This window comes from Akebia trifoliata, chromosome 3 (genome assembly GCF_017979445.1).
Source record: "Akebia trifoliata isolate Shusen 1 chromosome 3, ASM1797944v1, whole genome shotgun sequence".
NCBI lineage: Eukaryota > Viridiplantae > Streptophyta > Magnoliopsida > Ranunculales > Lardizabalaceae > Akebia > Akebia trifoliata.
In genome coordinates this window covers 12780271-12852359 of record NC_141377.1, presented here as the reverse complement: position 1 = coordinate 12852359, position 72089 = coordinate 12780271, and the positions used below count along the sequence as shown (strand labels likewise).

The window sequence follows — 72089 nt, the reverse complement described above, 5'->3', positions numbered from 1 at the left end:
TCATGATGAATGGGATATCCTTTCTAATAGTGGTGTTGTTCAATGGCCAAGATCCTGGTGACTGTGTGTCTCTACTGTGAGTAAATATTATAAATTCCAACCGGAACGACATGTTGATATTGCAAAAGAATTGCACCGATGCAATAGGCTCGTTCGCAACTTATGCTCCTATTGATATTGTTGCAATGGATGTGTTCTAAATGAAGGTGACCTAGACTATGTAGCCTTCTTGCCTTTTGGTTTCGCTATACTTTCAGATTGACCAACAATTCACAGAGGTGGAATTACTGAAGTCAGGTCTAGGGGATCTCTCCTGACTATTGCATTTTAGAGCTTAGTTGATTCAACTCCAACAGCAAAACTCCCTTGGATCTGTGGCAACTATCAACAACCTTATCACTTGCACCGTTGAAAAGATCAAAGGCATCATTACAAGGAACAATGCATGAATTGGGAGGATTAACTTATGGTAAAAATAAAGTAAGATCAACAAAGAAAGATCATGAAGAATGGATTTTAGGTAAAGAAGTCAATAACGCAACTAACATATATAAAAAAAAAAACAAAAAAAAAAATCAAAAATCAAAAATCAAAAATCGAAAATCGAAAAATCGAGAAAATTAAAAATCAAGAAAAAAAAACTCAAAAAAAATGAAAATAAAAAAAAAATCTCAAAAATCCTTTTGAGATGCACTAAACTTTGATTTGTTAAAACACGATAAAAAAATATCAGAATTTCAAAACTTATCGAACTTTCATCAAATCTGAGATCTCACACCAGTTTCGCGCCATCGTGATCAAGGAATTAATAAGACAAAACTCTGTCAGACCCCGTGTTTGAGTAGCCACTCTCTACAAAAATCACTAATTAATCGATAATCCGAAGTCGTGTTTTACAAAATTCTCTAGCTCGTACAAATAGGGGTTTAGTTTATTCTTTTCAGTTCTTTACATGCAATTCCTGCAAAGAAGAACAGCTGTAGACACCCCAATTTGAACTGGCCCATTCTCGAAAGGACCCAAAAATAGTGGTTCTCCAATAAACATGGCGAACGGGCCTCAAAGGCCCGAATAATTAAAATGTAGTATTTTTGGTCAAAATCGAGATCCCTAAAACCCCCTAAAAGTCTAACGAGCTCATAAAAAAAGACTCGGTATGTTCCCATCTACCCCACTCCACTCAAAATATCAATTTTTCAACAAAGTTGGTAAACAGACCTCAAAAGCCCGAATAACTAAAAAATTTTATTTTGATCGAACCAAGGCCCTTAAGGCCTTCCAATGGTCTAGGGGACCCATCGAAAAAACTTGGCCTACCCCATATTTTCCCAACCTTCACTGCTCCGCTCTTGTATCCAAAAATACTCGATTCTCAATAAAATTCATCGATGGGCCTAAAAAGTCCGATTTGCCAACACGTGATATTTTGATCAACCAAATGATTACAAAAATAAAAAAAATGAACCAACTAAAAATGTGAGACTTGGGACACCTATCACTTCCTCTACCCTCACCGCTCCATCTTCCTAAAACCCAAGTCCAATGCCCCTAAACCCAAATCCATATCTAACCCCTAAGCCAAACCTATATCTAACCCACAACCATAACTCATAAACCACAACCCACATCAACCAATCACTCTCTTATCATCAATAGGTGACACATGTCATCACCCCCTTTCACCTCCCTAATCAAACCACCCACCCCATCACCTTTCTCTAAAACATTAACTACCCACATCACGTTTTCTCTAAAAAATCACATCAACCCACACCCTCCCCTATAAACCTCAATTTTCTCAAATCAAACACCTCCAACCCATACCTCCCCTAACCTATCCTCATAATTCCCTACCTCCTATTATCTCAAATCAAACACCTCCAACCCATACCTCCCCCTAATCTACCACCATTATTTTCTATAAATCCATCTCTAAAACCTAAACCTATACTCATCCTCTCAAATCAAACACTTATTATCTACCATCAATTAAATATAAACTCCTAACCTCCACACATCTTGCTACATGTCACCATCTTCCTTACCCTCCCAACAATCCTCTTACACTCTCCATTCTCTTAAACCAAACACCATTCAATCAATCAACCACCCTATTAAACACCCATCATCTCACCTCACCAAACACTCCACCCAAATGGTTTGGGTAAGATTCAAACCATTTAGATCAAAACACAACGCATTTACCTCCATTACATAATTACCCTTCTTCCAACTCCTAATTTCATATCCCTCACCTTTAAAACATATGTCATTCTTTACTCTCCCACACTTTACCCCATTATATCCCTAAAGTAACCCCTCAACATCTATAAATACCCTCATCCTCTTTTTAAAAATGGTTACCCACTCTCACTAAAAAAAATCTTACCAAGTATTACCAATTTTCTCTTACCAACTCTATACCAAGTCTCACAAAAAAAATACCCTCTCAACTCTTTCCTACTCTCACACTCTCACACTAATTTTCTAAAAAAGAATTACACACCCAAATTCATTAAGGACCTTAGAAGACATTGAAGAAGAAGAAGAAGAAAAGCAAAGGAAAAAAAATGTGAAACATCAAGGTGGGTTCAAAGTACACCTCCTCCTTCCTTCTACTTCTCTACCCTTTACATCCCCCTCTTCTATTATCCCCTCCCTCTTTTTATTTTTATTTTTAGAAGGCCTTTAAGATGTGATGCTCCCTTCCTTATCTCCAGTAGATTGGATTTCGATCCTATTGAAAGTATAAGGGTTGTAACCCTTTTTAAAAAACAAAATCAAATTTATCCTAAAACGGTTTTAAGGCATTTGGAAATTGGATCCTTCTTAACCCATGAGAAGGGATCCATGACCTTAGCCCACACTTTTCAAATATGAATTATGTCCAAGGCTCATGTCTATTAGGATCATCTTCTTTGATAAGATGATCCTATGATCGAGCCAACAGTAAACCCCTACTTAGGGTATAAATGTACGACATGTGGCACTTTGCTTTTTTACTTTTTTTTAATCCAAATAATCGAGTTCTTTGAGGTTACCACCACTTGGTGGGGAGAAAAGAATACCTAACACCTTTCATTTTCTCTAATCGAACCGCTTACCCTGAATCTCAAGGTTTGATTAATTTCTATCCATCGTAAGTCACTAAAATGTCAAAATGTCACTTTTTCGAAAAATGTACATCGGGTGACCATTTACACCCACTTACAATATGAATGGTGGCGACTCCAAACCTTAGTAGATGTGACTATCGTAATCACGAAACCACATATCTACAACGTGCAAAGCAATTTATCTAGCCACCCTTGCCCAAGTGAACCTATATACTTATCGAGTGTACTCAATCAAACGGTATGTGGTGACTTGGTTTGATATACCGTATAAGTGATAATCAAAGACTCTAACTCAAATCTCTAAAGTCAAAAGTAACCAGTTTAATCCCCAGTTGAGATGTAGCGCACGATGTTGAGAAAGAACACTCTTAAGTCGCCTCCTGTCTAGAATATATGTAGTCTATCCCCCCTAGTACACAAAGTACAACAAGACATGATCTTGCTTAGACACTGATTTTGATCAAGAAGTGCAGTTGGTGAACTTAGATTAACTTTGATATACCGTATAGGTACGAGTTTAGGGTTGTAACTTTCATAAATGGTTTAGCATCTCACGAGGGGAATGACCATGTACTAGTACTACGTTGGCAATCAGGACATGTGACTTTGCGGTTTACAATACGACAAATGGTTAGGTCGCTCCAACCTGGGTGCATCGATATACTTTCCAGAGTCATCTGATCAAATGATATTGATGTCCCAGTTTATATACCTTAAGGTATGTGACTGGAGTTGTGATTTTCATGAATGATGTCGTACCTCACGAGGAGACCGGGTCACGTACTAGTGCCACGTGTGCTATAAAGGACATGCAAGCATGTAATACAATAAAATAAACGTGCTAATGGTGTGTGCAAATAGGATGGGGTGTGCCCGGGGCATTTTTCAAAATGAATGAGTGCATGGACCTGATCAGATCACCAGAACATGAAAATCATATAAATATTGATCAAAATACATAAAATCCATAAGATTAAGATTAAGGCATGCAAATCAAAATATATATCAATCAGGATCATGACATATCAGATAGGCAATCAAGATAGTGAAAAAGAGAACAAAGATGGTTAATAAATTATGATCGCGCTAAAAAAAATATCAATCATCAATCAGACATGAGCACAAGAACCACCAACAATTTTGCCTTTTTTTTATCGGGTAGACTTGTTGCATTTTTAACACAAAAATTCCCTTGTTTTATTAAGTTTGTTACCCAAGAAACCTTGGGAAGACCAAACAAGCTTGACTATCACAATAAGATTTCAAAATTTTAGTAAGGGTCATTAGGCCACGTGGCCTTTCATGTGGACAATCCAATGTCACGGCCTTCTAAATTTCTAGGAAAAGGTTTGGATCCAAAATGATATTAGAAAATAATGAGCTTAGATCCAAGTTCTTGAAAATATATAGCCATTAGCTTTCAACCAAAGTCCTAATATTCTACATTGAATTTTTTTTCTTCAAAATTCATTGAATTGGTGACATTGGATCATGCCACGTGGAGCTTAACAACCCATAATAAAAGTAAAATCTCACTAAGCGAGTTACGCTATACTGTTGTGGTGAAAAAAACCCTTAACAAGGAATGTGATTTCCAAAATTTGGGGAGAGACCCATGGCATTGTAAAGAATTAAATACCTATTAAAAACCATATTTGAAAGAATTTTAATCTAAAAAACCAACAAGTGGGTCCCATCAAAAGTTTTTTTTGGAGTAACAAAACTTAGAATTTATTTTTTTATTTTTTTTCAAGAAAAAAAAAACTAAATGGAAATATTAGGAATGATCAACACACGAGAGAGGTGTTCATGACTAACACCTTAGTTTTCTTTGGAGGGTGTGTGTCCACTTTACTAATATTTTCCACAAAAGTAATAGAATAACAACAAGCTTATTGGGGTGTCCAATGTAGCCTACTTCAATGAAGTGGGTTTGATGTTGACCTGTATTGAAGAAGTCATTCGTGAGATCTGTTTTGATGATCCGCCCATAGTGATTGAAGAAAAAACAAACAAACTTGGAAATCCTATCTCAAATCTGCAAGTTAAGATTTGTGATTCTATCCAGAAAAAGGAAGTATTTTGTGAATCTGATTGGAAGCGATGAACAGAGATTTGGCCCCTTTTTTTTGTTGAGAATCTATCGAATTAGAAGATGGAGAGATCTAAGAAATACTATTCCATAAGACCACCATAGGCTATGAATTGCGTTTTTAATCAACTCGAGGACAATAATCAGACAAAAGAGAGAAATACGAAACCAATTTTCATTTTTTAATGAATTTTCCAGGATTGAATCGATTTTAATAGGACAATCTCATAATCACTAATCTTAAAACGTAGATATGAAAATCTCAACTAAAAATAGAGCTGGTGTTTCTAGATTTCATAATCAATTTCACTTTCCAAGAACTCAACAAATCTCTTAATAAAAATAAAATAAAATAAATTAAATTAAAAATTAAAAATTAACAGATCTGTAGAGTTGAAGAAGATGACTTGAGGATTTGAAGGGTTTTAGAGAACTTTCATAACAAGATCAAGAGTCGCTATCATTTAGGATTTCGATCCATCAGATTGGTAGATCGTACCATTTGCTTGGAGAGTCTTGCGATTCTTTTTTTTTTTTGCAAGAATCCTATTGCCCTCATTTCATGTGTAACTTTGAATATTTCATTGTTATTGGAGGGGACAAAATAAAATCCAAAATAATAAAAACTACTTAATCAAAAGACTCTACTAACATAACCTAAAAAATAAAATTAATTAAACAAACAAATAAAATAAAAATAGGCCAATTTTGCAATGCAACAATTTTTGAGGTTTTCAAGTTTGATCCTCAAACTTTTTCCAACGGAGTCGCCACTAAAAGCGCCCTCGATCCGTGGGTTGTGGGATCCGTGTTTTTGGGTTTGGGAGTCGCCACCTAGTTATTATGGTTTAGGAATCGAATATTGATTCTAAATAGATAAAAATATTGATCTATAAAAAGAATGGGTCTGGGAATCACGTTATGGGGTTGGAATGTGTTAGGCACCAACCCTGTCCAGCAAACGCCGGTCTCTACTTTTCTAAAAAAAAATTACATTGCTAAATAGACCTAAAAATAAATAAATAAATAAATTACCTGGTTGATTGCAATAACTGATTCCCTCAGAGTTGGTAGAGAACATCCTCGTGTGAATTTTTTTGCTTTTTATTCGTTACTAGATCCGTTTCTGATCTCCAAGTTGAGGTATCATCCTCCTAGATATGAGTATTTTCTGATTTCTTAGGTATTTTTTGGAGGGTTTCTGGGTGTTTTTTTAGCAAAAACTGGGGTTTGGATGTTATGTAGGGAGTTGGGACTTCGGATTTAAGTTTTTGAGAAGGCTAGGGGGTGTTTCTGACTTCTCTTTCCTAGGATTTCTCTTGACCTGGGAGATTGGGTTGTGGATGTTCCTTTTTATAGAGTTTTTTGGAAGTTTTTCAATTTGACTAAGCCACTTTAAGATTAGGATTTTGAATTAGGATTTATAATTTTAATTCTTACGTACAATGAAAGAATATTTTTTAAATTTTTTTGAAAAATTCTCCTAATTATATCTTTAATTCTTTGGTCCCCCAGATAGAGGAGTCTTTTAATAAATGTCAGGTGGCTTAGATTTGAACAAGTGAGCTACCACTTAAAATTTGGCCCGTGGGCTTAATTAATTAATTTGATTTGTTTAAAATTTTAAATTTAATTTAGTAAGGTTCTATTTTACGTTCATTAATATTTTAATTATTAATTTTAAAAATTTAAATTTTTAGGATTGAAAATTATCATTTAGCCCTCAAAGAGGGTTTTTTGTGTTTCGAAGTCATTTTTTGATGTTTTGAAATCTGTTTTTCGTAAGAAATTCAATGGGAGTATCAGTTTGGATTTTTGGCGTGAAGTGATCGTGGACCCTATGAGGGCGTTTTCGTAATTTTGTCAAATTTTGTGAAAATTGGTGAAGTAGTTTATTTGATTTTAATTTATTATTTTATATGTTCGAAATGATTTTTCTAAATGTAATAAAAGCTTTAGGGATGTTTTGACATTAGGGGTATTTTGATAATTTAATAATTTTTTTAGTGATTTTTCTAATAAATTTTTGTTGTTGTCTCAAAATGATGATTTCTATGTTTTTGGGTCATATTTTCCTTGCATAGTGTGGTTTCTAAAGTTTTGTTTGCTTGAGATAATTCATTCAAATTTTCTGAAACATATCTAGTAACTAATAAAAAAATATTGGAATATTCATCCATCATTGGGAACCATCGCAATCGGGTTGACGAGTTGATTAATCAGACAAGTACGAAAATAGGGTGTCTACAACCACGTGGGAAGGACTTTAGGCTATTTATTGAAAGAAAAAAAAAGATTTTTTGAAGGTTTGGGCTTTGAGGCCCCATTTAAATTTTTTTAAATTTTGGAACACTTTGTGTCAAGGGCCTGATCAAATTTGGGTGTTTACAGTTGCTCCTCTTTGTAGAAATTACATGCGAAGAATTGCAAAAAATAGACGAAACCATTATTTGCACGTGTTCGAGGATTTTACTTAGACAAAATTTGAAAACATCGATTTGGTTTGACGAATTTGATAACAAGAAGTGGCTACCCAAGCATCTGGTCTGACAGGGTAAGTCTTTTGATTTCCTCGACCTCGTTGCATAGAACTTGTGTGAGATCTCAACTTTGTGATAGTTTGGTGCAAAAACTTTGAAATGAGATTTTTCTAATGAATCTTGGGCAATTTGAATTTTGTTTTTGCAAAAATGTTATTCCCTTTTTTTTTTGGTTTTTGGTTTTTGATTTTTGATTTTTGATTTTTGATTTTTGATTTTTGATTTTTGATTTTTGTTTATTTATTTTTTATCTGAAACGTTTTAAGTTTTGAAACATTGCAATTTGAATTGACTTTCCTTTTTGTGTAGCTTTAGTTCTTTAATCATTTGACTTTAACCGAGATCATTAGCCATCCTTTCAACGTCCATATCGATCTAGTGATTTTGATGAACAAGAGAGAGCTCATTGTTTATTCTAATGGCAAGTTGGGTTGGTTTGAAGGTTTGCAGGATTTGCCTGATGACGAGGTGCGTTGGTTAGGCACCTTCCAACCTTCGATTTTGCCTGTTCTTTCTTTTTCAAGCAGTGCTTTACTATATTGATGGGTTTGACGGGGGCTACTTACTACATCCCTTTTTGTGTGTTGAGGCATTTTTGTGAAGAGCAGGGCATAGTGACTCATGGAGATTTTGGGGAGTTGGTTGGGTCATTTTCTTCTTCTCCTCCCTCGTGGAAATTACGTGATCGACCTGAAAAAGCTTGGAAGAACATGGTGGCTCTCGACCACCCTGTATTTCTTGGATATTATTTTTTCTGAATTATCGATTTTGGATACATGAACAGATTGCTGAGAGGGTTAGTGTTATGCCTTTGGTTCAACTGAAGTCTTCTTATTCTCATTTCTTCAACCACTGTGATAGATTGAAGGAGATGAGGGTGTCTCATAAGCAGATTGAGATGCTTTGACTGCGTTTTGAGAATGAAATGAAGTCCCAACTAGCTCGGCTTGAGTCTTTAAGGAACGAGGAGTCTTCCGTTTTGAAGGCCGAGATTGATAATTTATGGAAGAGGCTTATTCAAGGTCCCTGTTTCGATGTTTTCGCATCTTATCTAGTTAGTCGTGATGCTTCAGACACTAAGGTGGTGATGGCGGGGCAAGCCACCCGAATTTGTGCCTTGGAAGAGATACTTGATTATTTCTTTCTTCATCTCTTGTGTAGATGTGTGATTGGCATCATATATTATTTTTTTGTTAGCAAAAAAAGTAATGTGAAACTTTTTGAAATAAAAAGAAAATAATTTTTTTACTTACTTGGCCTCAGGTGTATCTAGTGCTATGAAAACAGAAATTTGAATAAGTCATAGATTTTTCATCATCGGCCAAAATAATAGTTTTAAAAACATTTGAATTTTTGCAATTTTTCTTTGTCGAATAAATATTGTGGATGCAGAATATGAAAACTATTTGAAAAACCCTTGTTACTTCGATGATGTCTGTGCTTTTGCCAACTACCGAGGATATAAATGTTAATAGCTCTTTTGTTCCTTTAGAGTCATCCCCAATGCCCTAGTACTGGGTGAATATTGATTGAGTGTAGGGCTTGGAATTTCGAGAAATTTTTTGCCGTTCATAATTTATATTCTTGCGGGTTAGGATTCATTATCATTCTTGTTTTTGTTCTTTTATTTATTTTATTTTATTTTTCTTATTTCCCCTGATTCCAGTTATGATTTTTACTATAAACGATTTTCACATTTTTGCGCATTGATGCCGTTGTTGGGTTTTCATCTTGCTGGTGGCTTTAATCTTGTTATAGTATAATTTTTTTACTCATTGAAAGCGCCCTCGATCCGCGGGGTGTGCGGATCCGCTTTTGACCCTTGAGGTTTGGGAGTCGCCACCTAGTTGTTAAGGGGTTGGAAGGTGTTAGGCACCAACCCCGCCCGGCCGAAGCCGGTCTCTACTAACTTCCTAAATAAATCACATTGCCAAAAACCTAGATAAAAATAAATAAAAAAAGTTTTATACTTTCCGATAGCAAGGATTTTGCTCCCTCAGATCTAACAAAAATAGCTCCTTGTGCCATACTCCCTTGCTTCGTTCTGTCTCCGGATTTGATTTCGGATCTCCGAGGTAATGTATCTCCTTATTTTTGGATCTGAACTCTTCAAGTTTGTTGCGGATTTTTGGATATTTTTGGAAGGCTTTTAGGTGTTTTCTAGGCTAAAATTGAAGGACGGGTGTTAGGTAAGGAGTTGGGGCTCCAAAACTAGGGTTTATGGGAGGCTATGGGGGCTTCTAGACCTACTTTTCTTGGGATTTATGATTTGATACGAAAATAGGGTGTGAGCACCTCTATTTATAGATGTTTTTAGGGGTTGATTTGGATAAAGTTAGTATTTAATTAGAGTTCTTTTAATTAAAGTTGTGTTTTAGTTAGACTTGTTTTAGGTAGAATTGTGTTTTAATTAGAATTGTTTTAGGTAGAATTATTTTTAAGTTAGAACTCTATTAGATAGAGTTATTATTTAATTAGAACTCTATTATGACTTTTGGTCTTATTTGATTGACTTTTAATGTTTTGACTTTAGTCTTAATTGATTGACTTTTAATATCTTGACTTTAGTCTTGTTTAATTGACTTAAATTTTGACTTTAATCTCACTAGATTGACTTTAATACCTTGACTTCAGTCTTGCTTGATTTACTTTTAATTTTAGGAGAACCCCCTCCATTATTTCTTTAATTCTTTGGACCCCCAAATGGAGTGGTCCTTAAAGAAATATCCCACGAACCCTCAACAATTTTACTTGAAAATCCGATTGATCGATTTTTTCGGTTCAGATTTTTAAATTAATTTCATTAATGTTTCACTTTAATTATTTAATGTTTTATTTATTAATTTTGAATTTTTTAATTATAAAAATTGTGAAATTACTGTTTTGCCCGCGGAGAAGACTTTTCACATTTTAAGTCAGTTTTTAATGTTCTAGGATGTTTTAGAATCGATTTTTCGTAAGGAATTCAATGGAAATATTAGTTTGTGTCATTTATGAAATTTTTTGTGTGAAATGATCATGAATTTTATGAGGGGCATTTTCATAATTTTGTCGAATTCTATTAAAATTGCGAAATGATTTATTTGGTTTTGATTTGTTATTTTATGTGTTTGAATGGGTTTTCCTAAGCGTAGCGTAGGCTTTAGGGTTGTTTTGAGGTTAGGGGTATTTTGGTAATTTGGTCAATTTTTAGTGATTTTTATCGTGAAGCTTCTTTTTGGTCTGCAAGATGATGATTTCTATGTTTCTGGGGTCATATTTTCCTAGCGTAGCGTGGTTTCTAGGTTTTGTCAGTTTGAGATACCTTATCCAGATTTCTGAAACACATCTGGTAACAAAATAAAGCAATGGAATACACATCCATCATTGGGAATCATTGCGATCGGGTTGACGAGTTGATTAATCAGGCGAGTGCAAAAATGGGGTGTCTACAGATGCCCCTCTTTGGCAGAGGGTTGAAGCAAACTAGATAGCAAATCTATTTTGGTAGATAGTGCGATATCTGAATGCCAAAGCTAGTGACAGTTCATTTTGCAGCCTGATTTAGCAATTCGTCAAGGTGTTCGGATCCTTGAGGGAAAAGCTCTCCCCGAATCAAAAGGTTGTCAGGTCCTTGAGCGCAAACTCTCACTGACAGTGTCAGATCCTTGAATTTTAAAGAATTCTCCCTGACTAAAAAGTGCAAATGTGCAAGTGTGTGCACTGTGTGAAACTGAGTAAAATCTGAGTATAATTTTAGCATAACCTGAGCATAACTTCGAGAAAACTAGGCATATCTGAGTATAAACTGAGCATAATTTCGAGAAAACCCTCGGCGGTAACTGAGCAAAATCCAAGATAACCCTTGGCGGCATCTGAGCAAAATCCAAGATAACCCTTGGCGGAAACTGAGCAAAATCCAAGATAACCTTTGGCGGCAACTGAGCAAAATCCAAGATAACCCTTAGCGGGATCTGAGCAAAATCCAAGATAACCCTTGGCGAAAATTGAGCAAAATCCAAGATAACCCTTGGCAGCAACTGAGCAAATTCAAAGATAACGCTTGGCGGAAACTGAGCAAAATCCAAGATAACCCTTGGCGGCAACTGAGAAAAATCCAAGTTAATCCTTGGCAAAAACTGAGCAAAACTGGCAGAGGAATGAATGAATTTTGGGAAAGAATTAACGAATTTGGAGAAAACTGATTAGAACGAACCGGAGAACGAATAAATTTGGAAGATAATGAATCTGGAAGAGAAATGATCGATTCCAAGAATGATCGGATCTGAAAAGAATTTGGAGAATGAAAGAATGCCATATCTCCTTATGTGAGATCCAAAATGCTTTTGTTTGAACCTCAAGGATTTATCAAAAAGTTTTAAAACCTGAGTTTTTATTTCTTTTGAACCTCAAGAGGTTTTTGAAAAACTGTTATCAAGAGGGTTACCTTAAATTTGGGGTTCTCATTATCTTTTAGGATTAACATTGCTCAAAAACAAATCGCTTCTAGTTTGACAATGAACATGGCCTTGAAAATAATTGAACACATCATAAAAAAATGCCCCTAGTATAAGGGGGAAAAGTTACAATAAAAAAGAAAGAAAATGCCCCTTGTATGAAGGTTTGAAATAATTGATTACCATAAGCGCAATAAAGACTCAACTTTTAATTTTGATTAATTTTATTGAAGGTTTTTTGAGTCAGGCTCAAGAGTACAAAATTATTTACTTTCGAGTTTCATCATAGAATTCACCCTTATCTCTCTTGATTCACTTGGGGGAAGTAAGAATTTTCAGATCGATCGTAGACAAGATACTTGTGACTTCTGAGTCTATTCCTGATTTAAGTTAAGTATTGAACTTGATTATTCGGACTTTTGATGTTTCAGCTCGGACCACTCTCAGCTTGGGATTTTCTTCTGTTTTTCTTTTTTGCTCTAACTTTTGCCTAGATCGCTTTTTCAGGTTTTCAATCTATCAAGCTTGCTCTAGCTTTTGCCTAGATCGCCTTTTCAGGTTTTCGATCTAGCGAGCTTTTTCTTTTTTTCTTGGCTCTGATTGTTGTCAAAGTTGTCCTTTCAGATTTTCAACCTTGCGAGCTTGCCTTAATTTTTGCCTAAGTCGCCTTTTTCAGATTTTCAACTTAGCAGGCATCATTTTTTTTATTATCTTTTTCTTCTCCTCTGAACTTCTAGAGTTACTGTCTGATCATGCTTTGCTATCTTCCTTGACTTTTCATGCGGTACTTAGGAGGACTTTCATGGGTAGGCTTAGGACTGGGTATAAAAAGAAAGGGATTTTGAGGCTCAAAAACCCAAAGGCCCCTTGTGTGGCATTATTTCTTTTTCTTTCAATTTTCTTCCCCATTTTGAATGATATTTTTTCTTGATTTTTTTTTATTGTGTGGGAAATATATATTTTTATTTTGATGTGATCGGGCCTGAAGTAACTTCTCAGGTTGCCTACGTACCCCAGAATTTTGGGATCAGACCAAAACGTAGTTCGAAACTTCCCTCTCCTAGGTTAGGTGATCGGGTTGAGAAAGAAAAAGGCATAATTTTTCTTTTTGAAGAGGCTGCAAAGGGGTTAAGAAAGGATATGTTGGACTGGGTAACTGGGTAATATGAGGATTGATTCGGCCCAAAGATGGCCTCCTTAAATGTAGTACCGTTTGATTTGGTCAAGGTTGGTTGGTTCTGGTAATTCGATTCCATCATGATCTTGAAGTCTGACAACTTTTCCTGGTAATATTTCTTTGACGATGAACGGACCTCCCCAATTTGGTTTGAACTTCCCCCTGGGATCAAAAATAGGTGCCCTGTTCTCTTTGAGTACTAAATCCCCGACTTGTAAGTGACGGGCCTTGATTTTCTTGTCAAATGCACGGGCGACTCTTCTTTGATAAGCTTGCACGTGATACAACGCTCTTAGTCATTTTTCCTCGATCAAATTTAACTCTTCATACCGTTGGCGAATCCAGTCTGCTTCTGACAACTGACTCTCTAAGAGAACCCTGAGAGACGGAATCTCCATTTCAACTAGCAAGACTGCTTCCATGCCATACACTAAGGAGTAGGAAGTAGCTCCGGTGGAGGATCGAATTGAGGTTCGATATGCCCATAATGCAAATGGCAGTTTTTCTGACCAATCTCGATGTGATTGATACATTTTTCTAAGGATAGTCTTAATATTCTTATTAGCTGCTTCGACTGCTCCGTTAGTCTGAGGGCGGTAAGAAGATGATTTATGGTGTGAGATTTTGAACTTTGAACACAATTTGATAACCTCAGCTTTGAAGTGCGACCCGTTATCAGAGATCAACTCTGAAGGTACCCCGTATCGACTGATGATGTTTGTTTGAATGAACTTTGCAACTCGAGACGCAGTGAGGACAGCATAAGAGGCAGCTTCGACCTATTTGGTAAAATAATCGATGGCAACCAGAATGTATTCGTGCCCGTTTGATGACTTAGGCGATATTTTACCAATAATGTCAATTCCCTAATTGAGATGGCGGCACATGGATCAGGTTCACATGTATTTGGCACTTATGACAGGTTTTGACCATGTGATGACAATCTGTTTCCATCGTGGGCCAATAGTATCCTTGTCTCATAATCTTCTTAGCTAACATTTTCCCACTCATGTGAGGGCCACATTCTCCTGAATGTAGTTCAATCATTATCTGTTCAGCTTGATCTTTATCAACACACGACAAATGAATCCCATCATAAGACCTTTTGTATAAACTTCCTACGCACAGGATAAATTGCGATGCTAATCTTAGTAGGGTCTGTCGTTCTTTCTTCGATGCTTCTTCCAGGAATTCTTATTTTTCCAACACTTTCTTTATGTCTGTGTACCATGGCTTTCCATCGGGTAGTCGAGTAGCAATGTTGATCTGATGACAGTATGCGGGTTTGTCTTTAACTTCAACAGTGATCGGTCTCAATTCCATGCCAGGGGGCAAATGGATCATTGAAGATAAAGTTACTAAGGAGTCAGCAAATCTGTTATCTTCCCTTGACAAGTGCTGGAACAGGATAGCTTTAAACTTACTGACTAAGTTTAACAAATACTCATGGTAAGGTTTCAACATTTCATCCCTAGTCTTCCATTCTTCCAATGACTAATGTATGACCAAGGCTGAATCCCCAAAAACCTCAATTTCTGTAATGCCCAGGTTCAAAGCAGCTTCGAGCCCCGCGATGCACGTCTTATATTCAGTCGTGGTGTTAGTGTTCGAAAAGGCTAACTTAATAGCGATAGGAATATGGCACCCTTCCGGAGAAAACAGGACTGCCCCTATTCCATACCCATTTTGATTGGCGGCTCCATCAAAGTACAACTACCATGTTTGGTTCTGCGGTTCTTCTTTAATGTGCAAGATGTTCTCATCTGGGAATTGATCAACATGCCTTATTCCTTCTACTACAGGGTGATCTGCCAAGTATTCTGCTACAGCTCTCTCTTTGATAGATTTCTACGTAACATGCGTGATGTCAAACTCTGATAGCAACAATAACCATCGTGCGGTTCTCCCTGTCAATGCCGGTTTCTCGAAAAGATACTTGAGAGGATCCATCTGAGATAACAGGATAATTGAATGAGACAACATATAGTGTCGGAGTCTCTGAGTGGCCCATACCAGTGCTAAGTAGGTTTTCTCCAAGGATGAATATTTTCGTTGATACTCTAACATCTTCTTACTGATGTAGTAGATGGCCATTTCTTTGCGAGTATCTTTGTCATACTGTACAAGCATGCATCCCATAGCTTCTTCTGTGACTGACAGATAAAGAAGAAGTGGTTCACCCGGTGTAGGTAGAACCAAAATAGGTGGGTTTAAGAGATACTCCTTGACTTGGTCGAAAGTCTTTTGACATTGCTCATTCCAAACTGTTGGTTCATTCTTTTTGAGAAGCTTGAAAATATGTTCGCAGACATTGATGAGTTGAGCGATGAACCTATCAACATACTGGATTCTGCCCAGAAAACCTCGAATCTGCTTTTCAGTCTCGGGCGATGGCATCTCTTGGATAGCTTTAATCTTTACAAGGTCTACTTCGATCCCTCTCTAACTGACTACAAATCCTAATAGTTTTCCAAAAGTTACTCCAAATACACACTTCTGTGGGTTGAGGCGGAGTTGGTATTTTTGAATCCTTGTGAGAAATTTTTCTAACGCTGTAACATGCCCTAGTCGTTCCTTAGATTTGACTATCATATCATCAACATAGACTTCGACTTCCTTGTGTATCATGTCATGTAGTAAAGTCGTGGCTGCTCTTTGATAGGTAGCTCCAGCGTTCTTCAAACCAAAAGGCATGACCTTGTAGCAAAAGGTCCCCCACTGCGTGATGAACGACGTTTTTTGCATATCTCGAGGATCCATTTTTATCTGATTGTACCCTGAAAATCCATCCATGAAGGATAACAAAACGTGCCCTACTGTACTGTCCACTAGGACATCTATGTGTGGTAAAGGGAAACTATCCTTTGGGCTTGCTTTGTTTAAGTCTCTAAAATCCACACACATTCTAACTTTTCCATCCTTTTTCGGCACCGGGACGACATTGGCAATCCACTCAGGGTATTCTACTACTTCTTAAAATCCAGCGTTAATCTGCTTCGTAACTTCTTCTTTGATTTTCAAAGTCCATTCTGGCTTCATACGTCGAAGTTTCTATTTGATTGGTCAAGCATTCGGATATAACGGAATCCGATGTTGGACAATATCTGTGCTTACCCTCGGCATATCCTCGTAAGACCACGCGAATACGTCTTTGAACTTTCTAAGCAAATCTACTATCCCTTTGCGTTCATTAGGAGATAAAGTGACCCCTATACGAATTTCTTGAGGACTTTCTTTTGTTCCGAGGTTGATAACCTCTACTTCCTCTATTAGAGGTTGAGCCCGACGTTCCTTTTCTTGTTCAAGTAATTTGATTATTTCAAGGGGAGGTTCTTCGTCAGAAGACTCTCCCTCCGAAGTCAGATTATTAGTTGAATTATTATTGCGCTCGGGGTAATCAAAAATTTCTTTCATTTCATTAAAAAGAGATGGGGTAACAGGACTCATTGCAGACTTGACAGACTCACTCGACTCAGCAGGAAAAACAGACTCCCTAGAAGCAACAGACTCAGCAGAAACGACTAACTTACTCGACTCAATAGAAATAAATGACTCAACTGGCATGTCAGACTGAACAGGACTAATGGGACCGACAGACCCAGCCTTGACATGCAACACAGGACTGATTACATAATAATTTGATAGAGCCCCAACAACGGGTTTGATTACAGACTGAGGATTTGGGATCCCTTTCTCAATCGATAACACTAAAACACTATGGTCTTCAATGAATAGCTGATCGATGTTGAGGAAGTCCAGATCGAGCTACCAGTCTTCAACTTTTTTCTCTTTAACTTCTGTGCTTGTTTCCTTTTAAGGCCATTCCATGCCAAAGAAGATTTCAAACCCCGGCAGTCGAGTACCAGTGATGTGATCGATGAAAGGCTCTGGGAACCCACAGTAACGGAAGTCTTCTCCTTCTTTCACAAAATAACCATTGAGAGTCTTTCGATAGGACTTCATTTTGATGAGATCTGCGGTACGCCTTTGCCTTTTAGCGATGGTCTTATCCCGTTTTGTCTTCCAGTATTGGGCCCAATCTTCCTTAGTAGGCTTATATCCTAGTCCGAATGTGCCGATGGCCTCTTTAATCACTGGTGCCTCTTTAATACCTTGCTGCTTGCGACCTAAGCCCATACCAGGAAAGAATCTCATTTTCTTGAATATATTGGCCATGCAGCAATTAGAGGTATTTTCTATTGGAAAATATTCTTTCATGGCTTGATCCCATTGGATTGAGCATATCTTTTCAAATTCGAACCCACTGAGCTCTACTCCTTGTTGTTCGGGTTGAACTCAAGCAACGGCTTATCCTTAGCCTCAGTATTATTTATGATCCCTACAATTTCAGCATCTCCATGAAGAGTAATTACTAGCCCATCCTTGATAAATTTGACCTTCTGGTGTAGCGTAGAAGGGATGGCTTTGATCTGGTGTAACCATGGTCTCCCTAACAGTAAATTGAAAGAAGACTGGATGTCAATGACCTGAAATTCTACAGGAAATTCAACTATGCCTGTGGATAGTCGAAGATGCAAAATTCCCAGTACATCCCTCTTGGTGTTATCATAGGCTCTAACACCTTGATTAGTAGGTTTGAGATCTTCAGCCTTAAATCCGAGACAAGTAGCCGTTTTCAGCGGGCAAACGTTCAGTGCACTCCTGTTATCAATCAAAACCAAAGGTACCCTCATTCCGTTACAGTCAACTGTAATGTGCAACGGCTTAGTATGGCTTGCCCCTTCTTTTGGGAGATCTGAGTCCGAGAAGGATAGGATATTCTCCACGTAAGTTGCCCCCACTATACTGGCCAGCTGATCTGGAGAAGTATCAAGGGAGACTTGGGCTATGTTTAGTGCTTTGAAAACAGCCTCCCTATGAGTAGTGGAAGCCATAAGTAAACCCCATACTGAGATATTGGCCCCTGATTTTTTCAACTGTTTGATCACGGAGTTATCTTCTTCGATGCTTTCCTTAGTGGGATCTTCTCCTTATTTTCTTGCCAGGGTTGTAGGATTTTCAACACAGAGTTCTTGTGGCTTAAAAACTCTTCCCCCTCGAGTCATATGTCTAACTTCATAACAGGAAAGGGGGAAAGGCTCATCTTCCTCAGTCAACAAGTATGGATCTTCGGCTGTCAAAGGTTCAGGTTTTTCAGATTCATTTGGGCCAACAAGTAACTAGTGAACGCGGGACTATCGTAACGAGGTGGGGATAAACAATATGTATCATCAGAGGTTAAATCAAATGGTTCATAGTTCGTGGTGAAAACCTCATTAGTGAGGGCTATCCCGGCAAGGGGGTAACTGGGTGGTTTAACTTGGATTGGATGGATGAGAGAAACAGGGTCGAATGGTAATGGGGTGTGAGAAACCATGTTCAGGATCGGTGGAGGTTGATAGGTAGGTAGTGGATTAGTGGTGACATTTGGTGGGCTAGGGATCGTGATCTTTTTGTTATCAATAAGTTTTTGAATGGCATGGCGCAGGGTGATACATCGATCCGTGTGATAGCCAGGATTTTGATGAAATTCACAGAATAAGTTGGGGTTGTGTCCGGCTGGCAAGGGATTTGGTAAAGGTCGGGGTTGAATCGGGGTAAGCAACCCTTTCTTCAACAGTTTTTGCAAAGCTATGGTAAGGGTCATCCCTAAGTTGGTAAATTGACGCGGAGTTCGAGGTTGACTCGGGTGACCTTGGTTATTAACCCGGGCCGGGGTTGAGCTGGGGTAACTGAGGTATTGGCGATGTAAGTATGGTTGATGTTGGGTTTGGGAACATATGATTTCTTAAGCTTGTTATCTGAGGAGTTAGAAAGGATCCCAGAGGCAAATGCATCCTCAAGTTGGCTCCCTGCTTGCAACAAGGATTCAAAAGTAGGGAGGTATTGGGCCACTAGGTGTTGAGCATATCCTTGAGAGAGGTTCTTCAGGATAATTGCTACTTGTTCCTTCTCCGAAGGTCTATCCCACATTTGAGAAGCCTTGGCCCTCCAGCGACCAATGAAATCAGTGAATGTCTCCCCATTTTTCTGTTTAGTTGCTTCCAGATCCCTTCTTGAAGTCTCAATCTAGGTACTGTACTTATACTGATGCCAGAAGGCCTTTGACATGTTTTCCCATGTACCCACAGTAACTGGATCTTGAGACATTAACCAACGTAGTGCTGATCCTGATAAAGTTCTTTGGAACAACAATGTCATATGTTCGTCGCTGAGCCCCATAGTGCGCATGTTGGTAACATACATCTTAAGATGTGTTTTCGCACACCCTGTCCCACTGAATTTGTCCATTTCAAGCATCACAAACTTTTCTGGCAAATGGATTCTAGGGATGCGATTCAAAGCTTCAATGCCTGCTGCAATTTCATCAATACCCTTTATACTCTTCATCGCTGACTCCAATTGAGACATTCTATTAGATAATGCCAGATTTTCATCAACATACTCTTCGTCTCCATCGAGCTCGAAGACTTCACGTGGACGTTTCTCTTCAACCTTTTTCCCCTTTGGGTCCTCTAAGGGAATTCCTGTCGATTCTGAGGTCTGTTCTAACATTTCCACTTTGCCTTTTATATTACTGATATCATTGGCAAAGGCTGCCAAGATCTTACGGATCTCTGTGAGCTCAGATTCTGAAGTCATCTCTGCTTGTTGACTTGGTACTATGGTTCTTTCTAACCGACTGGACTTACGACTCCAACTAGGAGGTGGACGCTTGAGTTTGGGCGCAATGATAATCCTATATGACCCCATCAAAGGTAGATTTAGTCAATTTCAGTATTACCCCCTTGATAACATTTTTAAGAATCATTTTATTGAGGTTTGTGCACCAATCCATTAATTAATCTATTTACACAATGAGTATTTGAAAAGGAGATATTTATTCAAAAAGAAAGATAGTTTTATTGAAAATGATAAACAAACAATATGTTCTTATTAAAACATCTTTCAACAAATTTGATTTGAACTATTTTTTACATGGACGCTTGGCTTTGTCTTGATGGTCATCAGAATTGCTGTCAGGCTTGACCCTCTTGGCTCTAACAACTGGCTCTCTGAATTCTGCTGGTCCGTCTGGATACCCTAAGGTGCGCTTGTTCCAAGCTTTCTCAATGAGGTGCACTAACTTTTCAGTCAAAGGCTCGGGGGAAAAGAAAGCTTTGTGCTGAGGTAAGGATAACTCTGTAGGTACATCGTACTGTTCTGGGATCAGATTAGGATGGTAAAAAGATGTTTCTTCTAAACCAATCAGACGGACATAGTAGGATCCTTTGGTTCCTAGAACAGGGGAATCAGTCATCCACCAAGGGCACCTAAAATCAATATGACAGGCGAGGCGAGAGTCTAACCATTTGCTCTAAGCTTTGACTGAGTTGTGACGCACTAAAAGGTTTCTCTTGGAAAAATGTTCTGGCCCATATTCGAGGTTTGAAGGAACCTCTACGATTTTGAGACAGTCACAAAGCCACATATAGAGTAAGTAAGGGCTTCCCTTGAAGCTTTCCCGCTCACCATTTTTTATGGCATCTAAACCTGAGAAGGTTTCGGCTAGGATGAGAGGTAATGGGTTGGCTTTCCTTGAGAGTTGAGATGCTATATCTATGAAGGACTCAGGGATAGTTTGGCCATCACTATTAGAGGTCAGTATGTATTGGACTAGGATTCCTAGGCATAATCGATAATCTCTAGTGGCTCGCCAGGCTTCAGGTTTTACATTGATAGGGTGACTGCGGGAGAGATACGAACCCAGTAAAGGTACTAAATTCAATCTCCCGTCATTGACCAAGACCTTGGCTTCTTCCTTGAAAATGTTTAGTCCTGTGACGAGTTCACCAGAATATTCGATCTTCAATGAGGGCCTGACTAGAGGTCCTGACGTGGACATCCTCATGATGCCGCAACAATCCTCGTGAGTAGGGCATAAATGCATATACCCCATATGGAATATATAGAGGTATGGGTTCCATCGTTTAGCCATAGCATGTAAGAGGTTCCAGTCTATCTCAAACTCATGGAAGTAAAGAGCACTCTTCAACATGAATATCCCAAAATTGATCTTCTCTACAGGGTGCATTCCTATGACGGTTGTTTTGACTAACTGATCGATTGGGTTATCGTCGGCGGCTAACATCCTGGTTTGACACAAAAGGGGATTTTAGTACTCTCCCAAGGTCCATGTAAAATATCAATATTTTTCTTTCAGAAAATCTTATTCTTATGGAAAATATTTTCTGGAAAGCGTTTCTTCTAAAGAATACTTCTTTTGGAAAATAATCTTTTCTGAAAAATATTTTATTTTTCCTCTTTGAAAATTCGATTTCCATTTTGATTTAACTGGCCCGGTCCATCATGATTGTTGGATCGGGATGGACTGGGTCATTATTGTAAAAGAATGGATTCTTTATTGGGTCGGTGCACCCATTTTAATTTTCAAATTTTTTTTTTAATCCCTGAGGACAATCACACACTTTGATCTCATCATTCACATCACTCACATACATTCATCAATCACATTCATTCATTCAATAACAACCCGAGAACACCCACGATAAGTTCGAGTCGTGACCTACTAGGAAGGTTTTTAGACTCTAAGCTTATTACGTGCAATACATTTTCATCTGGCCACCATTGCCCAAGCACACCTATATACCTTTCGATACGTGGTGACTTGGTTTGATATACCGTATAGGTGATAGTCTAAAACCTCAATTCACTTCTCTGAAGCCAAAAACAGCCAATTTGATATTCAGTTGAGAGGTAGCGCACAATGCTGAGCAAGGGCCCACTTAAATACCTCTCGTCTAGAATAGACGTAGTCTATCCCCCTCGTACAGTAGGGTACAGCGGGGCAAGATCTTGCTTAGGCACTGGTTTTGACCAATAAGTGCAATTGATATACTTAGATTATCTTTTATACCTATGGGTACGAGTCAAGAGTTGTAGCTTTCATAAATGGTTTGGCATCCCACGAGGGGACCGACCACGTACTAGTACTACATTGGCAATCGGGACATGTGACTGTGTGGCTCACAATAGGTCAAAGGCTCAGGTCGCTCCAGCCTGGGTGCATCAATATACCTCTCAGAATCACCTGATAGGATGATATTGACGTTCCCAGTTTGATATACCCTAAGGTACGTGACTGGAGTTGTGATTTTCATGAATGACGTCGCATCTCCAAAGAGACCGGGCCACGCACTAGTGCCACGTTGGCTATATGGGACGTGTAAGTGAGTAAAACAGTAAACGTGCATGTGGTGTGTGCAAAACAGGGTGGGGTGTGCCCGGGATTTTTTTAACAAATGGGCCCACGGATGCAATCGAACCAATCATTACAACATGAATTACATGAATATTTAATTGAAATAAACACTATCCTAATCACATGAATACTTAATCAAGATCAAAACCATTCAAATCACATGATTAAAGATGAGGATATCAAGCATATAGCAAGCACTTAATCCAACATTATTTCCTTATGTATTCCAATCGAGGGTTATTTCGGATGACCCAAAATAATTCAGAAAATCAAATTGCACCGAGGATGAGTGGATATTTGTTAGGATGGTGATTTTAAAATCAAATACCCATTTTTTTTTTTAAATCAAAAACAAAATCCCAATAAAAATTTAGCCAACAAATGGATCGTTGTTGACAAACCATCTTTTACTAGTGTCACCCCAATTTCCACGTAAATCATTAAGGTGTCATTAGAACAATTGGTGTGTCAAAATAACAAATCATTCAGCCGCAAAGAGGGTTGCCAACAATTAGAACAACATTGGGGTGTATTAGCAATCCATTATTAATTTATAACACACCAATCCTTTAGAAAAAATAAATAATTGCCCACATATGGATTGGTGTGTTACAAATAAAAGCTTGAGATAAACTAAACAACCACAATCTTCATTAGTTAAATTAAGCAATTATTTCATAAAAAATATGCTTATTTAGTTGTAATTTCTCATCTAATCCAATGATTCTGATCCCAGAATTTTTAAGAAATAAACATCAAAAATTAAAAGGGTTCAAAACTAAACGGATTGACTTGATGTTGTCATCAATCTCCATAGCATGTCGATGTTCTCGGCAAATTCCTAAACAAAAACAAAAGTTCAACAAAAAACAGAAACTAATTTTGTGAAAATAGATCAATTGAGATCGGCCCGTTCCAAATCCAAGAGATTTCTTGCACCTATCCGATCTACCGTTTAAAAGCAACCGAAACCAAACCCAGAATTTCAACGTTTCTATAGTTCGATTTATGTTCATCATACCAATCTGATATATGTGAGTTGAAGAACATAAACAGCCAACAAGATCAACCAAAACCGGCAGTGATGTATGAGGTTTGAATCTACATACAATTTCGATCGAATTAATTTTTTTTTTTTTTTTTTAAACAAACCAGAACAGATTTAGTTTCTTTTTTTTTAAACTCGGTTTCTTTGGGCGGGATTGACAATATCCAGCATCCTTCAAGCTCTCCTTGACAGATAAAAGAGACAATGGTTTTTTTCAAAATCGGGTGACCTCGACAAATCCGAGCTTTGCGCTTCTCTCTTAGAATGGATCAAAAGAATTTCACTTAATGATCTCAAACCGATCGCCATGATTGATGAAGAAAGCTAAACCGACTGTCCCTTCTTGAAGACGATGGAACTAGATGGACAGAGATCAATTTCCCTTTAAAAAAAAAAAAAAATTGATTGAACCTATCAATCTTGAATCAGCCGATTCGGATTGAAGTCGTTGGAACTAGATTGGTTTCAGATATGGTTCGGTTGGAGAAGATGAACCAGATCAGTTTCTGGTTTGGTTCAGTTGAGAACGATGAAGTAATAAACAGATTAAAACGCCAAGATCAAATCGATTTTGAGGGTGATTAATCTCTTTCAAACAATGAATTCGATCTGAGATTCCAGCCGATCGGTTTGGATTGGTCTCTGTTGGAAAGAACAAACCCATTTGGTTCTCTTAAGAAGATGATGTGGTAAAAAGAAAACATTAATTTTATTTAAAACACACCACTTATACCAGCGTTGTTGTTGCTGTTAAGGGAGTGTGAAAATTGAAAAATAACGTTATTACTCATTGCACACCGACCCAAACAGCACTTGCTGTTGACAAAACCTTTAACAGAAGAAAAAAACAAAAAAAAACAAAAAAAATTAATATATATTTTTTTTCAATTTTCCTTCTTGCTGTCAATGGACAGCATGCTAAATTTTTTTTCTTTTAATAAAAAACAATACACACGTTTCCAATCTCACATAAAAACAAAACAAAATAAATAAATAAATAACAAAATTCAATGTCCAACCATTGTTCTTTTCCAATCTCACATTATTTAGAGTCATTCCGAATAGCCCTTGATTAAACCATAAAGATTAACATGTTAGATCGAAGTGCTCCGAGTAGAATCAGATAATTAATGATGTACTAACAAAAATAAAAACAATGCACGAATGATAAAAAGAAACTAACAAAGAATTAAATAAAATAAACTAAAACAAAAAATAGGTCGTTGGCAATACTCCCATACTTGGGGTTTTCAAGTCTGATCCTCAATGTCCCCAGTGGAGTCGCCACTGAAAGCGCCCTCGATCCGCGGGGTGCGCGGATCTGCTTTTGACCCTTGAGGTTTGGGAATCGTCACCTAGTTGTTAAGGTCTAGGAACCAAACTGACTCTAAAAAAGGCAAACTAATCTACGAAAGAGAAAAAGAGTCCGGGGATCACGTTACGGGATTGGAAGGTGTTAAGCACCAACCCCGCCCGGCCGAAGCCGGTCTCTACTAACTTCTCAAATAAATCACATTGCCAAAAACCTAGATAAAAATAAATAAAAAAAGTTTTATACCTTTTCGATAGCAAGGATTTTGCTCCCTCAGATCTGACAAAAATAGCTCCTTGTGCCGTACTCCCTTGCTTCGTTCTATCTCCGGATTTGATTTCGGATCTCCGAGGAAAGGTATCTCCTTATTTTTGGATCTGAACTCTTCAAGTTTGTTACGGATTTTGGGATGTTTTTGGAAGACTTTTAGGTGTTTTCTAGACTAAAATTGAAGGAGGGGTGTTAGGTAAGGAGTTGGGACTCCAAAACTAGGGTTTATGGGAGGCTATGGGGGCTTCTAGACCTACTTCTCTTGGGATTTATGTTTTGATACGAAAATAGGGTGTGAGCACCTCTATTTATAGATGTTTTTAGGGGTTGATTTGGATAGAGTTGGTATTTAATTAGAGTTCTTTTAATTAGAGTTGTGTTTTAGTTAGACTTGTTTTAGGTAGAATTGTGTTTTAATTAGAATTGTTTTAGGTAGAATTGTTTCTAAGTTAGAACTCTATTAGATAGAGTTATTATTTAATTAGAACTCTATTATGACTTTTGGTCTTATTTGATTGACTTTTAATGTTTTGACTTTAGTCTTAATTGATTGACTTTTAATATCTTGACTTTAGTCTTGTTTAATTGACTTAAATTTTGACTTTAATCTCACTAGATTGACTTTAATACCTTGACTTCAGTCTTGCTTGATTTACTTTTAATTTTTGGAGAACCCTCCTCCATTATTTCTTTAATTCTTTGGACCCCCAAATGGAGGGGTCCTTAAAGAAATATCCCATGAACCCTCAACAATTTTACTTGAAAACCCAATTGATCGATTTCTTCGGTTCAAAATTTTAAATTAATTTCATTAATGTTTCACTTTAATTATTTAATGTTATATTTATTAATTTCGAATTTTTTAATTATGAAAATTGTGAAATTACCGTTTTACCTCCAGAGAGGACTTTTCACATTTTAAGTCGGTTTTTAATGTTCTAGGATGTTTTAGAATCGATTTTTCGTAAGGAATTCAATGGAAATATTATTTTGTGTCATTTATGAAATTTTTTGTGTGAAATGATCATGAATTTTATGAGGGGCATTTTCGTAATTTTGTTGAATTCTGTTAAAATGAGCGAAATGATTTATTTGATTTCGATTTGTTATTTTATGTGTTTGAATGGATTTTCCTAAGTAACGTAGGCTCTAGGGTTGTTTTGAGGTTAGGGGTATTTTGGTAATTTGGTCAATTTTTAGTGATTTTTATCGTGAAGCTTCTTTTTGATCTACAAGATGATGATTTCTATGTTTCTGGGGTCATATTTTCCTAGCGTAGCGTGGTTTCTAAGTTTTGTCAGTTTGAGATACCTCATCCAGATATCTGAAACACATCTGGTAACAAAATAAAGCAATGGAATACACATCCATCATTGGGAATCATTGCGATCGGGTTGACGAGTTGATTAATCAGGCGAGTGCAAAAATGGGGTGTCTACACTCATAGCACCCTTTCGAATTTGCACTTTGCCCTTTCAGGCTTTGCTTGTATTTTTTTAAGATTTTCACATTACAATTCCTGCTTATAGTTTTTATGTCTTTGTGGCTTACTCAAGTTGAGGAAATCGGTGACTCTACTCCTATAGTGGTGATCTTTCTTGAGTGATAGATCTAGATTATCCTCTTGAGTTTGCTGACGACTTCTCGTAGTTCGGCAACTCAAGTTGAGCCGTGAGATCGACTACTTTATGCTCCAAGACACTTTTATTTTTCAAACATCCAATCTGGATTTTCCTCTCGAGTTTTTCAATGGCTAATAAGACTTGAGGTCTAGATCAAGTTGCAAGATCATTAGTGTCTTTGTGTAGTGCTACCATAATCATTGTGATGCCTTAGAACATTCCCTGATCCGAAAAGACTTTTGGTGGGACGAAATGTTGGCTTAGGTTAAGGGTAGTGGAAAGATACAAAAAGTTAATGTATGGGTTTGTCTAGAGTGGGTTAAACATGGGGTTTATCTATTTTTTTTAAAAAAAGTGGTCTATGTCTTCTTTCAACGTCTCTCGAACTTGTTTAGGCTGAAGATTTGGGTTGAGCTCGAGACTAAGTATATGAGTTTTTGACTTTTTGATTATTTTTTGTATTTTTAGATGTTCATAATTTATCCTCATGCAGGCCAGGAGTACTTTGATGCTTTGATTTTTTTATTTTTTTTTATTTTGTAAAGTTGACTTGCCCCAGTGTTAGGTTAAGAAAAGAATGTAATGGCTCAAAAGAGCTGACTAGGGTTGGATAGTTATCTTTAGGATAACAAAGATGACCTTTCGTTATCTTAGGGTTAGATTTTAGGCGTAGTATTTCTTGACAGTGTCAGCATTGATTGGTTGAGGGAAGACTTGTTCGTCCATTTCCATAAGAATCAGAACTCCTTTTATCATTACATTCTGCACAATGAATAGTCCATCGTAGTTTGGTCTAAATTTCCCTCTAACATCTTCTTGAATCAGTAAAACCTTTTTCAAGACAAGGTCTCCTAGTGAAAAATTTTAAGGTTTGGCCTTTTTGTTGTAAGCATGTGCGATTCATCGTTGGTAAATTTGCCCATGACAGATAGTTGCAAGATGTTTCTCCTCTATTAGATTCAGTTGATCGAACTGAGTGTGAATCCATTCTGTTTCATCCAACTCTGCCTCCTTTGAGATCCGGAGGGAGGGAATCTCAATTTTGACAAGTAAGACTGCTTCCATTCCCTATACCAACGAGTACGAAGTTACCCTAGTTGAGCGAAAGGCAGCATGCTGTGCCAATCATTGTAGGTGACTATTATCTTCTCGATGATTCTTTTGATGTTCTTGTTAGCAGCCTCAACTACTCTTCATCTTGGGTCTGTAGGATACCGAGTTGTGATGAGTGATCTGAAAGTCTTTGTATAATTTTGCCATATCTTTGTTTTTGAGGTTTTTGGCATTGTCAGTTATTATTCCACGAAGGAGGCCATACCGACAAATGATATTGTTCTTAACATATTTCAGCATGCTACTCTTTGTGACATTTGCATAAGAAGCTGATTCTACCCACTTTGTAAATTAATCAATAGCGGTCAGGATGAAGCGATGTCTGTTTGAAGCTTTTAGCAAAATCTATCCAATGACGTTCATGCCCTAGAGTGAGAAGGGCTAAGGGATAGTCATGCTGTGCAATTCCGAAAGTGGGGTGTTGATCTTATTAGCATAGATTTGGAAGAGATGGCATTTACAAACGTGTTGATAGCAATCACTTTCCATTATCATCCAGTAATATCCCATTCTCATGATCTTTTTGACGAGCATGTGACCATTCATGTGAGGTTAGTTAACTTCCCCATGTACTGTTTCGACCAATCATTTAACTTTTGTTTCTGTGACACAACAGAGGAAAATTGCGTGATGTGATTTTTGACCAGTCTCGTTACTTAAGAAGAATTGACCTGCCAATCTCTAGATGGTTTTTCATTCATTTACTGTCATATCTGATGGTAGGGTTTGATATTCTAAGTATGCCCTGATGTCTGAGTACCATGGTTTCTTTTTAGGCTCTGTTATCTCCATTGATAACAATAAGCTGGTTCGTTTTGGACGTCGATTTTATAGGATTGATGATTAGGTTTTCTAAGATATTGATCATGGAAGCAATCGTGGCTAACACATCTGCAAACTAATTCTTGGCTCGAGGCATATAGATGAATGAGAACCTGGTGAAGTTTGAGCTCAGTTCGTCAATGCATTCAAGGTAAGGGACTAATCTTTGTTCTCGAGTCTTCCATTCCCCGATTTTCTAATAAACCAGTAGACTTGAATCCTTGAATACATTGATTTCATCCACTTCCAGGTCAATTGCTGCCTTCAACTCTGAATACATGTTTTATACTCTGCCTCGTTGTTAGAACATTGGAATTTCAGTCGGATGGCGATTGGGATATGAGACCTGTCTGGTTTAATCAAAACTGCCCCTATTTCGTTTTCTTTTTGGTTTGCAGCTCCGTCGAAGTATATTTCCAACCTTGCTTTTCATCACTGTCTTCAACTTCGGTCAATAAGATGGTTTTGTTTGGAAAATTCGTCTTTAATGGCTCATAATCGGTTAATGGGAACTCAGCTAAGTGGTTGGTGATAGCTTGCCCTTTAATGGTTTTTTGAGTGACATAGGTGATTTCAAACTCAGATAACAACAATTGCCATTTTGCGGTGCGACCTGTTAGTACTGATTTTTTGAAGAGATATTTGAAAATGTCCGTTCGAGCGATGAGCAAAGTTGAGTAGTTCAAGAGGTAATAGCATAGTTGTTGAGATGCCCAGACTAGTGCACAACAAATCTTTTTGAGTACTAAATACTTTGTCTCATAATCAATGAAATTTTTGCTGAGATGGTAAATGGCTTGCTCTTTTTGACTTGAATCGTTGTGTTGCCCTAGTACACACCATATGAACATTTCTTATATTGAGATATACATTAACAAAGGCTGCCTCGACGTGGAGGGAATCTAGATCGATGGGTTGAGTAAATATTTATTTATCTTATCAAAAGCTTCATGGTAATCCTCAGTCCATGCTTTCGGTACATCTTTTCTAAGCAACTTAAAGACTAGTTCGCAGATAAGTGTGAGTTATGCCCAAAAATGCTATAATGTCATTTTCTAACACTGGTGCCTTCATTTCGATAATGTACTTGGTCTTTGCTAGATCTATCTCGATGCCTCTTCTATTGATGATGAAGCTTAACAATTTGTCTGACGTTGCCCCAAATACAAATTTTTTCTGGTTGAGCTTAAGACTATACTTTCTTAGTCAATCAAATAACTTCTTTAAGTCTATCGAATGGTCTTCTTCCAAGCTAGACTTAGCGATCATGTCATCTATATAAATCTCAGTTTCCTTGTGGATCATGTCAGATATAGCCGTCATTGCGCGTTGATAGGTTGCCCTAGCATTCTTGAACATGAATGACATAACTTTGTAATGAAAAGTGCCGCAGGGTGTGATGAATGTTGTCTTCTCCTGGTTTTCTTCTGTCATTCTTATCTGATTGAAACCATCCACGAATGAGAACATGTCATGCCATGTTGTGTTATAGACTAGAGTGTCGATGTGAGGTAGTGCAAAATTATCCTTAGAATTGGCTTTGTTCCAATCTTGATAGTCGATGCACATTCGCACTTTCCCATCCTTCTTCGGTATCGAAATAACATTGGCTAACCATTCAGGATATGTAAACACTTTAAAGAAACCTGATTGGAAATATTTCATTACTCTATCTTTACCTTGAGTGCCAATTCTGACTTGAGTCTTCTCAACTTTTGCTTGATTGGCTTGCTTCCAAGAGTGATTAGTAATTTTGTGAACGACGAGGTTTATGTCTAAGCCAAGCATATCTCTGTAGGACCAGGCGAAGATGTCTTGATAGTCACGAAGTAGTTCAATCATTTCTTCTTTCTGCTGAGGTGTTAACAAAGCTCCAATTTTTACAACACATGGGTCATCTTTGGTGTCGAGATTAACCGATTCTGTATCCTCAATGTTTGGCTGAACACCTTTTTCACGTCGTTCAAAAATGTCTTTGATTTCTTTAGGAGGGTACTCTACTTCTTCCTCTGATTATTCTTCGATTCCTATGAGATCGAAGTCAAGTTCAAGATCAAAATCGTACTCATCATTTTCATATTCTGTTATGTCTAAAGGTTCATTCGATTGAGACAAATCCTTTAAATTCTAAGAAAACTCTTTTTTTGGGTTTTGAAAAATATCTATTTTTTGAGATTTTGAAGGTTTTTTGATTTTTTGATTTTTTGATTTTTGGGCATTATTTTTCGGAATCTGAAATAAAAAGAACAATCATGTAAATTCATGCAAATTCATTAGTAAAGATAGGGAGCCATCAAAATAGTCTTTCCTCGAGGAAAATGGCTCGTTATGATCCTCAGGCAAATTGGACTTACTTAATGATGTTTTTTTAAAGGTTTCAACAGCCTTAAGAGTAATAGGGAATTCCTCCCAATTGTTTAGAATCTCTCATTATTTTATGGGGTAGATGAGGTGAGAAGGTGATTGTTTGGATGGTTCTGAGATAACCATCACATCCGACTGACTACTGTTAGAATCGGGCTTAGCTCCTTCCAAATTAGGTGGAACAATGACTGATGCTGGTGAGAAACGGAGAATCATTATCTTTGTTCACGACAACTTCTGCTCTAGCAGGTTTTTTCGTTGTTTCTTGTGAATCCTTGTTGAATAGAATATCATCGCCGTCCACGAAAGAGGGCTGGGACTCAACAGTTGAGTATTTCTGTACGTATTTTAGTTTGAGATTTACAATTCTTAGCTTCCTTGCTGGCTTTGGTGGCAGTTGTTCAAGGAGTTCGGGGTTTGACCCAGACACTTGGTGTGAGTGACTTGTGTTTGTAGAAAATTAGTACTAGTTAAGACAACCGTCAGTATTCTATCCTACCTTTCCGTTGTTTTCAATGGCATTGTTATTTTTGCATTAGCCTCTGCTAGTGCATTTACTGCTGGTTGTGGGTTTTCTGAGTTGCTCATGGTTGATGAAGATCGAAAGAAATACGGAGGCTTCTCGGGGTACTTGTATTTATTTCGTTTGGTTACTTATAAATGCAAAGATCTCATATTATTATATTACAAAGGAGAATAAAATGCATGATGTTTTATTTGGAATGACACCCAAATTTTTTTTAATTAAATAAATTTAAAAGTGTGGTTTGTCAGCATGGATCTGGCATCATCGCGGAAATGGCATTAACAGGAAGTCAACATAGGCGCAAAGCAAGGTTGTGTACATCAGCATTCGACTGGCATCAGCACGGGCCTGGGTTACGTGTTTTTAAAAATAATGTTACATCAACATGGAGTTTGCATCAGCACGGGGCTTGATTACGTATTTTTTGAAAATAATGTTACATCAGCACAGGCCTAGCATTAACACGGACTTGGCATCAGTACGGAGTTGGATTATGTGTTTTTGAAAAAATGTTACATCAACACGGAGTTAGATTACGTGTTTTTTAAAACAATGTTACATCATCACAAAGTTTGCTTTAACATAGAGTTGGCATCAGCACGGAACCAGTATAATTTGGAAAAAATAATTACATCAACACGTGATTGGCATCAATGCGGAGTTGGTAAAATTTGGAAAAAAATGACATCAGTACATGGCTGGCATTAACACGGAGTTGGTATAATTTGAAAAAAAGAATTACATCAGCACGTAACTGGTATTAACACAGAGTTGGAAAAAAATAGATTACTACAAACGAATCAAGTTGAAAAAATACCTTTTTTGCTACCCCCCAATCAAGTTCTCTGAAACCAAGATTAGTTAGTTAGATCCCTAACGAAGAGGTAGCGCACAATGCTTTAGTAAGGGTACTCTTAAGTCACCTCATTTCCTTGAATAGACATAGTTTATTCCCTTTATATCAACAGGACAAGATTGTTCTTAGGCATCGACTTTGATAAAAAATTGTAACTGGTGCTTTTAATTTTTTTTTTATTTTTAAATTTTTTTAAATTAATATTTTTTTTCAAATAAAAAAATAATTAGATTCATTTGGGTTGATCAGCTGATTGTTGATTTTGAGGGATCACATATAGATCATGGTTTGGGGCGAAATTGGAGGATGGACCCGATTTGGGTTGGATATGGGTATTGGACTTGGCTTGAAATAGATATGGGTCATGAACCTAATTCAGATTGAATACAGATCGTGGATCCGATTCAACAACAAATATAGGTCATGGACTCGATTCGATTTAGATATGAGTCGTGGATTCGGTTCGAAATGGATATAGGTCCTGGACCCAATTCAGATTGGATATGAGTCGTAGACTCAGTTCAAAATGGATATGGGTCGTGAACCCAATTTGGATTGGATATGGCTCATGGACCCAATTCGAAATGTATATAAGTCGTGGACCCAATTGAATTGGATATGGGTCGTGGACCCAATCCGGATTGGATATAAGTCATGGATCCAATTCAAAATGGATATGGGTCGTGGACCCAATTTAAGTTGAATATGGTTGTGAACTCAGTTCAAAATGGATATAGGTTGTGGACTCAATTCAGATTGGATGGACCCGGCTTAGATTGGATATGGGTTGTGGACCCAATTTGAGTTGGACATGGGTCGGGATCCAATTTGAAGTGAATATAGGTCGTGGACCCAATTTGAATTGGTCCTCAATAGTGAGTTTGATTGTAGTCGAGTTCGATAGCGCGCCACATTGGGCCGAGATCAACTTTGATCGATAGGTGACAAATGATAAGCCCTAAACTTAAAAATGATATATTTAAACATTTTTAGGGTTTAAAATGAAAAACAAAAATGAAACCCAAGAAAAAAGTTGTCAGGACTGATACAAGGGACGAAATGAGCAAAAAAATTTTAAATCCGTATTTAAAGTTCGGACCAGGGCACTTTTATACTGGTCCGTGCTTTGAATATAGACCAGAATGTTAATTTTTGACATTTTTTTTGGGTACCCTCACACTGCTTCGTGCTAAATGTATGGACTTAAGAAATTTTCTCAAGTCTGTACTTGAAGCACGAATTGAGCATTATTTCTTATGTCCGTGCATGAAGCATGGACCAGAACTTTTTCTGAGAGACCAAAATTGCTACTGTTCTCTGTTTTAGGTAGTGCCCTGTTTTGGTCCCCACTTTCTGGATTTTGGAAGACATTGCCTCTAATTTTTTGCTCAAGTCAAGATTTTTTTTTTATAATGTAGAACATAAAGGAAAAAAACGAACTTCCCCATTTACCTAGGGGAAGATATAAGAAAACAAAGAGGAAAGAGGGCCTAGATGTATACAACTTGCCTTCGTGAGCTAAAAAAATAAAAAAAATTACAACATATGAATATGGGATGGATACATATTTGATTTTGAAGACCTTGGTGTCCTAAGTCTATTAATCACGCTTTGATGCATGAGGTTTTATAGGTGATTTTTTGGATACCCATTCTTCAAACCTTAATGTATACCGAAGTGTCCACGTCTTAGGTTGGTGAATGGGGTGGATGCTCTTCTCCCTGCCACTCAAATAAAGATCTTGGGGGTTTGAGAATACCAGCATCCGGGGCTAAGATTTTAACAACGGAGAGGGTGGTTCGTGCATTAAGCTATGAACATATGTGCATGTGCATTTTTCGAAAAAGTGCATCCATCTTACACATCATTTGTCCAACAATAAAAATAAAATAAAAAATAAAAAGCATAAAATAAGTACATATTACATGCATTCTCCCATGACAATGAAAAGTAAAAAAAACATAACAAACGTTAGTAGATAAATGAAAAAGCAAATGAAAACAAATATTTTTTTTTTGAAACAATAATCGAATTGGAAAAAGGGTTGGAACCGCTAGTGTACTCCCTAGTGGAGTTGCCAAGCTGTGGACACGATATTTTCTTTTTTGAATATCTCTCCCACTTTGGGTTTTGGAGTCGCTACTATTCTTTTTGGGAAAGGGTGTGAATGGTCATCTGGAAAATATTTTTGAAAAATTATTTTTTTTGTTAATGACTCTCGTACGGATATGGTCCATTGGTCTACTTTGGATCTAGGTAAGAGGGTCCATATTAGGGAGTAGGGAATGTGCTAGGCACCCTATTCCCTCTACTATTGGTGATAAGATCGGATTCGATCGATTTAAAAATAAGCAAAAAAGAAGAGTTGGAAAGATCGGATTTTTGTCCTCAAGTGCGAGGGACTTTTATATTAATTTAAATAGTTGAGGGTCTCCTTATGAAAAAATGGGCCTTTTCGTGGCTCAAACCTTTCGTGGTGTATGCATAAGTATAGGGAGAAGGAGAGAAGTAGAAGATGAGAAGTTGGAAGGGAGAGAAGGGGGATGATTTATTTATTTCTTTTTGTCCAAAAACCCACCTTATTCTTGTCTTGAACTTCTTTGATCTTTAGAACGTGAGTCTTCTTTGACTTGTCTTCATTTACTTGAGAATGAGTCCTTTAATTCAAGTTTAGGGAGTTCAAGCTTGTGAGGGAGTATTTTTTCATTAGGTGTGATTGTTTTGAGAATGAGGGGATTTTATATGAGTTTGGAGGTGATTTTTAGGGGTAGAATGAGGTAAAGTAATGAAAATGATAGAATGATTTGAGGTTTGTGAGAGAGGGGTGTGTGTTAATTGAGGGTGGTGGAAATGCATTTGTAGAAGAAGGTTTAAGTGGTTAATTTGTGACCCAAATGTGTTGGATCTTTCAACCCATTTGGATTGAATATTAGGTAGAGTGAAATGAGTGGTGTTTGGTTAAGAGGATAGGGGTGTAAGAGAGTGGTTTGTTGATTGAGTGTTTGGTGAGTTGAATGAAATGGATTTTAATTAGAAGAATGAGTTGTGTAAGACATTAGTTGATTATGTTTTGAGAGGGTGAAGGATATGGTAACATGTGTCCAAAAGGAGTGGAGATTGAGTGTTTAGATCAGTCGATTGGAGAGAAGGGGTGTGCGTTTGACTTGTTTGTAGAAAATGATGAGGGTAGGTTAGAGAAATGTATGGATTGAGATGTAGATAGATGATTTTTTAGAGAAAGATGATTGGAGTAGGTAGTTGAATGAAGGAGGTAAGTTGAGGTGGTGACATATGTCCTACTTTGATGATCTTGGGTGATTGGTTGTGATATTTAGGCTTGGGATAATATTGGATAGTAGGTTGAGTTGGTTTGGTATTTGGGTTTTAAGTCCAATGGATTTAGGTGGTGGGTTGAATAGGCATAGTGATGGGTTGAGTTGAATTAGGCTATGGTTGGGTTGGGTTGAGAAGTGGTGAAGAGTCTTTGGTCCATGGGCCATGTGGAAGAGTCTTAAGCTATTTATTGAAAGAATTTTTTTTTTTTTGAAGGTTTAGACTTTGAAAATCCATTCCAATTTTTTATAGATTTTGTGACATTTTGTGTCGAGGGCCCGATCAAATTTGGGTGTCTACACTTAGGACTGTTGTTTAGAACTTTGACAAACTTGTTGGGTAACTCAAGTTAGTTATTCCACCAAACATAAATTTTACATATACCAGCAGTTGAGAAATTTTACGGGCTTTCACTTCAAGTAAAGTAGGTTGATGATTAGGTCAAGCTACCACGAGAGGAGTTTGACTATTATTACATTTGTTAATTAGTGATTGTCAAGTTTAGCATCTTTTTGAAAAGTTTGTCTTCGTATATGCTTTAACACAGAATGTGTATATTTATAAAATTTCATTTTGAGAGACATTCTAGCAACACTGGGATATGTGGATGATGTACATACTTTGATTTGCAGATATTTTAATATCTATTTTTATTTAATAGAAGTTCCGTTATTATACTATGTTAAAAATTATTCAAATTGTGTCTATGCATTGACTATCACGGTTATGGGATAGATATCGTGCCTCTATATTCAACTTGAAATCATGGGAATTCAAATTGAATTTTTAGGGTGTAACAATATTTCTCCCTTTTTACAATTCATTTACAAATTCCTTGAGCATTTAATACACTTCCAAGTACAAAAATCTATGATCGTGGTTAGCTTCTTTTTTTTGTTTTTGCCTTTTTTTGTGGGTTGTGAATAAAGAATTGGTTGAATCTAATGAGGGTCCAATTGAAATAATATGTTTTTATAGTTTCAATTCTTTGGGTGAATTCATGTTGGAAGTTCTCAATGTTACAAGTTTTCCATTGTTTATAAGTTTACTATTGCACATCTTTATCAATATTTAAGTATTCATTACACTTGAAATAATATAATGAATTAGTTTTTACAATTTATATAATAGATATAATTATTCTGAAACAATTCTACAAGTTGTTTCAACGATTCAGCAATAACTTTAAATATAACTTTTTCAAATAGAAAGACGTACAAAAACCATTGCATGTTAATAATAAAACTATTAAAAAATTTATCAAAAGATGATCCAAGTATCCCAATTAAGCGTATAAATGTAAGAAAAGTATTGGTAACAAAACCTCGAGATATTTAGATTCCCAATCTGATTTCTATTCATTAATAAACATAACAATACAAAATTGTGCAGAGCCCCAAATGGGAAACAGTTGTACATAGTGGTTGACATTTAAACGGACAAAAAAAAATTAAAAATAAAACACGCCACACCAGACAAGCAACATTATCATATCTGTCGATCTCTCTCATACCCTCACATCATGACTCACGGGTCACGGCATCTTGATCTCTGCTTTGAGCCTTTGACATGACACGAGAATGTTATTTCGTTTCGAGGGCTGCGTGCGTCTTAAAAATGTTCGAAACAGCGACACCCCAAACCCACTAACCTCCATCGCTCTTTATCGACCAGAGAAAATCAATAAAAATAAAATATATATATATATAGATATATAAGAACCTGATTTAACTCAAATCAGTGAGTCATCAAATAGTCTTGAGTTTTCTCAAGGTAGGGCGCAACCGTGTCGAGAAAAACCAAGCCGTGACTCCTTCCTGTCGAACTCAAACATGAACCCCTGTTGCATAAGGTTGCCTATAACAGAGAGACCTGAAGGAGGGTTAACGGCTTGTAAAGCCAAGCACTTAACGCCGTCAGCTGTGTCAATGAAGTAATTAGTCGAAGGAGGAGTGAATACCGAGTCACCAACGAGTTTGAAACTCAAACTGGGTAGACTCGGATTTGCCAAACCTGACACATTAACACATAGCTCGAAGTTCGAAGCTGGGTCAGCAATTCTCGGTAACTTCACTATCCGTTTAAACGCCGTTAGAATCTGACGGTACGCAGGTTGAACAAAGAAGGTTAGCGTGGTCCCAGAGTCAATTACAGTACCACCATTACCCGCTCTGTCAAAAGACCAAACAGACGGATCGATCTGTAATTTAATCCCGTTAACGATAACGTCCTTGATCCCTACGAAGTAAAACGTTGGAAAGAATGGGTTCGATTGTAATGGTGTGAAGTTCATCTTGGGTTTTTTCTTAGTGGGCCCATGGGCGGATTCTCCGATCAAGAGATAACTTGCTGGAGGTGGAGATAAGGTGTAGTCCATGAGACAATAAGAGAACTTGTAACCAAAACGTTTCCCTAACTGAGTTGAGAACGAAATGGGCCCACGGCCCAGTCCCATGACGCCATTAGCGCCATTAAAGCTTGCACCAGAGAGACTCGGACCAGAGACACTAAACCCACAACCAAATGCAAGATTTCTGAGCTTAGCAACTCTTCCTGAACTAGTATTCAAGGTGGTCGTCTCTCTGGAGAAGAACCCACTTGTTTTCGACTTATCACCATACTCGTACTCGTACCGGCACGTGCTGTGCAGACGTGTTCTGTTACAATGTCGGCGATTTTGAATCGGGTGGCGGATGAGTCGACACGATCTATCATAACAGTGAATCGGGGAGAATGTGGTGGAATGTCGAGGGAAGAAAGCCGAACCGGGTTCGTGTTTGGAGCAGTTTCGGCATGCAGAGCACGTGACCCAGACAAGATCGCTGCCTGTATCAGCGACAAGGAGGAGATTCTGAGGTGGGGTTCCTACCTTGAAATCGACGAAGTATTGGCCAGATCCAGTTGAAGCACCAGAGATGATGTGAGATTTAGCATAGGATGGTGTTCGTGAGGTGAGAAAGGCCGAGAGACGTTGTGAATCTGAAGCGACAACTTGTGAAGAAGAACGAAAAGGGTTTCTATGGATTAAACGAAGCTTCAAGTATTCGATTGTAGTGTTGTTTTGGATTGTGCCGTTGCAGAGATCAGTAGTGAGAGAGAGGAAAAGTAGGAGGGAGAGAAGAAAAGCGCGTAAGAGAAAGAGAGAAACCATCATAACTGTAGATTTGTAATTGATAGAGGAGGAAGACGGATGGAGTATAATAATAAAGAAGATAAAAGAAAAATTAAATTTGAGACTATTATTATTATTATTATTAAAGTCGTGATAATATGACTCAATGACGTCATGACGTGACAAGTCGTGTATCATAGATCTGTCCTGTCTCGGGATACACGGTTCCCTGGAGATATATTTTTATGGGAAAGTGCACATCGTATCTCGAGACATATAGATTTACAGTACTCTAAACTTGTCCACATCATGGAGTATACCACTTCACCAATCATATTATCAGAACTCTTGTTATTATATTATTATTATGTAATACAGTATAAAAATACACATTCAAGCCTTTACATATAGTGGTCATGATCTTAGATCTCGTTACACTCTGTGGTAATTTGTCCATATAATTGCGTATAGTGAATTTTGACCGTTGAAATAAGAGTAGATTCTCTGATAATTACTAAAGTTTTACGTATTGACAACTGTAGGTTACAAGTATTTTGGACTTTCCCATTTTATTACATTAAGACCAAAATATTCTTATTGTGGGTTGCAATTACAAGCTTGTCATCATAAAATAAGTGAGGAAGGTGTAAATCATGCCCATGTTTATGAAAAAAATTGATGGAGGGTCCGATTTAGATATAATATTATTTAATTCGTTGCAAAATCATAATTTTTAAATATACTTTAATCTTATTTGTTGCTTGCAAAATCCGTTCAATTTCGATTGGGACTTGAATGAACACCTCATAGGTAATTATATATTTTCTAATTTCGAACCCCAAAAATTATACAATTGACAAATTGTTCTAATTATATTGACAAATTTTGTCAATTACAATTTATCTATAAGGTCGACAATCCATTCTTTTAAGATTACATTATGTTGATGAATGAATAACTAAGGCTGACAAATGTAGACATGGGCAACGTGCTTATCACGTGTCGTCATCGCAATTCGCCAATCGATACTGTCATATGTCGCCAGCAAAACCACTATGTGGCGTCCTTCGAGAGCTCAAAGTTCTAACATTATGAAAGAGAATCAGTCTGACATTTTGGTCATGTCCCTCACATAGAAGCACCTATGGGGATAAGGCAGCTTGGCCCATGAGGGCCATATGGATGACTGACATGTTATCTGGGCTAGAAGTACTGACATCTATAGGCTTCTGACATTGTGTAATGTGACCTTTTCCAGGACTTAACAACGATAGGTTGTTGGTGTCGTATTAGGACATGACCTTACCTCGGACTTGAAAGTGATAACTCATAGCAATTGTGTCAAGAGGTTTGACTATGAGAAGTCACTCTCCCTTTCCGCTATAAAAGGGAGCTCGAGCCTACTATAGAGGGGGTTGGGCTCTCACGCATAGTCGTGTCAATACTTCATCTTCAATTTTTCTGGACACAAAAAGGTTCACACGGCTGGTTTACGAGCTTAGTGGGACCTTGGAGTCTTGTAATCACTATTATCATATATAAATATCAAATACCTTATATGCATTATTCAACATTTGACGACTCCATTGGGAAGTATACATTAAGACTCACGTTGCAAAATGAAGACTAGAAAGCAATCTAAACAAGCACGTAATAGTGATGTAAGCGAGAGGACTAACCATGACCAGCAATGCGACCCTCCGGTGACACTCGAGGAGAGTCATGTCCCAATCACTTCAATTATGGAACCATTAGGGGAAATCCTGCATGGATTTGTAAAAATGAATTAGGAGATTTTAGCAAGATCGCAACACATGGGAAAATCTCATCAAGACTCGTTAGACAACCGACCGATGCTAGATGAGGTTGTTGAATCATGAGGCACCTCAAGTTCTTTAACTCGACGCAGCCCGTCGGAGAACACGTAGCTCCCAAATTGGTACAAGCTACGCTCCATGTAGAACCATAGGTACGCACTCAAGAAGATACTAGGCAACCTGGGTATGTGACTATCAATGAATTGACAAGGCTCCTAGAGAATGAATGGGGCTCTAAACAAAGGGACATGTACAAGCATCGCCTCTTGTACCTTGAGACGTTACAACGCACACCTTACCTGAAGGGGTATGTTACACCAACTTTCCTATTATACAATGTGAAAGTTAGTGCACAAGAACATATATCTCGGTTTTAGGCAATGTAGATCTACAGTTGCACGAATTCTCAAAATCACTGACGGGACGTGCCTACACATGGTATAACAATTTGGCGGCGAACTCCATGCCGAGGCACCAGAAAAATGTCTTTCACTAGAAATTCTTCCTTGTATGTGAGCAAGTAACCCTGGCCGATCTAGGTCGACTTCAACAAAATGGGATGAAAAACTTTATATGTATGTTAAACGATTTAGGAGTTGTGCAATGGACTGCTATGAGTATGTTGAAGAGTCGAGGTTGGTAAAATTTTGTATCGCGGGAATGGCCATTTCCTTTCGTGCCCACTTGGAAAATCTAAGGATATCCTCTTTCTCCGATCTACATGATGCAGTTAAGAGATCGACAACTTCAATATCATTGAATCTAAAGAAAACAAAAGTTTGGAAGGCGCATGAAAGACCACGTGTTGAAAAGCGTTAAACTCAACATACCTTTGTTGCTAATGACAGAGGAAAACTGACTGAACAACGAATGGAAAACATTGGAAGAGGAGAGAAGACGTGACGATGGTGAATATCCTGACTTTCTGTGCATTATAAAGGAGGTTGAAGAAATACTAGATGCATGGGTCCGAGACAGTGTGATACATTTGCCACCTTCTAAAAGGGAAGTCACGCCTCGACTATTATCAAACCCGCGATTCTGTCGATACTACCAGTTTGTTGGGCATGCGACTAAAGAATGTAATGCGTTAAAGATTTTCTCTGAAAAATGTAATAATGGGGAATTCCAAGTTGATGATGTAGGATGCATAACAGTTGATTTGCGTGTAGGGCTAATATAGTTTCTTATGCACTTCCATGTCTTAGAAATGGATGCATCATACCATATGCTACTAGGTCAACCTTGGCTTTGTGCAAACGAGGCCGTAACATCAACACACCATCAATGTGTGAAGTGTCTGTTTGGGGTAAGGTAGTTGCGATCTTAGCTTCGAAAAAGGCCATTTGCCTTAGAAGAAACGCATTTCTTGGTGGCAACCTTTTTTGAGAAGAAAGTTTTATCGAGAGAGACCAATAATCACGTTTACTATACCCCATTGCCTATTTGGGATGGTAAGACGAAGATAGTGAAGAAGGCACCTGAGGCAAGGAAAGTTGAGAGAGTGATGAGGCATGATAGAAAAGTTATATATTGCTTATGACCGTCGCAAGAGGAGAACAACAACACCTCCTCTAGCAAAATGCTCATGGTGCACGTTGTGACAGAGCATGAAGAGGACAAAAATGGAAGAAGCCCTTTCGCAAAAAGAAAGGGTTGAAGGAACAGATAGTGAAACGTGCCCTTTTTTCATCAGTAAAACTCTAATGGTTGACGAATGAAAAAAAATGATCGATTTTCTAAAAGAATTCTCAAACATGTTTGCCTGGACTTATGGTGAGATGCCTAGTTTAAAAGAAACTATGGTAATGTACTATCTCCATGTCAAAGGTGGTGTCTACCCAGTTAAATAGGCGCCTAGGAAGGTCCAACATCAAGTAGAAGAACAAATCAAAAAGAAAATTTGGAGGCACTTATTTGTAGGTTTCATAAAGCACATTCAACACCCGATTTGGTTAGAAAATAATGTTCCAACAAAGAAAAAGAATGGTCAAATACGTTGTTCTGTGGATTTTCGTGACCTTAATAAAGCATGTCCGAAAGACGAATTTCCACTTCCAAATATTAATCTTTTAGTGGATGCAACATCAAACTATGAAATTTTCTCATTTATGGATAGTTTTAGTGGGTATAACCAAATCCGAATGGTGCTTGGAGACGCCGAGAAGACGACATTTTGTACACAAATAGGAAACTTTTTCTTTACCATAATGCCATTTGGAATTAAAGACGTGGGAGTTACATATCAACTTGCCATGACAACCATTTTCCATGATATGTTTCATTTAGGTGTAGAAAACTATGTTGACGACATAGCTGTACAAAGCATATAGATACACTAAGAAAGGTTTTTGAACGTTGTTAAAAATTCAAGTTGCATCTCAAATGCGCCTTCGGAGTTCCGTCAGGGCGCTTATTGGGTTTTGTTGTTCATAAATGAGGAGTTGAAGTCAACCCGAGTAAGGTTGCTACTATTGCGAGTATGTGTCTGCCCTGCACCTTGGATACGTTGAAAAGTATTTTAGGAAATATCAGAATATTTATACTTGGTTTGGCCCAGTTAATATCCCCCTTCTCTCCCTTATTGAAAAAAGAAGTCCATTTTGAATAAAGCATGGTGCTCCAACGTGCCTTTAACAGGATCAAAAAACTAATGGGGTCAACACATACCATGATGGTGTCGTTGTCTCATAAGCCATTATTTGTATACATTGGCACGACAAACGAGGCTATGGGTGCCTTGTTAGCTCAAGTTGATGACATAGGGCACGAGAGGCTAGTATATTATATCAGTCATGTGTTGCAAGGAACAAAAGTTTGACACTCAAAAATTGAAAGGATGTGTCTTACACTAGTCCACGTCGCAAAAATTCAGGCATTACTTATTAGCAAACGAAGTTTGAGTTGTAAAAAAAGCTGATCCGATTAAAGACTTGATGTAACAGCCCGCTCTCATGGGAAGGACGACTACGTGGCTTCTCTGATGGATTGAATTTGATATTAAATGTGTCACACCATGAGCCATCAAGGGACAGGTGGTAACAAACCTCTTAGTCGCTTTTCCCAGAACAAACAACAATCCTTTAGATGAAGACATTCGAGGAAATTGGTCGGAGTTCACATTGGCAAACAAGCAGCCTAGGTGGACAATGTATTTTGATGGATCATCGACAACAAAGGGAGGAGGCATCGACCTTGTATTTGAAGCATCTGATAAGTCAATAGTCTCGCTATCGTTTAAGTTAGACTTTATATGCAGCAACAATGAGGCATAGTATGAGGCATTCTTGCTTGGACTCGCCTTAGCGGAGCAAATGGGCATAAAAAATCTAGACATCAAAGGATACTCAAATCTCTTGGTGAATCAAATGAATGGGACATTTTTTTTAAAGGAACTACACCTGACGCCTTATCGTACAAGGGCTCAACATTTGTTGAAATGTTATGAGAATTAAACTATTACATATACGGGATGGAACTCTAATAAGCATGCGGATGTTTAAGCAACATTAGCCTCAAAGTTAAAGTTTGAAGGAGAAATTAAGAATGTCCGAGTTATCAAGTGAACATTGCCATATTCATGGGATTATATTGATACTGGGAGCAAAGTTGAAGAAAGAGACTGGAAAAAAGAGTTGACAAAGTCCCTTTAGTCAAATGACAGAGGTAACAAGATACCTTTGAAAACAAAAGTAATTATTTGATTTAGGATGATATACTCTATTTTCGAAGAGCCGATGGAACATTAGTCCATTGTGTAGGGAATAAGGAAGCGCAACATATTCTATGTGACATGCATAATGGGTGTGTGGTCACACCTTAGATATATCGTTATATCGAATAATCCAATGTCAAGGATATTTCTAGCTAGAGATGACGTAGAAGTTGTAAGCAGTACAAACAACATGCCCAAGTTACCAAAGTCCACCGCATCACACGAAATCTTGTATCCCCAAAGAAATGAATGATTGGAGGGAACCATATCAAAAGTACCTTGAAAATGAGGAATTACCCTCTGACTAACAAGAGGCGCTTAGGGTGAAGAAGTGTTCCATCAGATTTGTGGTGGTTGAGGGCACCTTGTACAAAAAGGGTATTGACGGGAGCCTAATGAGGTGCCTTATGTGTGAAGAAACAAAGTTAGTCATGGCAAAAGTACAAGGAAGCGAACACCAAGGAAGGCTAAGTTGTGTCAACAATTGTTGAGTATCAGATATTATTAGCCGACAATAGCCGAAGACACAGCATCGCATGTACAAAGGTGTAATGACTATCAACGACATGTCGACCCCATCCATGCATCCGTGATTCCATTACAAACGATATGTATCCAGTGGCCATTTTACTGTTGGGGGCTTGATCTGATAGGACATGTTAATCTAAAGTCTTTTGAGGGACATGTGTGGATCATCACAATGATGAGATATTTTATGAAGTGGGTGGAAACAACAACCCTTAAATCAGTTTGAGGGCCGACCATTGTCAATTTTATCAAGGATAATATTATTTGCCGATTCAGGGTACTTAGGTAGCTGTTTTTTGATAATAGGACCCCTTTTGTTAATCAACATGTCAAACGATTAATAGTCGACTATAATATTCGGTACTTGAGGTCAACGCCATACTATCCTAAGGGAAATGGTCAAGCAGAAGCTACAAACAAAACCTTGCTATGCATTCTAATTCGAAAATGGTACATGATCACCCAAGAAAGTGGGATGAACAATTGACTTTAGCCCCGTGGGCATACCAAACATTGACAAGGAGTGCAACTAAGTCAATACCATTTTCACTTGTTTATGGTACCAAAGTAGTGGTTCATGTTGATTTAAAGGTTAAGTCAGCAAGAGTAGCAATGGCTAGTTCCTTGAACAAGGATGCACTTGATGCTATCAAGACAATTGAAGTGGAAACCATCGACGAAAGGAGACAGAAAGCATCACAACATGCCGACAATTATAGAAGAAGAATAGTGCGAGCATATAACAAATTGGCTAAATTTTGCACCTTTATAGAAGGGAAACTTATCCTACAAGCATACGTGCATGTACAGAAGAATGTTAGTGCAATCAAAGTCGCACCAAATTGGGAAGGTCCGTACGTCAATTTGAAAGCATCATCAAGCGACTACTATTACTTAGAGACTCTAAAAGGCAAAGAAGTGAACGAGCCAATTAACAAGAAGTGGCTAAAATTGTATTTTGTTTGATGCTAAGGCATTATGAAAACTTATTTTAAAATTAGTTTGCCTTATAAGGAAGGCACCCAGTATGGTGTTACAACCCATTCCTTTTATGAAGGTGTATACTGTAGTAAGGAGTCTTGTTTACAACATGTTTTGATTTATGCCTGATTAACCTTATAACATACTCATTAGCATATTTAAAACTAAATCTTTTCAAATTTAGTATGAGAAATAGGTTACATTATTACAAATCATCTATCACAAAAGCATGCAAAGACGATTCAAAAAAGTGCTTACGATCATACATATAAGCCACAATACCCAAATCATTTCATATTCCGCATGAGAAGTACATGCGTGCTTCTTTGCAAGGACAACCTGATTTTCAAGAGCTATTACATTTTCCTCTGCTACTCGCCAAGTTTTTTCTGCTTCTTGATGGATTGACTCTACTGTCTCCATCTCTAATGAAAAGGTTTGGTGAGAATGAAGAATTTCTATAGCTCAATTTATATGAGTATGAAGCCACCCCACATTGAAGTTTAGTCTCTCAACAACGACCACATGATGACTCCACAAGTCGAGTTGTTCAATACTAATATCTGCAAGGCATTTAGTCTTTAAAGCATGAACGATACAAAACACGTCAGTAGAATATCCTTTAAGGCACGCTGAGAGTTGCCCAAGATACTAGTACTAGGAATATGGCCATAGCGGTTAATTATGTTCATATATAACCCCTTGTATCTAGTTGGAATTTTTGAAGCCATTGATAAGTAGGAAATGCTGGATTATTTTTTCACCATCAAAAGTCATGGCAGAAGGAGGATCAGACAAACTAGGACTATTGGAAACGTACGTGCCTTCTCGGTTGCCTTCATAAAACTTCTAAGCGTCTTGGGTGACATGAAGAAGGCGCTATCAATTGTTTCATTTGTTGGCTGAAAAACACCTTCATCACCATAAGCACTTTGAGCACCATAAACGTTGGTAGCCTCGTAATTACGGTTAATAGGCTCTTGTGTCTCATGAAAAATGTGATCCTCAATCGAGGCGCCTTGAGCTTCATAGTCACCTTGCGCCTCACAAGTTCCCGGAACATCACAAGCATGAAGAGTTTCATAAGTGCCTGTAGCTTCATGTATCGTAGATGGCCTCTTGTGCTTCGTGAAAATCATGCATCTTAAACGAGGAGGCACCTCGAGCCTCGTTGGTACAATGCTTACCACGAGCTACAAAAGTATCATGTGAGACATTATCACTAAGCATGGGATTTGATACTCTTGGAACCGAATCTTCGAAGCTACCAAGTATATCTTCGAATATGTTTCATGGCATGGGGAAATGTGAATTAACGACCTCTTTAGGATGTCGATTCTCATAAGAGTGTACTTCAACAGCAAACTTAAGCATCCCTTCAGCCATCAAATCAAGGAAGTTGAAGTTATCTAAAAGAATGTCAAACTGGGGTAACTCCACCCTAAGGCGATTACAAATACCATGCTTTGGACGAGACGTTGATTCAGACGAACATGAGATTGCAAATCAACTTATTCTTTCTGAAAAAAAATGTTTTCGAGTTAAGCTAAGCACAACCTTAATCATAAGGAAATTTTCTTATTAAAGGGAATACGTACCTTACGTTGTAGAAACACATTCAAGGGAACGTTATCCTTATCATCCGAAGATTGAATCTACGTCTTAGGGAAAATATCAACATTAGGAACCAAGATCTCATTGACAGTATTCACAACGGCCCCTGCATAACCCATCTCATGAATTTCAAACACCACTACTAAGCGAGTCGAAATGTCTGTAGACATCACATTTTTACATTTGCTTAATTTGACAATTTGTCACCCAGTTGCTGTGGATTCCAAATGATGAGCACAAAATATACGAAAAATTCAAAAACTTATGAGAGGCATTTTTCCAATTTCCTTTGTTTTCCTCCCATTCCTCCTAATTTCATCTTCTTTTCTTGACACATTCGACATAGAATTACACACGCTTAGGATCCTTACACCATACACTTAATTTAGCAAGTATGTAGAATTAGGTTCTCCACACATTTCGATAACTTAGAGATCGCATAACGCTAGGAAAATGTGACTATGAGACCAATAAATAATCATATTAGGAAATTTGACAAAATGACAGAAATACCCACGTCTATGAAATGTCTCGAAAATATCTTCATTAGTCTTGAAATGTGATTTCGAGTCTAACGAGACTAAAATTGATGAAAACGAAGAATTACAAAAATGATCAAAATGCCCCTTGATATTTGACTTTTAATTAGAGAACTTCGATTCTTAGGAAAAACGTGATATAGAATAAATCGAACTTTAATTAGATGATCGAAATCAAATTAAACAACCAATTTTTTTTAACTTCAATTGAACGACCAACTTGAAAATCTTAAATCAATATTCAAATTAAAATTTAATTGACCAATAAATATTCAAATAAAAATTCAATAGAATAATCAAATTAAAATTAAAATTTAATCGACTAATCGAATTCAAATAAAAATTCAATCTATCTGTCAAAAGTAAATAAAAATTTAATCAATCCATCAAAGTGAACATTAAATTAAAATATTAAATTAATCAATCAAATCAAAATTCTAACTCCTCACTCAATTGAAGAATTTAACCAACATTGAGCTATGAGAGCAACGTTAGTTATGAAGTATGGGATCATCTTCCCTTTCTTCTTTTCCATTTAAACTCAAATACAAAGAGAAGATTATCTCTTTGGTATGGTCAAAAAGAAATAAAAATCAAAAGAAAGAGCCAATAAAAAAGATAAAGAATAGAAAAAGAAAAAGAAAAAGGGAAAGTAGAAAAAAAAATAATAATGATTCTCTCTCATTCTCACGTCCAAGAGAGACTCATTTCTTTCTTTCTCTTAAAAAAAGAGGAAAGAAATAATTAATAAGAAAGAAAAAAAACTCTCATGTTTTTGGACAGTAGCAACAAGAAAGAAATACAATATTCTAAAGTAAGAAAAGTGAAAAAATAAAAAAGGAAAAAAAAAAAGATAAATGAGAAGAGAAAAATATTATTTTATCTTCTTTTCCAGATATTCTTTAGCCCAAAAAACTAGCGCCAACGTCTATCATATTGTCTTTATTTTTTCTTCTTTTGGACAACAACAAAAAGGAAAAATAAATCACTCATCCTTCGTCCAAGCCTCCAATGTCCGCATCACAGCAGTCTATTCTTGCCCTTCAACTTTTTTTGGGTCACCACTTTCATCTCATCTCACCTTTCTCTTCCATCTCAGCCCTTTATCAATCACCATAACACCCCTCCGTTAGCACCATTAACAACCTTGCCGTCACCCATAATAGTCTTTGTCTACTCACATTCCCTACAGACCATTTCCCTCACTTTTTTTCCTACTCATTACTCACACCCTAACCCTATTCAAGTTTCCATTCCTCTCGATTTTACCACTTTATCATCTCCCTCACAACATTCTCACATTCGAAGGACCTTTACACTTTTCAGCCGCTATTCGCAGTCCCCTTCATAGCTCTCTCTTTCATACTTTTTATTGGCCATCTATTTCTCTCATTCCTTCAATTTTCATACATCTCCCAACCTACTCTTATGTCCTTCCATCTGGTTCAGGTCATTCGTACACCAAGAATCATCCAACTTAGAAGGAGAAGAAGGTTTTCTCTTTATAATCTATGTGTTTTAAAGGTATCCACAATGACCACAATCATCATTGATAGGCCTTTCGACAGTCGAAAATAGCAACAACACAGGTAAGGTGATCAATTTGGCCTATAAATGATTTTGGTGGTTTTGGCATTTTTTTTTGTCAGTATGTGAGATAAAAAAAAAATATTCCTATGAAATAGATGCATAAAAGAGTCGACTCACTATTTTGAGATTGGTACATTGAGTTCAAAAGACTTTTCTAAAAAAATTAAGTTGATTTACTAATTTTGAGGTCTCTTTTTTTAATTAATTTAATGTGAAAATTTAAATTAAACTTAGCCAAATCAACTCATTGATTTCGATGGCATCGATACGGCAATCAAGTATGGAATTTTTCACGAGATTCAGTTAATGAGTTGATTTAATGATCTTTTTAGGCACATGGAAGGATTTAAAATGAATTTTTTATAGAAATGCACGTGAGTTCACTCGCTGATTTTTCTGTATGTTGGAGGATTAGAATGATATTCTTCTCATAAATATGACCATTAAGTTGATTCATTGATTCCTGTATATATCAAGTTGCCAAATTAACTGGAATTATTGCTTTTCACAATTCCCTAATGTGATTTTAGAAGATGAGAATATTTTGATTTTTTTGGGAATCATAGCCATGGGATTTGCTCTGCCAATTTGGCATAATGATTCACTTGATAGATCTACATGTAAAATAATGACTAATTTGATAATTATCTATGCTTGAGATCAATAACCAATTTGTAAATTATTTATGCTTGAGATCGATGACTAATTTGAAGATTATTTATACATATGATATTTTAATTGATTTTCATTTTTTTTTATCAAAACTTGTTATGTGAGTCTTAGGGCATTGGATGTGATTTGAGCTTTTTCAAATTGTTTATTTTCTCATAACATACGGATTTCAAGAAATTGTGTGATATTTGAAGAGATCATAGCCATAGGATCTATTTAACAAATCTGATATAAATTGTTGATGATTGGACTTTAATTTTTACCCATTGACCATTGGATAGTTTTGGATCATAGTAGAAATCGATCATCTTGATCGAGCGGGCTCGGTCCTAACACCTTCCGAAACCCGTGATCTGATTCCTTACACATTTCTCTTATTCGTTGATCGATCTAATTCATTTTAGAGTTATTTTTAGTTCCTAGACCTAAACTAGGTGACGACTCCCAATTCTCAAGAAAATCCCTAATTCACCAATTGGACTCCTTTATACTATTGAGTGAAAAAGAGTCGAGATAATTTTAGTGGCGACTCCGCTGGAGATTTTAGGGTCAAACTTATCCCGATCAAAGACTATCCCTAGGTTGACTTTTCATTTGAGTCAACCTAGTTGACTCAAAGAGATTCTTAGGTTAGGTTGATTTTGTTTTTTTCATTGATATGTGATTGATTATTTATTTCTCTTGATTGGTTTGATGAATTGGTTATGTGGCTTGTATGGTTGGTTATCATTAAAAACGCCTCGGGTGTATCCTATCCTATTTGCACACACCACTAGCACATTTAATTTATAATGCATTGCACGCTTGCATCTCCCTTATAGCTAATGTGGTACTAATGCGTGGCCTGATTTCCTCGTGGGATGCGACGTTATTCATGAAAATCACAACTCCAGTGACGTATTTTTAGGGTATATAAAATTAGGGCATTAGTATCGTTCAATCAGATGACCCTAAAAGGTATATCGATGTATCCATGTTGGAGCGACCTAGGCTTATGTCCTATTGTAAGTCGCAAAGTCACATGTCCCGATTGCCAACTTAGGCTAGTACTAAATGGTTTAACGTCCCACAAGATTGGATATATATGCAACCTAATAAGTTACTTCACGCTTAGTCATAAAAAAAAATATATACATTTTCTTAAGGAAAGTGTCAACTAAAAATAAGAAATCCTATTGATATATATATATAGGGAAGGGATCAGTGGAAAAATTTTGGGACAAAGATCCGGACAAATGATTGTGTCCATTGGATCACGATAGATCTAACGGCGCAAATCGGATTGAGAATTTAATAACCCACGTGTACATAATTTCACTCAAAAGTTTTAATAATTATAAACACCTCCCTAAGCCAAATAATTTCAGATTTGTCTCCTCTCCTCTCTCTTCTCTCTTCTCTCCTCCTTCGTATTGCCTTCTCTAACTCAAACCCTAACGCCTCAAACGATCGGAATCTCAGATTTCTCTCCTCTCTTCTCTCTTCTCCTCATTTTACCTCAAACCCTAACCATCTTCCTCTCTATTGCTACGACGAAGACGACGAGTCAGATTTCTGTTTGGGTCTCTTCTCTTCTCTTCTCCCATCTTCTCTTCTATAAGCCCTAACCCCAAACTCTAGTTTCGTTGTCTTCTCCACTCAGCGACGACGACGGAGATGACTAAACCTCAGATTGAGGGTATTTGCAACATCGGCTTCTTATATCCTACGCACCCATTTCGACGCTCATTTTTACCTTCGAAGGATAGTACTTTTGCCCTTTTCATTTTTAATTCAAAATGTTCATGTTTTCTCCATTTTTTTAATTCGATTCAACTGTAGAACAAGAATTTTGATAATCAAAAGCATCCTAATCAGATAAAGGTGAATCGATATCTATGTCAGAACTCCAACTCCAGAACAGGATTTTTAATTTGTATTTTTATTATTGATAACTATTGGGTTCTGTGAGAATCAATGTCTATGTCAGAACTCCAACTCTAGAACATGAGATTCGATAATGATAAATCTTCTTAAGAAAGATAAATTCAGGAAATTTAGATCATTTTAGTCAGATAAATGCTCATTTCCCTTCTGGGTTTCTATTAATTTTATAGTTTTTGATCAATGGTTGTTTATGTACAAGTTTCTAGTGTTTCAAAGCTTCACCTTTAGAAGAGTGGATGCAAGAATTAAAAAAAATAAAATATTAAAAAAAATTGCTTGATAATTCCACATTTTCAATCGGGGTTTTGCTTCAATTTTTATGTAGACTGTGAGTCTTTCAAAGAGTTGATGTTTGGGCTGTCATGGTTATTTATGGTTGAATTTTTTTTCTTCTTTTTGATAGCTTCTTCACATAAATATTAATTCGTCTAATTTCATTTTATAGTACACATATAGAAATAAAAAACATCGAGGTTGGATAAATGTTCATTTACCATTTTGTTTAATTTATTTATATTTGCCTTAGAGTTTCTATTATACAGGTTCTCATTTGGTTTAAGTGTATTTGTGAATTTCTACTTGTTTTGTAGTTCTTCAGGTTAATATTTAGGTTTTTGAATCTCTACATTTACACTATTGGGCGGCTCAAGAATGAATAACTCGCATCTTGATAAATGGTCCTAACATAATTCTTTTGGACTTTCCCACTTGATTGCACTTTGGATTCATGAGTAATGACATTTTGGTTCCTAATATGAACATATTGGTTATTTCTTCATTTAAATGTTGGTTCTACCAAATCTTCATCTTGAGAAGATAGGGCAAAGATCAGATGAGCATTATATTTTATCTGACAAAGCCTCATTCATGTATTTGGAAAGTTTGAGGAAACCTTTTTGAAAAGTCACCGCACAAGAGAAACCTTTTTTTTTTTTTTTTCTTGATAAGTAAGAGAGAAACCTTCTTTAACTGGACTAGTCGCACCACACTGAAGTAGATAATAGAGATACTACTCTAGAGTCCAGAACTCTTTCATTTATTTTATAGAATTTTGAGAAATGAGGTGAGTCATACCTTAGTGGAAAGCAAATAGCTCTGTGAACTCTTTCATTTATTTTATAGAATTTACAGAAATGAGGGTTGTATATGTTGTGGATTTGATCTTTCATTATCTTATCCATTTGTGATTCAACTTCCCAAAATATAGAATTTAAAACTTTGCTAGGTACTCTCAATCTTGGTTCATTGCCTAAAGACACTAATTCCACTATCAACTTTGCTGTTTTCTTTTTTAGAGATTCTATTGCCACACCAACTTTTGCTAAATCCACCCCAATTCATATGTATTCAACAAAGAATTAGTGCACATCTTGGGATGCCGTTAGTAGAAGTCGGTGTGGCAACGTAAGCTCTCTTTTTTTTCATTTTTTTTAGGGGTGGGGTTAAGCTTATCTCGAGTAATCTTGTCATGGACCTTTCGTCTCATATTTGTTCATGACTCACATCTCCAAGTTAAAATCTTGGTTTTTTTTTTTCTTTTTTTTTCAAGGTAGTGGAGTAACCTTTTGGTACTCAAATTAAGCATTTTTTATATATGGATAATGGTGACATAATTTTTTTAGTATAAAATACTGACAAAAGAAAAGTAGAGCATTGCCAAATTAGAGTGAGTTTTAATCACTTTCGATGTCGCTTAGGAATTGTTTGGAACATGCTGAGTAAGTTGAAGGATTCGGCCATCAGTTGGGCTGCCCTTGGCCTCAGAAAGAACTTGTGGAGAATCGTCTATTTGCATTTTAATCTTTATAAATAAAAGAGAAAACTGGAAATATAAACCTATACTTGATCAATTTAAAGAAGTTAGAACCTTTTTGTTAGATATGAGCCATTGCACATAACTGTTGTGGATGTTATAAACAAACAAGCTTTATGTGGAATTTCATAGAATATATTCCCATATTACATATTTTATATTGATATTTTTATCAGTTCATATTGGTTCTGCAGAACCCATCTTTTCTTTCTTTTTTTCTTGTTGCCTTGCAGATTGGATTCAATAGTTTCCTTACTGGAGTATATAGCATTTCTGAGTTTACATCCAATTGGGATTTATTTTATGAGTCTGAGATCCCATATGATGTCATGTTCCTATAGATAGGTTAGGTGTCTATGTGGCAAAATTTGATTAGGAGATAAATACATTGGGTTGCGTGAACGGCTTGATTAGGAGTCCAAGGTGTTTTAAACACCAATGCACAGACTGTTACATCAATGGTATGTTGCTTGACACAGTTGATTAATTGGTTGATGCTCTGTGTCACAGCCACAAGATCATAGTTCCAAGGCTGCTCACAAAAATAAAAAAATAAAACAAATTATATGTTAATAAAAATGAATGGGTAAATGGAAAGTGATCGTAATTGTAATTGGGTAAATTTAAGAGTTGCAACACTTTTGGAATTATTATTTTTTGCTAGTTTTTTGTTGAATTATGATATCTGCGTGCCAATTAGTCATCCCACTGCATTCTCAAATCATATTTCCTTTTAGGGAATGCTTATTATTGTTGAAATCTGATGATATTGAAATTTGATTAATTAAGTGGGTAAAGGGGTAGTTCATGTATTTTTTTCTATTGATACCGTCTTTGATGCATCTCAAACTATATGATTCAATCATGACTTGCAGACCTTGATCAGATCTTTATATCAATTTGCCAGTGCCAGATCTATGTAAATTGGAAAACATGCTTCTTGTAAGATTCATCAACTGTATCTCTTTGTCTATTGTTTCCAATTGTAGGTGGCCATCTAGTAATAGAACTGACTTGTACATTTGCAGGAAATACTAGACAGCTTTAACAACATGGAGTTCTGGTTTGTAGACCAAGGTCTTAGCCCCAGATTCCGATGGTTCGGCCTCCTTCCGTAGAGCTCTTCAATGCCAAGAGGAGAAATGGTGGCTACCTGTACCTTGTGCCCCTCCTGGTGGTCTCCATGAGAATTTGAAGAAGCAATTGCAGCACAAACGTGAATGTGCAAACCAAATCCTTAAAGCTGCCATGGCTATCAACAGTGTTGCTTTAGCTGAAATGGAAGTTCCTAAATCATACTTAGAAGGCCTTCCAAAGGTATGTATATAATTAATTGTTCATAATCAATTGGTTCTGCTTTTTTTATGAGATTAAAGAAACCTAAGAATTTGTTGTTTTGATATTGGTTTCAGAATGGAAGAGCCAGCTTGGGGGATGTGATACACCGCTATATTACATCAGATCAATTTTCTCCCAAATGCCTTCTTGATTGCATTGATTTGTCCTCTGAGCACCAGGCTCTAGAGATCGCCAACCGTGTTGAGTCCTCAATGTTTGTGTGGTGTCGTAGAACAAACAACAAACCCCCTGATGTGACAATTAAGCTTGACGATTTCTTATTTTTCAACTCCTTTTCTAATGTGTCACCTGATATGACAATAAGAAATCATTGTTTCATTTCTTTGTAACTCAAGAAATTGATTTCTTATTTTTCAACTCCTTTTCTACTGTGTCACCTGATATGACAATAAGAAATCGTTGTTTCATTTTCTTTGTAACTCAAGAAATTGAAAGGCTGGGTGAACAATAAATTGAAAAGAATGAAGTGACAATTAAGCTTTGAAGCATTTTCTTACCATTATTTTGATGTTAAATGGTGTATATGCCACAATGTGTTTATAAGATATGTAGTTATTTTTTCTATCATGTATGTTAGGCACCTTGATATTTGATTCAACAATATCCAACTGTAATTAATTTTTAATTTGTTTCACTCAATCAATCAACGGCGTGAAGGAGCATGAATTATGAATTCTAATGCTCATTAAAAAGATCTTAATTGACATTCTCGGTGATCTTTGGAATAATAATTGAATATGAATGTTTGGTGATAATTGCCGGATGGACCCTTACCAAAAGAAGTCGAGGTTTTAATTTTATTTGTTTTCATTCGTTATCTACATCATACACTACAAACAAGGTGAGTGAAAATGGATTTTTAGTTAGAATCATAATTGATTTCGAAATGTACAAGTACTTGACCTTTGAGAACATTGAGCTCTCTAACTAACAACCAGAAAGGCAACTGATCTCATTGAAAAGTTTGTACATGGTTTTGGGGGGAAGTAGATCTCGAGAGATGTTTTTTTTTTTTTTGGCTAAAAAAAAAAAGATGAGTCCATTAAAGGTTATTTATTAATTATTGTTCAAAGGGGAGCTAAACCTCATGACCCACCTCTTGGTAATAATAATTTTTTTTCTATTTAATGATTTTAAAGTCACTTCCATCATGTTCTCCTTTGTTGATAAAGAAACCCAATCATTTGTTAACAGATCACACCAAAAGTTGATAGAAATAAAATTTAAATAGAAATACAGTTAAAATAACCAAATTCAAGAATATAATAAAATTGATTAGTATATCAAACTTCTTCATTGTAACTGGGTTCTTGTATTGGCACGATTCCATAACTAGGTTTCACCACAACAGAACCGATGCACTAACAAAACCCAGAACCACCACTATAAAATTGACAAGCATTCCACACAATATACAAAATACATAGTAATGAGTAAATATTAACCCCAAATGCAACTGCGTACATTAAGACCTTGTATTATACTTCTTGGTTGATTTGAGGTTTTAAAGAATTAACAATCAAAAGAATATAGTAAGGCCCAGAGTGACAATATCTAAAATGAAAGTTGACAATGCAGTCCACCCCGTTGCTATTAACAGCTTCCCATGATCCACCAATTATGCAGACTCCACCAATTCTCTACTTACCACCCTAATGATAACCTTCATAGATTATAACTAGCACATTTCTTCCCCTACACACAATAGCATCAAGATGTTTTAAATACATGGATGTGATGCAATAAAAAATTATTCAAGCTAAGTTTATAAATTTTCACATCTATAATTTAAGAAAATTATCAACCTCTTAAGGCAAACACTTCTTTTTCCCCAACTTCTTCACCCTCTTCAACCTATAAGATAAAATGAAATTAGCCCTCTTAAATTGAAACATAACTTGTATCTCTAATACACACCAAAAATATACGTAATAATAAATGATAAAAAAACATACGTAATAATAATCAAATGATTACTCAAATCAAAAGTTACGTCACCTTCTATTAGCGATTTTGCCCATTTTTAGATTTTACTAGGCAAATTTGTTCCTTCAATAGGTAAACAACTAATTGATAAGCTCTAGCAAATCATTAGAGTTTCCACTAGATATTTGATAAACATTTATACCCTCAATTAGAGAAAGTCTTCTAAATTTAAAGGTAGGGTATTTGTAGGAAAAAAAATCCAACCCCATGTCAACTTAGTACCTTCATAGGGATGTCAATGGATCGATTCCAATTCAAAATCCTATGATACCTAAAAAATTATAATTCTATAGAAATTTCGGCAATATCTCCTCTTAAAAATGGACATAAGAATTTTTCCTAATAAGAAAACAGCAAAATTGGTAGTGTAATTAGTGTCTTTAGGCAATGAACCAAGATTGAGAATAACTAGAAAAGTTTCAAATTCTATATTTGGGTAGTTGAATCACAAATGGATAGGATAATGAAAAGATCAAATCCACAACATATACAACCCTCATTTCTCAAAATTCTATAAAATAAATGAAAGAGTTCTGGACTCTAGAGTAGTGTCTCTATTATCTACTTCAGCGTGGTGCGATTGGTCCAGTTGAAGAAGGTTTCTCTCTTGTCAAAAAAAAAAAAAAGAAAGAAAGTTTCTCTTGTGCAGTGACTTCAAAAAGGTTTCCTCAAACTTTCCAAATACATGAATGAGACTTTGTCAGATAAAATATAATGCTCATCTAATCTTTGCCCTATCTTCTCAAGATGAAGATTTGGCAGAACCAACATTTAAATGAAGAAATAACCAATATGTTCATATTAGGAACCAAAATGTCATTACTCATGAATCCAAAGTGCAATTAAGTCGGAAAGTCCAAAAAAATTATGTTGGTACCATTTATCAAGATGCGAGTTATTCATTCTTGAGCCGCCCAATAGTGTAAATGTAGAGATTCAAAAGCCTAAATATTAACCTAAAGAGCTATAAAACAAGTAGAAATTCACAAATACACTTAAACCAAATGAGAACCTGTATTAATCAAAACTCTTAAGACAAATATAAATAAATTAAACAAAATGGTAAATGAACATTTATCCAACCTCGATGTTTTGGATTTCTATATGTGTACTATAAAATGAAATTAGAAGAATTAATATTTATGTGAAGAAGCTATCAAAAAGAAGAAAAATTCAACCATAAATAACCATGACAGCCCAAACATCAACTCTTTGAAAGACTCACATTCTACATAAAAATTGAAACAAAACCACGATGGAAAATGTAGAATTATCAAGCAATTTTTTTTAATATTGTATTTTTTTAAATTCTTACATCCACTCTTCTAAAGGTGAAGCTTTGAAACACTAGAAACTTGTACATGAACAACCATTGATCAAAAACCATAAAATTAATAGAAACCCAGAAGGAAAATGAGCATTTATCTGACTAAAATGATCTAAATTTCCTGAATTTATCTTTCTTAAGAAGATTTATCATTATCGAATCTCATGTTCTAGAGTTGGAGTTCTGACATAGACATTGATTCTCACAGAACCCAATAGTTATCAATAATAAAAATACAAATTAAAAATCCTGTTCTGGAGTTGGAGTTCTGACATAGACATCGATTCACCTTTATCTGATTAGGATGCTTTTGATTCTCAAAATTCCTATTCTACAGTTGAATCGAATGAAAAAAATGGAGAAAACATGAACATTTTGAATTAAAAATGAAAAGGGCAAAAGAACTAACCTTCGAAGGTAAAAATGAGCGTCGAAATGGGTGCGTAGGATAAGAAACCGATGTTGCAAATACCCTCAATCTAAGGTGAAGCCGTCTCTGTCTTCGTCGCTGAGTGGAGAAGACAACAAAACTAGGGTTTGGGGTTAGGGCTTATAGAAGAGAAGAGAAGAAACCCAAATAGAAATCAGAGTCGTCGTCGTCGCAATAGAGAAGAAGAGGGTTAGGGTTTGAGGTAAAATGAGGAGAAGAGAGAAGAGAGAAGAGAGGAGAGAAATCTGAGATTCCAATCGTTTGAGGCGTTAGGGTTTGAGTTAGAGAAGGCAATACGAAGGAGGAGAGAAGAGAGAGAGAGAGGAGAGGAGAGAAATCTGAAATTATTTGACTTAGGGAGGTGTTTATAATTATTAAAAATTTTGAGTGAAACTATGTACACGTGGGTTATTAAATTCTCAATCCGATCTGCGCCGTTAGATCTATCGTGATCCAATGGACACAATCATTTGTCCGGATCTTTGTCCACTGATCCCTTCCCATATATATATATATATATCAGAAAAGAAAAGAATGTCACACTAGGGGTATTAGAAAAAAAGATAATCAAAAGAATTGACAAAAAAAAAAGGAATATCAGACTAGGGGTATTTTGGGAAGTTGAACCTTATACATTTTCTTTCTAAACTCTATCTTAAGCCCACATCTTAAGTCATCTTGAATGCTAATTGATTTGATGATGGTGTAAGGAGCCAAAAAGTTGTTGAGTTAAATATTCGAAGTCATTAAAAAGAAAGAGAAGCCTACAAAGTTGAAAATTCGAAAGGACGACTTAAGCAAAAGTTAAGGCATAACAATCTAAAAGAAAAAGTTTGTTAGGTTGAATACCTGAAAATGCGACCTTGGAAAAAATCAAGGCATCCTTAAGAAAAGAAAAGCAAAACCCGTTGGATTGAAAACTTGAAAAAGTGACCTAGGCAAAATTAGGACACCAAAAAAAGAGAAAAAAAAATCCTACTGACCAGGAAAATCTAAGAGGAGATATACATAGAAGCTAAGGAAATGTAGAAAAATCGTCAGGTCACAACATTCATTTTTTAGTTAAGAGTTCATATTCAATGAAGACAATGTTAAAATTGAAGAAACTCAAAAGTCGTCTTGAATATATTAGATCTTTAAGAGTATGTTTACTTATACAAGTCTTCGCTAAAGAAAATATAGAACCATTGGCCACTTTGAAGAGAAAGATCTTATATTCCAATAATCATCAAGATTTTAAATCCAGTTCAAGCATTTGGTAGTTCTCCATTGACTACTCTCTTTATCCACAAAAGACCTTTTCATATGTTCTTAAATGGGTGCACACCTCTGGATGGATGGGCAAGGTTCAGCCTCCCACTCTTATAACATTTATTAGCATAGTTGGGTTGTGTGGATTGTGGAATAAGCCTCTCTTCACCCTCCGTTTCTCACACGTATTTATGAAAGTCTCTCGCTGTAGACACCCCATTTTTGTACTCGCCTGATTAATCAACTCGTCAACTCGATTGCAACGATTCCCAATGATGGATGTTTATTCCAATACTTTATTTTGTTACCAGATATATTTCAGAAATTTGGATGAGGTATCTCAAACTGACAAAACTATAGAAACCATGCTACGCTTGGAAAATATAATCTTAAAAACCTAGAAATCATCATCTTACAGAACAAAAGAAGTTTCATGGTAAAAATCATTAAAAAATGATCAAATTATCAAAATACCCCTAACATCAAAATATCCCTAGAGCCTACAGTACACTGAGAAAAACCCATTTAAACACATAAAACAACAAATCGAAATCAAATAAATCATTTAGCCAATTTTCATAGAATTCGATAAAATTATAAAAATACCCCTCATAAAGTTTATGACCATTCCATACAAAAATTTTCATAAATTACACAAACCAATATTTCCACTGAATTCCTTACGAAAAATCGATTCTAAAACATCCTAAAACATAAAAAACTGACTTGAAATACAAAAAGTCCTCTCCGAGGGCAAAACAATAATTTTATAATTTTTATAATTAAAATTTTTAAATTAATAAATAAAATATTAAATAATTAAAGTAAAACATTAATAAAATTAATTTAAAATTTTGAATCAAAAAAATCGATCAATCAGGCTCTCAGGCAAAATTGTTTATGGTTACCAAGATATTTATTCAAGGACCCCTCCATTTGGGGGTCCAAAGAATTAAAGATATAATAGAGGGGGGTTCTCCAAAAAATTAAAGTCAATCAAATAAGACTAAAGTCAAAATTAAAGTCAATCAAGTAAGACTAAAGTCAAGATATTAAAGTCAATCACGTAAGACTAAAGTCAAAATCTTAAAGTCAATCAAATAAGACCAAAAGTTAAAATCCTAATAGAGTTTTAATTAAATAATAATTCTATTTAACAATCCTAATTAAATAATAACTATATTTAATAGAATTCTAACAAAAATATAACTCTACCTAAAACTATTCTAACTAAAATATAACTCTACCTAAAACAATTCTAATTAAAATATAACTCTAACTAAAAGAATTATAAGTAAACACTAATTCTATCTAAACAAACACTTGAAAAAATCTATAAATAGGGGTCCTTACACCCTATTTTCGTATCAAAAAATAAATCATAAGAGAAGTAAGTCAAAAAGCTTCCCTAGCGTCCCATAAACCCTAATTTTGAAGTCCCAACTCCTTACCTAATACCCATACTTCGATTTTAGCTTGAAAAACACCTAGAAGTCCTTCAAAAATATCTTAAAATCTATAAAAAATTTGAAGAATCCAGATCTAAGAAAGAAATACCTTGCCTCGAAGATCAGAAATCAGATTCGGAGACAGAACGAAGCAAGGAGTACGATACAAGGAGCGATTTTACCAGATCTGAGGGAATAGAATCGTTGCGTTCAGAGGTAAAATTTCTTTGATTTTTTTTCATCTAGATTTTTTTTATTAGTAATGTAGTCTTATTTGGGATAAGTAGAGACTAGCATTGGGCGGGTGGGGTTGGTGCCTAATACCTTGCAACCCTGTAATGTGATCCCCGGACTCAATTTTTCTTTAGTAGATTAGTCATTTTTATCTGTTTTGAGTCTATATTTTGCTCCTAGACCGTAATAAGTAGGTGGCAACTCCCAAACCTCAAAGGTCAAAAGTGGATCCGCGCACCCTGCGGATCGAGAGTGCCTTCAGTGACGACTCCATTGGGGACCTTCGAGGATCAAACTTGAAAAACCCCAAGTAAGGGAGCATTGCTAGAATAACCTAGACTGTTTTTAGTTGTTAGTTTACCGTTTTTATTTTATTTTTATCATCTTTTTCGGTTCAATCATTGATCGTATGTTTAGATTATGAATATTCCGCTCTTGCATGTTCGTATTATTTTTGTTTATTTTATTTTATTATTATGGCTCACTCGAAGGTTATTTAGAATGACCTTAAGTAATTAAAGAGATCATGAGGTTTAATTGAGGAGGGAATGATAATTAATGAATGTTGAAGTTTTATTTTATTTTATTTTTTTCTTTTTGTTTTAGGATTCTTTTTTTAAACATCGTTGTTTAAAAAATAAAAATAAAATTTTTTGTTTAAAGGAGCGATGCATCCTTCGACAACATTTTTTATATATGTTTTTAAAAATAAATAAAGAAATAAAATTTGAGTGTGCTGTCCATTGACAGCAAGGAGAAAATTAACGAAATAAAAAAAAAACATATACGAACGTATATATGTTTGATTTGTTGATTATCAATTTTTTTTAATTTGTCCATTTTATATGTACAGTTTTTTAAGAAGGTTATGCTGTCCGTTGACAGCAAATAAAAATCGAAAAAAAATTTTAAAGGGTACTGTAAACGTGAACAGCACTTACCCTTTGTTTTAAATCGATTGTAGGGTGGGGTGCCCTGAGTAAAGTGTTATTCTTATATTTTTCACACCTTATTAACAGTGCTGGTGTGAGTGGTGTGTTATAAGAAAAATTAATTTCTTCTATACTCACATCGTTTTCTTAAAGCATTGATTCACTGTCATTGACAGAGACCGATTCAGTTTCTCTGTTCAATTGGTTAAATCAGCTTGAATCAACTTAAAACTTCGCATAAATCACCGATTTCTTTCCATAAGGAGATACGGAGTCTCGAATCGACAGCCATCTCGAAACTTAATCGGTTTTTGAAGGATTTTCCATGAGAATCGACGTCTTTTCGGCTGAAAAATGTAGAAATTTTTTTTTTGCTGTTTCGGATTGGCAAGAGATCTTAAGGGTACGAATGGATCTTGTAAAATCGAGACATAGATCGTTCCATTCTGATCGAATCAATTCTTTTCCGATCCAATTTTCTGGTTTTTTCATGATTCCATTTTGGAGAGCGAGATCTCATCGAAGGATTCCGAGATTGAATGTTCGATGAAGAGGATTGAGATATTAGAGGTTGATAACGATAGTCTTAGAGGAGAAATCGAAAGGTTAAATGCGAAGATCGAAGAAGAAAGAAAAGAAAGCGAGAAGAAGATGAAGGAAATGGAGGAGGAGATTTCGAATCTCAAAAGAATAATTTCGGAGCAAAATCGAGTGGAATCGAAGGTGATTTGTAACGAAACAGGGGAGATTGATGAGTTCTCATCATGTAATAAGTTTCAAGGCTTAATTGACATGTCTGCGAGATCAAATCTTTTGAAGAACTTGAAAAAATCAGCAAAAATGGCCGATATTGCTTCGATCGATGAGAATCAGAAACTAAAAGTCGTAGTAGATCCAAAAAAAGAAGAAATCTCAGAATCTACAATTTCAAATGTCGAGCTCCTAGGGTTCCAAAACCTCCTCCAAGACCTTCTTCATTATCGATTTCCAGTTCTACTTCTGTTACAAAGATCAGATCTTCGTCCGAAGAGACAAAGAATCTAAAGAGTTTGCCTCCGACTCCTCCACCTCCGCCACGTGTCAAATCCGCACCACTTCCATCAAGCCCAGAACAGATATATATATATATATATATTTAAAACAAAAGATTTCAAAAAATCAAGTTTTGAGTGCTGTCGACAGCAACACATGTGTTCTTTTTGTTTTGCTTTTGTAAAATTCTTTTGGGTTTGAGATCAACTTGTTTTTTTTTAAATATAAAAAATAAAAAATAAAAGAAGGAAAATTTTTATCTCATTAATCATTGTTCTATCTTCAATATCCCTTGAAATTTCTGATTATTTCGGATTGTCAAAAGTGACCCTCGATTGGACCATTAAAATTTTTTTTTTGTTGGGAAAATCTCCTTAGTTAAACTCGTAGTATACCATATGATATTTGATTTTTTTCGATGCGGCATTTTGTTGTGATATGTGGGTAGTTGCAATTTAACTAAGCTATTGATTGGTATATATCTTGATTATTGACCTTAGACCATGTTTTGATGCCTAAGGTATATCCAACCTTCTTTAATACCTTAATCACATGCCATTGATTGAAGATCAATTCATTTATTGATTTGATAGTAAATATTTATGTTATATCTCATGCATATGCCATGATCCTAATTATGATGTACATGCCCTAATTTGGATTTAGATGCTATGGTTTATGTATTTTGATATGTTAATAGTATGATCAGGCTTACTTGTTTGGAAAAGGCCCCGGGCACACCCTACCCTATTTTGCACACACCACATGCACGTTTACTGTTTTGCATGCTTGCAATTCCCATATAGCCAATGTGGCACTAGTGCGTGGCCCGGTCTTTTCGGAGATGCGATGTCATTCGTGAAAACCACAATTCCAGTCACGTACCTTAGGGTATATCTAACTGGGGCATCAGTACCATCTGATCAGGTGACTCTAAAAGGTATATCGATGCACCCAGGCGAGAGTGACCTGAGCCTTTGATCTATTGTAAGCCATACAGTCACATGTCCCGTTTGCCAACGTAGTACTAGTACGTGGTCGGTCCTCTCGTGGGATTCCAAATCATTTATGAAAGCTACAACTCTTGACCTGTACCCATAGGTATATCAAAGATAATTTAAGTACATCAGTTGTACTTCTTAGTTAAAACCAGTACCTAAGCGAGATCCTGCCCCGCTGTACCCTACTGTACGAGGGGGATAGACTACGTCTATTCTAAACGAGAGGTATTTAAGAGGGCCCTTGCTCAGCATTGTGCGCCACCTCTCAACTGGGGATTAAACTGGCTATTTTTGTCTTCAGAGGAGTGGGTTGGAGTTTTAGATTATCACCTATACGGTATATCAAATCAAGTCATCACGTACCGTCTGATTGAATACGCTCGAGAGGTATATAGGTGCACTTGGGCAAGGATGGCCAGATAAATTGCATTGCACGCAGTAAACCTAGAGTCTAGAAGCATTCCTATAGGTCATAACCTGAACTGACTATGGGTGTTACCGGGTTGCTCTATTTAATCCAACCAACAGGTAAGTGGGTGGACTGATCCAGATTGTTCAAACTAAGTCCACTATATCGGTCCGACCCAATCGGTGAAATATACCGATCAATTTGAACCAATTATACCAGTTGGCCCAATTGACAAATGGATCAAACTAATCAATACCAAATCAGTTGGACTAATTGATTTCACTTTTAAAGATCCAGACCACTTTGTATAGAAATATTTGATCTTAGGATCAAATTAATTTGTCTGACCAAAGGTTCAATCCCAATCAGGAGTAGATCCGTGTCTAATCTTTTTCACTTTCTTAATCACCATAGACTTATAGTGCATTTGGTTTCGATATTTGCCACCAGACTTGGGCTATTCTATATCGAAACTTTAATCATGTGATTAAGAGTCAAACATTTAGAGTCAATGGTTAACCTTAGTTTACTTCCAATCAGGTGATAATTAGTTCCAAACGTTCTAAACCTCCATCTGTACCACTTTGCGTCCGTGAAAAAAGTCGTCTTTCCAAAGTACCATTGCCAAATAGTCAGTCTTTGCCACGAGAAGAAACGAGTACCATGGATGAAGCTGTGCTCCGTCAGATTTTAGAATCTTTTCAAGTACAGATAATTGCTTCTATCCAAACACAAATTGAATCCTTGAAAATTGAAAAGAGAAAAAATAAAGTTATAGAATCTCAGGATGTGTTTGACCTCGTTGAAAATCAAGAAGATGATTAGTTACACGTCGACCCCATCTTAACTCATCGAATAACCAAGGTTGAAATTGTTTTGAAGAATATCAAAGTCCCCGATGATCTTATTCTTGGATTAGGGGCAATGACGTTATTTCCCATGGTCCATCTGTTAGAGAAGTTCACAATGCCATACATGGAGAAGTTTGATGGGATTGGATGCCCTAGGACTCACTTGAAAGTATATGTCGGCCTCATGCAATCTCAGGGTTTGAGTGAAGAACACATAGCATAACTTTTTCAAAGAACCCTTACAGGTCCTGCCCTACGCTGGCTAATGTCATTGGATTCATCTCAGGTAAGAATATGGCATGAATTGATGAAAGGGTTTATTGGTCAGTATTCATTCAACACGGATATTGAACTCACAAGAAGAGATCTAGAAATTACTAAACAAAAACCCGGGGAAACTTTCACTGAATTCATTGCTCGATGGAAAGCTAAAGTCGCTCAATTGTGGGACCAACCTCAAGAGAAGGAACAAGTTAAGATAATCATCAGGAATCTCACTCCAAATTATGCCAAGTACTTGATGCTTCAGTACCTTCCCACTTTTCAATCCCTCCTTGAGGCTGGAAATCAAGTTGAGGATGCCTACTCTTCGGGACTTTTTGGTAACCCATCTGAGTTAAAACCCAAATATTTCAAACCTAATGTCAATTCCTTACAAGTGGCCAACACTTCCTTCGCACTATCTCCTCAAGCTACTCAACCTTCACAAGCCAAACTTAGTAGACAATTTGCCAATCTTGGAATGTCCCTTAATGTTGCTTATCAAAAATTGATGAAAAGGGGATTGCTGACACCTTTACAACCTAAGCATTTGCCTAATCCTCTTCTTCCAAACATGGATAATGGACAATTCTATGAATTCCATTAGATACATGGTCATGTTCTTGACAGGTGTATTACTCTCCGTCATGCTATCCAAGACTTGATTGAACAAGGAAAGATTACCATACCCACTCCTACCGTACCCAATGTTAAGACTAATAATTTACCTACCTTTCAAAATCAACCCCCTCCTACTATAAACCTAATATCCATATCCAAATCCGAATCAGTTGACCAAGTTTTCCTCATTCACCCAATTGGTTTTAACAGTGCGTTCGCTCTAGATTAGAACGAGCTCAATTACCCTAAGACAGTGGTAGAATTAAATAACATAAAGATTATTGAAGCAACGGGTTGTCTAACATATGATAAACTTGAATCGGAATATGAAGAGATAGTAAAAGCAGACAAGTTCAAGTCATCCATCAAAGATAACCGAAGTGGCATAGACCCTAGAATTGTGTCCCTCCATTCAGAATGATGTCGTCTTTTTTTTCAAGTTTTCTTAGTTTTTTTTTTAGCTTCAGTTGCATCAGTCTTTGAGTTCAATTAGTCATTGTTAATTTTAGGCTTTAGTTAGGTATGTCAGTTTTTGAGTTCAGTTTTTTTTTATTCTAATAAATAAATAAGCTTTTGATTATCCTGTGTGCAATAATGATGTGAACATAAAATCTAACATGAGAAATGACTTAAAGCTCACAAATCAAATTTGATAAATATTAGAAATTAAATAGTACACTCAAGATGTACAAATTGATAATACATTATTCTCAAGAGAACATAAGAGAATAGTAAACTTACTTGAGAAATTCAACAATGTTTCTTGCATAGTCTTATAAGGATATATGGATAGATCGCATAAAGATATAAATCAAGACATAAAGTCAAGAGTGATTCAAAGTCAAAGATTATTGGTCAAAAAGGATATAGTTGAAAGCATCGACAAAGACGCTAAGACTTACAAGTGGATCTACCATGTTTCTAGCTCAAAAGAGGAGAGTTTTCATTCATAAGAAAATAAAAGATTTTCTCGAAGTTTTAGAAGAGTTGAACAGTCAGAAAACTCAATCATACTCGATTTCACAAAAGAAGACTGAAGAATATTCATTCTTAAAAGAAAACTTTACTCGACAAAGCAATCCAGATATCGAATTCCTAAAACTTTGACCAAGTCGAGCAGCATTCATCAAAGGAGGCCTCCTTTGGTAGAATCATTTCCCTGTCTTACAAAAAAAAAAACTTTCTTTAGCTCCTCGCAGCCTTTTTAAGAAAAAAATAAATAGCCTCCTCTTTCTAAATCACACTGACCAATCTTGGGAGGGAATCTTAGTATGAACTACATTTTGACCCTGATACCAAAGGAAAAAAAGAAATATTTGGGATACGTAGGCAACCTGAGAAGTTACTTTAGGCCCGGTCACGCAAAGAATAAGTGTATTCTTTTAAGAAATATGTCATTTAAAAAGGAAAATCCCATATTGAAAGGTTCAAAAGAAAAGAATGTCAAACTAAGGGTATTATAAAAAAGAATCAAAAGAATTGATAAAAGAAAAGTATGCCAAATTAGGGCATTTAAAAAAATCAGAAAAGAGATAATATCAAACTAGGGGCATTTTGGGAAGTTGAACCTTATATCTTCTTTCTAAACCATATCCTAAGCCCACCTATTAAGTCCTCCTGAATGCTAATTGACTCGGTTAAGGTACAGGGAACCAAGAAGTTGTTGAGTTGGTTATTCAAGATCATCAAGAAAAAAAGATAAGCCCACTAAGTCGAAAACTCGAAAAGACAACTTAGGCAAAATTTAGGACATAACCATAAAAAAGAAAGCCTGCTAGGTTGAAAACCTAAAAAGGCGACCAAGGTAAAAATCAAAACATCATCAGAAAAAAAATAAAGCATGTTAGATTGAAAACCTAAAGAGGCGATCTAGGCAAAAATTAGGGCATCATCAAATTAGTGGAAATGTCTAATCAAAAAGTGAAATTCAGAAGAAAACTCATGCAGAAACTAAGAAATGTATTACCATTCAAGCCACAACATTCAATGAAAACAATGTTGAAGTTGAAGAAACTTAGAAGTCATTTTGAACATTGTAGAATATTTAGGAGTATGTTTACTTGTTCAAGTGTTCGCCAAAGGAAAATGAAGAACTATCGATCACTTTAAAGAGAAAGATCTTCTATTCCAATAATTATCAAGATTTTAAGTTCAGCTTAAACATTTCTGAAAAAAAAATGATCAAATTCCTTATTGAACATATGATAATCTTAAGAGTATTAAATTTAAGGGAATGTCAGTTCTTCTATCTGTCATACATCAGAGTCCATCAATTCCATCAGTCTCGTAGTCAAGTTCTAGTTAAAGCCAACCTTGAAATTAGGGGCATTTTTGAAAGTCATTTAATTCCAAAGTTTTGTCTTTAATCACATGATAATAAGGAAAATCTTATTTAAAAGTCCGATGAAATCCAATGATAATTATAAATCCAGATGCATGATAAGCCAATAAAAGCCCGATTTTTTAAACTTTGAGCTCAATTTTAAATTATAGAATGAATAGGCTTTTTGAAGTGCATGTAAATCTAAGTTCGAGTCTGAAAAACAAGACTCTAACTTTTTGAATCATAGAATAAGTAGGCTTTTTGAAGTGCTTACAAACATACGTTTGAGTTCGAGAAATGAGACTCCAACTTTTTGAATCATAAAATGAGTAGGCTTTTTGAAGTGCCTACAAACTTAAGTGCGAGTCCGAGAAACGAGACTCCAATTTTTTGAATCATAGAATGAGTAAGTTTTTTGAAGTGCCTACAAACTTAGGTTAGAGTCCGAGAAGCGAAACTCCAACTTTTTGAATCATAGAATGAATAGGCTTTTTGAAGTGCCTACAAACCTAAGTTCGAGTCTGAGAAACGAGACTCCACTTTTTAAATCATAAAATGAGTAGGCTTTTTGAAGTGCCTATAAACCTAAGTTCGAGTCTGAGAAACAAGACTCTAAATTTTTGAATCATAGAATAAATAAGCTTTTTGAAGTACCTATAAACCTAAGTTCGAGTCCGAGAAACGAGACTCCAACTTTTTGAATCATAGAATTAATAGGCTTTTTGAAGTGCCTACAAACCTAAGTGCGAGTCCGAGAAATGAGACTCCAACTATTTGAATCATAGAATGAGTAGGTTTTTTGAAGTGCCTACAAACCTAGGTTCGAGTCCGAGAAGCGAGACTCCAATTTTTTGAATCATAGAATGAATAGGTTTTTTGAAGTGCCTATAAACCTTAGTTTGAGTCCGAGAAACGAGACTCCAATTTTAATATGATTGTTTAAGTTTCTGTAAACCTTAGCCAGAGTCTGAGAAACGAGACTCCAGCTTTGTTTGAATCATATTGAATTAACAAGATTGTTTAAGTTCTTTAGTCCGAGAAGCGTGGCTACAATAGGTTCGAGTCCGATAAATAAGACTCATACTTTTTCGAACTCTAAAAAAGAATTTCAAATACCAAAGTTCCTACATTGTTATGACTCCAATTACCTCATTATTTAACCTTGCCATGATTGCTTTCGTTGCATAAACACATTTCAATTTTGAATCATTATTTTCAATAAGAGAAGATCTCTAGGACCTGACACATTTTTACTCAGTTTCACACAGTACACGCACTCACACTTGCACTTTTTAGTCAAGGAGAATTTTTTAAAATTCAAGGATCTGACACTTTCAATGAGAGTTCTCGCTCAATGACCTGACAACCTTTTAGTTCGGGGAGAGTTTTACGCTCAATGATCTGAACACCCTAACGAATTGCTAAATCAGGCTGCAAAATGAACTTTCACTAGCTTTGACATTCGGATATCGTACTATCTACCAAAATAGATTTTTTATCTAGTTTGCTTCAACCCTTTGTCAAAGAGGAGCATCTGTAGACACCCTATTTTTGCACTCGCCTGATTAATCAACTCGTCAACCCGATTACAAAGATTCCCAATGATGGATGTTTATTCCAATACTTTATTTTGTTACCAGATATGTTTCAGAAAATAGGATGAGATATCTCAAACTGACAAAACTATAGAAACCACGCTACGCTAGGAAAATATAATCCCAAAAGCCTAGAAATCATCTTACAAATAAAAAGAAGCTTCATGGTAAAAATCATTAAAAAATGATCAAATTATCAAAATACCCCTAACATCAAAATATCCTTAGAGCTTACAGTACACTTCGAAAAATCCATTCAAACATATAAAACAACAAATCGAAACCAAATAAATCATTTCATCAATTTTCATAGAATTCGATAAAATTATGAAAATAACCCTCATAAAGTTCACAACCATTCCACATAAAAAATTTCATAAATGACACAAACCAATATTTTCATTGAATTTCTTACGAAAAATCGATTCTTAAACATCCTAAAACATAAAAAACCGACCTAAAACACAAAAAGTCCTCTCCGAGGGTAAAACGGTAATTTTATAATTTTTATAATTAAAATTTTTGAAATTAATTAATAAATTATTAAATAATTAAAGTAAAACATTAATAAAATTAATTTAAAATTTTGAACCAAAAAAATCGATCAATCAGCTCTCAGGCAAAATTGTTGATGGTTGCCAAGATATTTATTCAAGGACCCCTCCATTTGGGGGTCTAAAGAATTAAAGGTATAATAGAGGGGGGTTCTCTAAAAAATTAAATTCAATCAAGTAAGACTAAATTCAAGATATTAAAGTCAATCAAGTAAGATTAAAGTCAATCAAGTAAGACTAAAGTTTGGGGTCTAAAGAATTAAAGATATAATAGAGGGG

At 36.2% G+C, this 72089-nt stretch overlaps 2 protein-coding genes and 2 long non-coding RNA genes across 4 annotated transcripts; 2 read left to right on the top strand and 2 right to left on the bottom strand.

Moving 5' to 3' along the window:
• Positions 1-37205: 37205 nt before the first annotated feature.
• LOC147406019 (Eukaryotic aspartyl protease family protein) lies at positions 37206-39092 on the bottom strand. The gene has a single exon (XM_086433940.1). It carries the CDS (start codon positions 39041-39043, stop codon positions 37658-37660), a length of 1386 nt encoding a protein of 461 aa, XP_086290066.1. The 5' UTR covers positions 39044-39092; the 3' UTR covers positions 37206-37657.
• A 6416-nt stretch (positions 39093-45508) lies between these two features.
• LOC147406018 (uncharacterized) lies at positions 45509-46027 on the top strand. Its single transcript, XM_086432467.1, has one exon. It carries the CDS (start codon positions 45509-45511, stop codon positions 46025-46027), a length of 519 nt encoding a protein of 172 aa, XP_086288593.1.
• A 9030-nt stretch (positions 46028-55057) lies between these two features.
• Positions 55058-56057, top strand: LOC147406017 (uncharacterized). The gene is made up of 3 exons (XR_015175757.1): positions 55058-55138; positions 55225-55513; positions 55609-56057. It is a non-coding gene; the product is annotated as an uncharacterized LOC147406017 (long non-coding RNA).
• A 743-nt stretch (positions 56058-56800) lies between these two features.
• Positions 56801-59773, bottom strand: LOC147406016 (uncharacterized). The gene is made up of 3 exons (XR_015176248.1): positions 59278-59773; positions 57361-57409; positions 56801-57250 (listed from the first exon to the last, which is right to left on the bottom strand). It is a non-coding gene; the product is annotated as an uncharacterized LOC147406016 (long non-coding RNA).
• Positions 59774-72089: the final 12316 nt, after the last annotated feature.

Bases quoted from the DNA above. Each gene is read 5' to 3' on its own strand.
- LOC147406019 (XM_086433940.1), bottom strand. From the start codon at position 39,043: ATGATGGTTTCTCTCTTTCTCTTACGCGCTTTTCTTCTCTCCCTCCTA.
- LOC147406018 (XM_086432467.1), top strand. From the start codon at position 45,509: ATGGTACATGATCACCCAAGAAAGTGGGATGAACAATTGACTTTAGCC.